General features: G+C 36.4%; 3 protein-coding genes across 9 annotated transcripts; all 3 read left to right on the top strand.

The window, feature by feature from the left end:
• The first annotated feature begins 1,090 nt into the window (after positions 1-1,090).
• Positions 1,091-2,379, top strand: LOC131529918 (zinc finger protein 501-like). The gene has a single exon (XM_058759926.1). The coding sequence runs from the start codon at positions 1,154-1,156 to the stop codon at positions 1,853-1,855; it is 702 nt and encodes a 233-aa protein (XP_058615909.1). The 5' UTR covers positions 1,091-1,153; the 3' UTR covers positions 1,856-2,379.
• Positions 2,380-2,427: 48 nt separating this feature from the next.
• Positions 2,428-13,714, top strand: LOC131529903 (zinc finger protein draculin-like). 2 transcript variants are annotated; one of them, XM_058759901.1, is made up of 3 exons: positions 2,428-2,471; positions 3,258-3,416; positions 11,628-13,714. In XM_058759901.1, the coding sequence occupies exons 2-3, from the start codon at positions 3,362-3,364 to the stop codon at positions 13,415-13,417; spliced, it is 1,845 nt and encodes a 614-aa protein (XP_058615884.1). In that variant the 5' UTR covers positions 2,428-2,471; positions 3,258-3,361; the 3' UTR covers positions 13,418-13,714. The 2 variants fall into 2 exon arrangements, with proteins under 2 accessions (XP_058615884.1, XP_058615883.1); XM_058759900.1 differs by lacking the exon at positions 2,428-2,471 and adding an exon at positions 2,480-2,803.
• Positions 13,715-19,809: 6,095 nt separating this feature from the next.
• Positions 19,810-44,157, top strand: LOC131529915 (gastrula zinc finger protein XlCGF8.2DB-like). Of its 6 annotated transcripts, none has more exons than XM_058759922.1 (3): positions 19,810-20,043; positions 35,913-36,096; positions 43,231-44,157. In XM_058759922.1, exons 2-3 carry the CDS (start codon positions 36,042-36,044, stop codon positions 43,950-43,952), a joined length of 777 nt encoding a protein of 258 aa, XP_058615905.1. In that variant the 5' UTR covers positions 19,810-20,043; positions 35,913-36,041; the 3' UTR covers positions 43,953-44,157. The 6 variants fall into 6 exon arrangements, with proteins under 6 accessions (XP_058615905.1, XP_058615901.1, XP_058615903.1 ...); XM_058759918.1 differs by lacking the exons at positions 35,913-36,096; positions 43,231-44,157 and adding exons at positions 31,775-31,911; positions 32,385-33,471 and having other exon boundaries at positions 19,867-20,043; XM_058759920.1 differs by lacking the exons at positions 19,810-20,043; positions 35,913-36,096; positions 43,231-44,157 and adding exons at positions 28,821-28,949; positions 31,775-31,911; positions 32,385-33,471.
• Positions 44,158-60,948: the final 16,791 nt, after the last annotated feature.

Below are 60,948 nucleotides of genomic sequence, written 5' to 3'. Positions count from 1 at the left end.
TCTTGATTGTTCATTAATGATGCTAAAGAACATTAAGGTTATAAAACTTATAGGCCAATTCATCAGTGGTAATGGTGAATTCATGTTTTGGTTGAAAAATTATGAGAGCTGTAAAACAGTAGCACATAATATATGGGACACTTTCCATGAACTAGATAACAAATTGAGCTTGAAACTCAAGTCACCTTTAATTAGTGCTTTACACAATACAGATTGCTTCAAATCAGCTACAAAATAGTAACCATTTCTTCTTCTTCTTGCTGGTAGATTAGACAAACCAAGACTCATGATTTGTTTGTTTCATCAAGTTTTAAACTCTTCATGTTTGACCAATCCCCAAAGGGGTTCTGACCATTTAGACATTATCTTTAGTTCAGGGTGCTTATTTGTTTTTTAAAGTTTTACCTAGAATTGATTAATACTAGCATATTGGAATTTAAAGGGATAGTTAAACCAAAAAATGAAAATTTGCTGTTAATTTACTCAACCTCAGGCCACCTGAGATGTGGGTTACTTTTTTCTTCAGTAGAACAGTAAAGAAGATTTTTCAGGCCCGGCGCCAGAGGCCCAACCCCCCATTCATTAAGGTTCCATTAGTTAATGTTAGTTAATGTATTAAAGTGTTCGTTAATTATAAAGTGTTACTCAAATAATGCATTTTGAGTGTTTACTTGAAACTAACCGCACTAGCCGCCTGAGATTCTGCGATAGGCTCTAGCATCCCTGTGACCTTATATAGAACAAGCAGCTGAATGAAACTGAATGGAAAAAGTGCTTAAATATTGGAAATAAAAATATCGGTAAATCCAAGTAACGGCCAATCTCTAATATGAATGCATCAAAATAATTGTCGTTTAGCAATTGACGTCTTCTGCTGTTACGTTAGGGTTTACTTTTATGTTCTTCCCACTTTTTTGTATGATTTACTGAAAATTAAACCTTTCTTACTTTCATTTTAGACCTAATGGAAGAGACTGAAGAGAGTGAAGAACTGAGTGAAGCGGAGGAGAAACATCATGTTGTTAAAACTGGAGAAAAATCTTTGAGTTCCTCACAGGCTGAAAGTAATTTATTGAAAAGAAGAGCCAAAACATCTTTAACCTGCACACAATGTGGAAAGAGTTTTGCATACAAACAAAGTCTTAAAGTTCACATGAAAATCCACACTGGAGAGAAGCTGCACACATGTGATCAATGCGGGAAGAGTTTCACACAAAAATCCGGACTTAAAGAACACATGAAAATCCACACTGGAGAGAAGCCATACACATGTGATCAGTGTGGGAAGAGTTTCAGTAAGGCAGACACCTTTAAATTACATCTGCGTTATCATTCTGGAAAAAGACCTTATAACTGTGAACAGTGCGGTAAAGATTTTTTTAGGTCAGATGCCCTGAAGAACCACCTGAAAGTTCATACACAGGAGAAGCCTCACATTTGTTCTTTGTGTGGAAAGAGTTTTAGTGAGCTGGCAGCATTAAAAAAGCACCAGAGAAGACACAGCGGTGTGAAGAATCATATGTGCTTTGATTGTGGGAATGTCTTTTTTGATAGTGCTCAACTGAGACGGCACCAGAGAACTCACACTGGAGAAAAACCTTACAAGTGTTCACGCTGCGACAAGAGTTTCAGTCAGTCAGAACATCTGAAAACACACGAGAGGGTTCATACTGGAGAGAAGCCGTATCCATGTGACCAGTGTGGGAAGAGTTTTGCCCGAAAAGGACATCTTAAGGGTCACATGAAAGTCCACACTGGAGAGAAGCCGTATCACTGCCCTCCGTGTGGGAAAAGTTTTGCTTGGTTAAATTCTCTACTCAATCATACAAAAGACAAATGTCTGAAATCAGATTAAGCAGTTAATCTTCAGATCCAGCACGTTTAAGTGCAATGCTTACGCTAATCTTAGTCTTATAATTCAACAACATGTAGTTAATAATTTTGAAATGCAAATTAAGTTTTATGAATACTTTTTGATATTAAAGCTTGTACATGCCTCACCTCACTGACTGAGATTGAAAGAGATGGCTGTCTGTCTGCATCATTAACTGTTTTAATCTTCATATCCAGTATCATATAAAAACCCCAAATTGGTTTTAAAGCATTTTAAAGAAGTTATGAGAGTAAGCAGTGAAAGTGAAAGTCTGGCCCATGTATCTATAATCAGTTGATAGACAACCATTTTATTCCTTTTCAGAATTCTGGGGGCTTCATCAAAAGAGTATAATATTGTAATTAATGTCATTCCTAATGTAAAAAAAAAGAAAAAAAAAGAACCCACAATGCCTATGTTTTGTCTTTAATAGGCATATAGAATAACATACGGTATATAAAAATAACTTACTACTTACTTTAATCTTGTATAATTTTGTTCCTTTGTTTCACGCCTTTTGTTGTTGTTGTTAATTATTGTCGCCTCACGTTGATGACGTCACAGTTCACGCGCGCACACAGCGTTGAGTCTTTCTGAGGTAAACAGTTCATTGTGTTTCTCTCTTATTCATACATTAACAAAGCAAAGCATTAACATTAACAAAGTACCAGCCTACAGAGTTATTTCTGTAACGTATTGTTTTCATTTGGTGCTATTTGTGCGTCTTTTCTGCCGTCTGCTATCTGAAATAAACATTTAGCCAGCAGACAACGATGTGAGGAACTATATGCTAAATACATATATTAATTTTGTGTGTTTTCGTATGTTCGTGTGTATGATTGTTTCGATGTTTGGAGCAATAATGATATTGTTACTGAATGGCACAAAGTGATATTCATCACGCGGGATCTTTTAAATCCATCACAAGAGGTACATAATATTAATATAAATAGTTTTGACGTTGTAAAATATTGTCTGGTCAAAAAATAGTTTCTGTCTCTACAAAACAAGTTTATTTTCTTTCTTTTTTTATGACTATAAGCAATATCTGTAGTTGTAAACTGAACTAACGTTACATTAGGTTCATAAATACATATGCTGCTTTATGATCGTTATTTAACTGTGTTTAATGAAACAGTCTCTCATCTCCATGATAAGGCTATAAGAGTGAGTGTCACAATTAATTGCTGCTGTATAGCCTTTTCATGTCAAAAATAGATAATAATGTTAAAAATAGATTGACTCACAGATAAAATATAAACATATAGAATATGTGAATTTGTTTTGAAACGTATTACTATACATCTAATTGAACAGCATGTTTACAGTGTGTGAATTAATGAAAGCATCAATTTTATAACTTATTTATGTTTGTTTTTGGCAGTTTGGCTCCTCCTACCATACAGTGAAGCTCCTCCCACAGCAGTTCACCAGTTGAATATTCCCACAATTGAAGACTACAGAGTTGGCGAAAGAATATTGAAGGACATGAATGTTCCAGAACCCTGCAGAATTAAACAGGAAAATACTGAAGAACCAATAGGTTGGTGTTTACTCTTATTTTTTCAATAAGGTTATAAAGCTTCAAACAGGCCATCAGATTTATTGGCTGCAGTTAGAAAAATCATAAGAGGTGTGAAATAATCAGTTAAATGGGGTTTTCGCACTGCATAGATATAAGAACTTAGTGTTGGGGAATTTACAGTACCCCATTAGGGATATGCTGGTATCAAATTTACATGTTTTAAGCGATTAATTGCTAATACTTTTATCACAGTATACGGTATCATCATGATATTGAAATTTAGTAAAGTATAACAGATTTAATAACTTTTTTCTTATAACAAAAATAACTGCACATTTTAAAAACAGTAAAGCAATACACAAAAAAGTTACAAATTTTACACAGATTAAAGTGCAAAAGAATTATAAAGACCAATAGTTATCACTTTACAACAAGATCTCATTAGTTAATGTATTAACATTAAGAATGAGCAATAGCTACATTTGCTACAGAAGTATTAATCTTTGTTAAAAAAAATACAACTCTTAGTTCATGTTAGCTCATTAAATAACACAGTTGCGACTTTTGATTTTAACAGCGTGTTATTAAATATTGGAATTACCTAAGATTAATGAATGTTTACAATAATTTTTCATCTGCAGTTTGTTAACTAATGATTTAACTAATGAAGCCCTAATGTTAAGTGTGACCGAACAATAAAGAATCAAAACACTTTCAAACTATATATAATTTACAATATTTTAGTAATCTCTTCAGATGACAGTGTAGATGCCTGACAAACGCTGTTGTTGTGATCATAGATTGTATGTAATTACACGCAATACACTTTTCCCTCACCATTGTAACATGCTGCTTTTGCAAGGTTCAATGAAAAAGTTTCAGCTTTTATTTTCCTTTACGCCCTGAAGAAGATATCACAGGTTCATCAAGTTCGTCGAAATTATAAATTTTCAATCACTTTTAATCAGTTTTGACGAAACTCTTCTCAGCTAGCACGTCTTTTCAAAGTGACTAACAGCCGTGTACTTGCGATGCCTTAAAAGTGGACAATACCAACGTTGTCTGCCTCTTACATGTATGCTTCTCATAAACAATTAGCGAATATGCATATTAAGTAAGGAATAATTGACTTCGGTCCGTTGGATTATTAGAAAAATAATGCACACCTGAGGTGGTGATGCGGTCATGACGCGAAGCGGAGTGGCCGTTACACCTCGGGTGTGCATTATTTTTCGAATAATTCAACGGACCGAAGTCAATTATTCCGCTTATACTACGGTTGCCACACCTCAAGACATCGATATATTTCAAGGCATTCGTTCAGTATTTCTACTTAAATCGCTATTGTGAGTAGGATTATTTCTTCCGCATCTCAGCCAAGGCCTCAGTTGCTAATTCCTAAACGTCATTTTAAACCTAGTAACGGAGGCTTGAGCCGTTAATGACAGATTAATGCAGTTAATACAGTTAATAAGTAAGTTATAAGAGAGAGAGAGAGAGAGATTACCTCTGTACGTCTCTCAATAGTGTTCGGCAGCAATGTCTCTAGTTATAGTGAAACTTAGTTACTTTTGTTCACGAACCGCGCCGTTGTTGTTACCTCGCTTGTGAGAAGTCATGTAGTTTTTAAGTTATTTACTGATAAAATCGTCAGAGTAGTGCTAACAACATTAGCACAATGTATGTTAGTGTGTGTGCTAACTGTTATGTGTGTGCGGTCTGTGAGGGAGAGAGAGCGGGAGAGATAGAGTATGTGCTTTCCGTACATAATAAAGCGTAATTTTGTGGCAAAAACATAGACATGATCTGTCGTTTTTATCATATTGTTTACTATATTTATTTGTTTGGCCAGTGTCGTTGTGGGTGTTGGTTATTTTGCTGTTGTAAGACCTTTGAAATAACAGAAATCATTTGGCGAAGTGATATGGTCATGTAATGCAGTCAAGAGCTGCCTGGAACTACGTTCGCCGTGCGGTTCCCTGAAAATAATTGCACACCTCAGAACGTTCGGCAGCCAATCAGATTCAAGCATTCAACGGCCCCGTAGTATAACAGCTTTTTAATGAACAGAGTACAATAATCATGGCTGATAGTAAGAGATGCAAACGTAAAAGTAAACCAAACAGCTGTTACTTCTTTCCCAACTTGTTAATGAAAACAAGGATATAATCAAACTGGAAATATTTGGATAACATCCAAAACCAAAAAAGTCCGTGGGAAAACGTGTGTGCAAATAAATGCAGGATGTTTCTAAAATGTTTACGTTCTGAGGCAGATTGCCAGCAACAGCCATTTTATCCCTGCTGAAAAAAATAAAATAAAATAGAAACCATCACAGAATTTGTAATGGTCTTACTGGTTATAATGGGAATTGTACTGGTTTTAATGGTAACTGTAATGTTGCCTGTTGGTCTCTACTGATAATTGGTCGCCTTCTATTGGTGGCTTGGAACATGTCCCAAAACACTACAGGAAACCATTTTTAATGATTTTAATGGATAAAAGTTGATGGTTTGTAATGTTTGCAATAGTATTTATAGTGGAAACCATAAGAATTTCTATGATGGTTTGTATTATTTTTGTTTTTGTTTTGTTTTTTCAGCAGGGAGGATAGTTTGTGATTTGGTCTTAGTGTTTTAGGTGTCCTCTTCATTACTCCTAATGTTTCACAGATTGAGGAGCTAGTTTTAGCACTAAAACCTAAATTTCCTAAATTTAGGATTGACATGCCTGTTTTTTTTTTTTTTCCTTTCAGATTTTCTACTAAATCGGCAAGTTATGAGCTACTTTTAGCCTTAAGATGTTTTGTGAATATGGGCCCAGGAGTCAAAGTTTAAGTTCAGTAGGTTGACAGAGTTTACTGAAGACAAATATCTCCACACTTCCATAGGCCTTAGAAAATGAGTAAGAGGATCCAGCCTCAAACTCACTTCGAATACAGAAACACTTAAAGGTAATGTGACACACTAGGGCTGTGCCCGAAGCTGAATATCTTATTCGGAAAGGCACAGATAATGGCTTCAAAAACGAATAAGGGATAACGAATAATTCTGCCCGAATGTTTGGCTTAGGCTGGCACACTCTGCTGTTTGCTAGGTAACAGGTGAGCCAGGGGAGCGGCGCGATATTTTACACAAACCTCTAAAGTTGCGCAATAATGAGTGTGTGAAGTGAATGAATGTAAATTTTACGAATGAGAAGAGTGCAAATCAAACACGTCATTGTTGTTGCCTCTTCGTGCATCTCTCAGAAATCAGAGTTTGGCAAGAGTAATATCAACTGAAATAATACATCATACAAGTTCTATTGTTTGTGTATATTTAAAAGGCAACGATTTAAACCTTATAGGCTACGGTATGATACACGAATGAATGAAATAAGCACAGCGCGATCACCAATCAAACAGCCGCGTTGCGCATCTCAGTCTCTCAAAAACCAAACCAGCTCACTGTCAAGAGTAGGCTAATAATCAGCTTAGATACAGATACATTTTCTACTTGGCCTACATGTTTGCTTATTTATCTTTTGCTGGTTTGCGTGACACACGCACATTTGTTTAGTGAAGTTTAAAAAAAAAAGACTGCTTAAAGAGTTATGCGTAATGAAAAAATGCGCCGTGTTCAGATGATTACTAAACGTTTTACATGAAAGCTCTCTACTTGTATGATCAATTTATATTTAGAAATTAATTTAATATTTTAGAACACCGAATAGGGCAAACAGTCGAAACACAAATATTTTCCCACATTTTTTTCTATACTTTTCCAGACCTGCAAATCACTTAAGTGAAATACTTTTTTAAACTGCGCAGGAGCCAAAGGAAATCATGTTGTTTTACATAAACCTCTACATTTACAATGCAGTAACAATTGTGTGAAGTAAATGAGTGTAAACTCTATCAATGAAATAAGCGCAAATAAAATATTCTATTGCACTTGCCTTTTTCCATGCATTTCCTGGAAATTACTTTAAATCAATTTCCATATTTCTAAACTGTATCAGAACTAGGGCTGTGCGATATGGCCTAAAAAAAAAATTCAAAAATTTTTTCACAAAAATCTGATTTTCGATTTAAATCGACCCCCCACTTAAAATCAATCTGCAGATGACAAAGAAATTGTTCAAAACAAGTTTTAACTTTATTTTGTTTTGATTTTCCCTTCTGGGATTTGATCTGGATTTCCCCCTTGGGGTTAAAGTGCAATCAGAAAGAACAATCCAAACGGCAAGATGGCAGGCCCTGCCATTGTAAACAGTGAAAATGTAACATAACATAACATAACGCAACATAACATAGAATGTAACATAACATTAAACATAAAATTGTCACCCTTTTTGATACGTTTTCTTTAAACACAAGTTTAACATCTTTCTATTTAGTATATAGGAGGTAGTTCTGATAAAGTGCAAACAAAACATTAAACAGCATTAAATATCAGTGCATGAGAACATAAAGTGCTTATTTGTTGTGCTGTTTTTAGTTTGAACATCCTTTATTTTTTTCTAAACATTCTTAGCCAGGAAGACAAGCCTGTCTACTACCTCTGGCTTGAGGCATGCACGGTGGCATGTAACAATTCCTGAAAACTGTCTCTGAGGGGGCACTTGTTGCTGGGAGCGAGAGGTATTTTTTTGCCAGACTACTTAGCCTTGGAAAATTCTGTTGGTGGCGTTTCCACCACTCAAGGGGATCTGTGTCTGGGTCTACCTCAGGGGTCAATAAATAAGTTGTCAGCTCAGTCTCTGAGTTACTGCCTCTGACTGGTGGGGAGATGACACTGGTGCATTCTTTTTGAAGAAGGCAGCTAAAGTCATCTTCTTCTTGGGCGGAGGCTGTGCTTCTTCTTGGCGCACCTGCACAGCTGGGCCAGGCTGCTGTGGTGTACTGTAGTTGGCAGGAGCAGGTAGAGACATGAACTCAGCCTCAGCGACAGCTCTTTTTTTGACTTGTTCCACCTTCTCTGGATCAATGTAGGTTGAGCGGAACCTTGGGTCCATCAGTGAGGACATGTCCAAGAGTTCATCCTTCACAGGGTCGCTGTATTTGTCGTCAAGGTACCGCATTATGTTTCTTTTTATTGTTTTAATGAGCTCTGTGTCTTCCTCCTCTGGCTGTAGGAGACTGGTTTTGAACAGATGGAGCACCGGTTTAATGTATGAAACGCTGATATAATACTCCCCAGAAAGTGCATCGGTAAAGTCTTGGAGTGGTTTCATAGCTTTATTTATGGACTCCAACACATCAAGATCTTGCCAAGTGGGCACAAGATGACGACGTTTCTTGTCCGAAGCCAGGACACGGACTATGGCCTTCTCCTGTTCGAGAAACCTCTCTATCATTTTTTGGCGTGAACCCCATCTGGTCGGGGACTCCGTTATTAGCTGATGAGTGGGTAGACCAAGCTCAGCTTGTACTTCAGTCATGTCTCTTCTTTTTTTCCAGCTGTAAGAAAAGGCAGACACAGCCTTTTTACATACCCCAATGGCACGTTCGATCCGCGGGTCCTTCACACCATTCTCTATAATAAAGAATACATAAATCAAAACACATTTTAGTGGAACATGACCTACATTCACGAACTTGTCTTTCTTCACTTTCTGCATAATATTAATGCACGCACTCATACACACGCATGTACACACACACACGCACACATATACCATTATGATTATTCATGCCAATTTTGTGGAAATATATATCGGTTTGATATAATGCATTAATTAGGCTGTTCACGTGTCTTTTGCGAATGGGAAAATATATATCACTTGAATGCATAGCCATTAGACTCTTACCTATAGCATTGTGCAATCTGTGTCCAAAACACTGGAGGTTGGGCCACTCATTGTCTTGCAGAGCTTTGATCATGTTGGTGCCGCTGTCTGTAGTCATACAGACGAGTCGGTGAGCTCAGAGCATCTTTTAGCCCCTGGGCAATTATTTCGCCTTTGTGGTCATCAGGAAAATAAGCCGTTTGGAGGCAGATACTTCGCAGAGTCCAGTCGTCGTTAACGAAGTGCACCGTTAAACTCATGTAGGGCTGCATCGTTCGACTGGACCATAAATCTGTTGTGGCGGAATAAAACAACACCCCTTCCAGCTCCCTAGTGATCCTTTGGCGTGTACTGTTATATAGCTGAGGCAAGGCAACTTCAGAAAAATATTTGCGGCTAGGTAGCACATACCTGGGGTCCAAAACTTTCAGCATGTGAATAAACCCCGGCTTTTCCACAGTATATATGGGCACCATATCTTTTACAATATACATTGCGACTGCATCCGTGATCGTTTTCCACCGGGCCCCATTCTTATCGTACTGGATACAGTTTGTAAATGTTTGTAAGACTGTAGGTTGTTTTTTGGCGGGTGTGCTTGTGCTGCCGCGGTCTTGTTCATTTCGTAGGGCGCAACATCTCTCCCACTCGGCGGCATGCCTCTGGTTGAGGTGCTGCAGTAAATTGGTCGTACTGCTACCTTTGCTAGCAACTGACTTCAAACACACTTTGCAGCGGGGTGTTGTTTGTTCTGCGTCTGACGCCGCAAAACCGAACCAATTCCAAATTACGGATGACACTGTGCCTTTCTTGGGAACGAGTTCTTCCCTGCTCGCTGCCATGTTGTTTGTATATCTCTAATATAGCAAACGCGCGGGGGGAGGGCTGAGCTCATTTGGAACTACGGGAGCCCAGAGGGGAGCGTCGGCAGATATTAAAGAGAAAACCGATTTTCATTCAAACAAATCGATGTAAACTACACATTCGAGTTAATCGATAAAATAGATTTATCACCCAGCCTTAATCAGAATCCTTACTGTTTTAATTAGAAGGTACTTAATTATTTATTTATCGGATCAGGAAAGGTCCCAAAATGGGACGCATTGCCCGAAGCACAACTGCACTACATCTCGAAGCACTGCCTATACAAGGGTATCGGCTCCGACTGTTAGAAGATATTTAAATAAATGTTATAATCATAAAATATATATATATATTTTAGTTAAACACGGCATATTTGTTCAGTGATAACTCCGAAAAAAGAAAGGCTGTAAAACCATAGACATAACGGTCTTATCAAGTATAACTGTACGAAGTTCCGGTTCAAGCGCAGCCTACTTCCGGTTTTATCCGAATACAAATACAGATACGAATAATTTTGTGATCTTTACAGATACAAACACTGGCTTCGCTGCACACCCCTATGACACACCATGTTCTGTGTACATAAGGAACTTTAGTAAGGGTCACATGTGTGTCATAAATTCCACAAGGTTCTCCAGATGAGGGAAGGTGAGGAAGATTAAGCGTATTTATTAAATAAGTGAAAAAGGTAATCCCTATAATGAGATAAACACAAACGAAACTGCTTGTAGGCATAAACACAAACTGTAACACAAACAGTACCTGACCATTAACAAAAGGAAATGAGGAACTTAAGTAAACAATGACAATGAACTTATAGGTTTGATTGGAAAATGAATAACCATAGCAACTAATGACTGGCGGGAACAGTAATCCGGTAACTAAGACAAACAACAAAATGAAACAAACTAAAAATCCATGAAAATGAAAGTAAACAAAGTGAACTGTTCTGAGATGAGGAAAACACCAATTCATGAGCTGATCAGCTAAACTGAACATAGTGTGTCTTTACGGTGAATGTCGGTCGTGTTGTCTCCAGCAGGGGTGGGGCGAGCGTGGTGGAGGCGGAGCTCAGCTAGACAATTTTATCGCAATATTTTTTAACTCGATTATTGAAAAGATATTTTTACATATCGCCCAGCCCATTATTGTAGGTAATTAATGAGAACACTGATTGATTCATTGATATTTGTTCAATATAAACCAAAATCTCTTTTGCAGCTTTAAAGTAAATAATATCAGGTTAACTTTCCATGAAATGGGTACAAAATGGAGCCTAAGTCTCAATTTTCTGTTGGTTTACAATGAATCAGAGGAGGCTTGAAAATGTTATATAAATATATGTAAAAAAATTGTAAATTACTGGCATATAAATTGTTCTCCGTACAAAACAATGGTTTGTGCCTGTATTGAATTAAAAATAATTGGATGATCAATGTACCTAATTCAAATGAATGGATCAAAATGTTTTCTACTATTTCTACTACTATTATAGGGTTCTCATGTCCTTTTCCTTTCAGGTTTTTTTTTTTTTTTTTTTGATGTTGAAAATCACACTTTTGAACTCTTTGAATTTTTTTGCTTACATTTTAGGCCTGTTAGAAGTGAAAAAGGAGATTGAAGAACTGACTGAAGTGGAAGAGAAACATGATGTCAAAACTGAAGAAAAATCCTTGAGTCCCTCATTGAAAACAAGCGACAAAATATGTTTCACTTGCCCTCAGTGTGGAAAGAGTTTCTCATGTAAGCAAAATCTTGATCTTCACATTAAATTTCATCGTGGAGGGAAGCCGTATGCATGTGAGCAGTGTGATAAGACTTTCACAATAAAAGGGAACTTTAATGAACACCTGAAAATTCACATTGCAGAGAAGCTACACATCTGTGATCAGTGTGGGAAGAGCTTCCCACAAAGACGAAACCTTGATGAACATAAGAAAATCCACACTCTGGAGAAGCCATACACATGTGATCAATGTGGGAAGAATTTCCCATTTAAAGGAAACCTTGACGAACATATGAGGATCCACACTGGAGAGAAGCCGCACAAATGTGATCAATGTGGGAAGAGCTTTGCACAAAAAGGAAACCTTAACGTACACATGAAAATCCACACTAGAGAGAAACTTCACACTTGTGATCAAAGTGGGAAGAGTTTCACACAAAAAGCACCCTTTAATGATGACATGAAAATCCACACTGTAGAGAAGCCATACATGTGTGATCAGTGTGGGAAGAGTTTTACTCAAAAAAGAGCCCTTAATGAACACATGAAAATCCACACTGGAGAAAAACCACACACCTGTGATCAGTGTGGGAAGAGTTATGCACGAAAAGGAGCGCTTAATGATCACATGAGGATCCACACTGGAGAGAAGCCATACACATGTGATCAATGTGGGAAGAGTTTCAGAAAATCAAGTGTTTTTAAAGTGCATCTGCGTACTCATTCTAGAGAAAGACTGTATAACTGTGACCAGTGCAATAAAAAGTTTTTTAGGCCAGATTTCCTGAAGGACCACATGAACGTTCATGCAGAGGTGAAGCCTTTTGTATGTTATATGTGTGGAAAGAGTTTTACCCAGATGGGTGCATTAAAACTACACCAGAAAAGACACAGCGGTGTGAAGGATCATGTTTGCTCTGAGTGTGGGAAGACTTTTTTTACATATGGTGCACTGAACATGCACCAGACAGTTCACACTACAGAAACACCTTACAAGTGTTCACACTGTGACAAGAGATTCAAACGGTCTGAATATCTGAAAATACACGAGAGGATCCACACTGGAGAGAAGCCGTATGCATGTGATCAATGTGGGAAGAGCTTCAGACTAAAAGGAACCCTCAACAAACACATGCAGATCCACACTAGAGAGAAGCCGCACACATGTGATCAGTGTGGGAAGAATTTCAGAAAATCAAGTGTTTTTAAAGTACATGTGCGTACTCATTCTAGAAAAAGACTGTATAACTGTGATCAGTGCAGTAAAATATATTTTAGGGCAGATTCCCTGAAGGACCACCTGAAAGTTCATTCAAAAGAGAAGCCTCATGTATGTTCTTTGTGTGGAAAGAGTTTTAGTAACATGGATACATTAAAATCACACCAGAAAAGACACAGCGGTGTGAAGGATCATGTTTGCTCTGAGTGTGGGAAGACTTTTTTTACAGATGGTGAATTGAAAGTGCACAGGACGGTTCACACTACAGAAACACCTTATAAGTGTTCACACTGTGACAAGAGATTTAAACGGAAAATATCTCTAAAAATACATGAGAGGATCCACACTGGAGAGAAGCCGTATCACTGCCATTCATGTGGGAGGCGTTTCATTCAATTAGCTTCTCTACTCTTTCATAAAAAAAGATGCAAGTCGTAAATTGCAGTAAGTTCAAGTTCTGATCTTCCAGATATGGTGCTGTGTAGGGCTGCATCAAATGATTATTTTGATAATCAATTAATTAAATATTATTAGACAAATTAATCGATTGATCATTGATTATTTCTGAGACTAATCAGTAGGCTTTGATCAATTATTCAGCTTTTGCAGTTATTAAAAATGTTGAGTTATACCTATATCCATTCTAACTAATAAATAAAACAAGGAAACCACTCCAGTTTCTGAAAATGTCTTTTTAATAAACTTCAAGTAAACGGAATTGACTTTCAGGTTTTTTGTCCTCCTTGATTTGATTTGATACAAAGCATGCAAATGAAGTATGTGGGTATAGGAACCCATCCCAGAGTGTAGAGTTTCACCAGTCCTTATCCAATCAGCTAATTGTTCAAAGAATGAGACAGGGGCACCAAGGGCCAATAAAGAAATACGATGGGTCTTATTTGACAATAAAGAGAACAGGAACTGCCAGCAACCTCTTGCTAGAAACTTTGCTTAACAGAATCATTCATTCAGTGTCATCTTCTTTACCTTGAATGTTAAATACAATGTACTTCACCTTAATTTTTGTGTATGATATGTCAGGATGTAGGATCAGCAGATCTTAAACAGATTCTTACATTTCTAATCCCATAATGGGCATGTCTCCACTCCCTAATCAGTGAACTCTAAAATGAACACTAAAACTCTGTACAGGAAACAGAAATTATTAGTTCACCTCGCGAGTCTTTGGTTCAGAGTTGTTGGTTCATCCTGTAATAGTCCCATAGGCCAAGGCTATGCAGTCTACACTGGAAACTTTGGGTATTTGGGCCTTAGTCATACTTTTGTAACATCATGATGTGACAGCCGTATTGGATACAGAAATTAGTTAATAATTCCCAATGGTTTTCGTGGATGGTTCAGAACAGGATCTGGGCACCGGCCCAGGATTTTTTTTGAGTGGAAAAGCACGGCCCAGTTCCCGATTTGGCTCCGGCTCCGGTACCAGCCCCAGTGGAAAAGCAGTATGAGACTCCTGGTCTTCACTTCTGAGCAGGGGCGGACCGGGACAAAAATTCAGCCCTGGCACTGTAGCCACACCAGCCCACATTACCACACCGACACAGCTCCACCCAAGGACACGCACATTCACTACTTATATTTGTGTACAGATGGTGAAATAATATAAGCAGTACCACATGTAATAGATATTTAAACATTTAATGTATGTGACAGGCAAAAGAGCACACATTTATAACAAAATTATACATACAGTAAAAACAAAAGAAAAAATAATCTGAGAATGTTGTAGAGTGTCTGTGCTGTCTGTTTATGCCGTTTGTCTCCTCCACTGCAGACTTTTTCAGTTTCTCCCATTGACCAGCGAGACTAGTCAGCTCATACTGTAAAGTGACAACAGTGGCCCGGTTGTCAAACTTTAGTAAGCATCTGCTTAGTTCTGTGAGTGACGTCTTGGGCAATCCATTATCTCTGATCACTGAGAATCTTCTAGGGTCCAGATAAGCAAGTCTGCAAACAATGTGCCATGTGCCAGAAGTGTTGATGGATGCTTTCAGTGACTGTATCCATGACGACATGGTGTACCTTAGTCTTGTAGACCATTTCCACGTCCCTTTCCACCTCATCCTGAGCCAACTCCCCTGGCATTGTCTTCCTTTTCCTTATCCTTTTCTTTGGCAGCTCAGTTTGCACTTTCAGTTCGGTGTCGTCATCCTGTTCTTGTAGCTTGGCAGTAGCCCACCGCACAAAGATGTCTGCTGCCCTTTTCACAGAGTCAAAGTCTCTAGCATTCTTTTGTACAGCTTCTTGTGTTTCCACAACCATCCGATGTGCTGTCAGAATGTCCAATCCGCTGGTTTGTAGGTACTTGGAGAGAGGAGACGTTTTCTCAAATACATGCAAAAATGTCTGGGCAGTAAGGCTGGTTTCATACTTGAGCAGGGCCTCTTTAAACCCTCTGGCTTTGACACGTACATTTGGCTTTTGACTTGCCATCTCTTCGATATTTGTCAAAGTGAGAACCACATCCACAAACAATGCATTTTGTGGGTTGCCAAAAAATCCGAAGACCTTCTTCAGAGCAGCATCCTTGGCCCACCAGCGTGTCTCTCCTATGGAAGAGAGCCGTCTGTGGTGAGGGGTCCTGACTCTTTTTCTCCCAGACATTCATTCTTTGATAGGACTCTCAAATGAAAACTGCTAGGTCATTTAGTTGTGAGAATAGTGATGCACTTTCTATAACTACTCCTGTGGTGTCTCCCATCACAAGGTTCAGGATATGTGCATAACGCCACACATGTACTTGCTTCGGAGAGTGTGAAGAAAGCAAGGCAGAGAAGCCATTGTACTGGCCTTGCGTGTTTGTAGCTCCATTAGTAGAATTTCCAATACAATTACTCATGTCCAGCTGTAGTGTATCAATGACTTCTTTAACTGACTAAAGTACCTCCCAGACGATGCCTCACAACTGACAACAGCAACAAGTCGCTCATGGACAACATCATTCACATAGCGGAGAATGACTGAACACCGGTCTTTTGCAGAGATGTCTTGTGTTGTATCTATTTGCACTGAGAACATTACAGCTTGTGTAACTTCAGAGCTAATAGATTTTTGAATAATGCATTGGATGGCATCTATTACATTATTGACTGTATTTTTGGAAATCAAAGTGAGAAGGGATCCTCTGCCTTTCCCTCCGTTCTGATGTAGCCTCTTGCTCTTCTCTATGCAGTCCGCAACGTGTTCTTGCTGGCAGATGTCATACTTGCTGATTAAAAGAATAAGCTCCAAAAAGTTCCCGTGATCTACAGAGATGTCCTCTAATGTATAAGCAGCCTCAGACTGGGACCCCCTGTAGCTAAGTCCTCTCTTGCCTATCACCTTGACAACATCTACAACACGTTCCAGCACCTGACGCCTCTTGCGAACCTGCTCTCTGTGTGCAGACATTTGCCGGCCACAAAGTAAATGGTTTATGTTTGCTTTGCTGGCCCTCAAGAAATACGCTTCTGCACAATTTCTGTGGACAAAACTTTGTTGATGCTCTTCAATTCTCTGATGGATATGCCTCCAATCTCTCATTCCTACATTAAATGGATTGCCACTATCACAGGGCTTGGCATAGGCAAGACAAACTGAACAAAACAACGTATGCCTCTTCTCACAGTGTGAACCAGTCAACATCTGGGGCCTCTCCTGTGTGCTCTGCTTCTCCCGTGTGCTCCGCCTCATTTGCTTGCTCTTTTTCCTCAACTTCATGATGAACCTGATTCTTTGAATAACAGTGAGATCTCTGTTGATCATAGGCTTGTTTTAGGAGTCAGACAGCTGCTGTAAAAGCCTCTTTACTTAATGTCAATAGTTCCTGTATGCTGATGTCTTCAGATCATCTGTAAACTGCCACCTAAAGCTCATTTTATTGGCATCAAAATGCTCATCTAAAAATAATTTGAAAAGTCTGTATTATATAGCCTATTTCATTTTTTTGAATTGTTTGGGGAGACTTTGATTTTGACAGGGTTGTACCGATATGATTTTATAAAGTGCTTCACCTGTGTGAATCGGGTGTGTCTCACAAGTCCTGAAAAGTGAAGCTGCGGGTTCTTTGATCGCCCCCTGGTGGCTGGCTGCAGTACAGGTCATAAACCCCGCCCTCTCCATGTAAACAAATGGAACTTCAGTCAAAAAAAAAAAAAAAAAAATTACACTTCCAATATTTTTTTCCGAAATATAGCTTTGGTCATTTAAGGTAGTTGTTATCACGGTGATATATGTTCAATTGTTCGTTTTTGTGATAAGTTTGCTTTTAGCTAGTAATTTGATGCTATATAAACGGGCGTGTCGTTATGTTTGATGGCATTCGCTTCACTTTTCTATAGTGGAAGGAAGCGGAGACACATAATTGGGGTTTTAAATTTTCTGTAGATAAAACTAAATATATTTTCTTTACAAATAAAAGGAGAAGTATAGATTTAAAGCTGAAATTGTACAAAAAAGAGTTAGAACAAGTTAAAGTGATAAGATTTTTAGGTATGTGGTTTGATGCAAAGGTTACATGGAATAATCACATAAGTAAGATGGAGGAAAAATGTAAAAAGATTTTGAATGTAATGAGGTGTATTTCTGGACATGAGTGGGGAGCTTGCAGATTGGTATTAAAAACCATTTATTCAACAATGATTAGAGCACTAGACTATGGATGTATGGTATATGGCATAGGTCACTAACAGGCGGACCGCGGCCCGGACCCAGAAGCCGTCCCATCTGGACCCGGACCTACATATCTAGCTTCTATTTCAACTGGCGCAGGTTTTGTAGTCTTTATGGTAGCGGACTCCGGTCCGAATCCGTGAAGGCTTTTGACATCATAAAATAAATACCAAACGCTAAGTTCTAGTAAATCAAATTTATATCTAGCAGATCAAGGTCAGCTCTAGAGCCGTTTGAGTGCGGTCGTGCGTGCAGTGATGAGAGCAGAGAGCGGCCCGCTGCGCACAGACAGATGAAACTTTCAGTGGGTGAAAAACAATGGCATTTTCAAAAATTAGGAAAGTTGACGGGTCCTTAAAAATCTTAAATGTTACAAGAAAGTCTTAATTATGATTTCAGGAGGTATTAAATGTGGGGACTGAAAGACAAGAATTGCGATTAAACTTAAAAAAATGCTATTCATTGAATGAATATGAGCGCTGCACGTTTCAAAGTCATCTGCTTCGCTGCTTTGTGGAGTCTGTCTGTTGGGCTTTGTGTACTGCCATTCCCAAAGCACCACCTGCTGGAAGAGAACGATTTTCCATTTTCAATCAGCCTGTACGTCTGCTGTTGTCAAAGGCCAATGTGAAAATCAACCCATGTTTTTAAGCAGCAAACACGCAGAGTTGTAAATGTGAACTGGTGGATCTGGAACAAGATAATGTGTTATAAAATTTAAACAATTAAGGCAGTAAAAAATATTTACATGTTATTTAATTAATATAATGCTTGATTGTTTTTGTGAAAACCTGCATCTGAACTGTAAATCATGCTTTTTACAGTAATTTAATTTTGAATTTATTTGAATTTTTTTGTGCAGGTCTTTTAAAAGTCTTGAATTTAAGCTTAAATATCCTGTAGATACCCTGGCCTGGCAAAAACCATCAACTTTTGGACCTCGGCTGGTGGGGAGGGTTCATTACTGGACCTCGAGCCGTTTTAGTTGAAGACCCCTGCTCTATACCTACCATTGGTTGTACTGAATGTAGATGTCTGCCTTTTAACTCACTATCCCAAAACAATTGCCAATTTTTATTTATCCCCTTTTTAATTATTGACTTAAGTTCAGCTTTACTATACAGAATTTGCATATCTATATTTTCCTTTGTCATTACATGTTTAGCTAATTGGTCTGCTTCCTCATTCCCTGCCACTCCTGTATGTGCCGGAACCCACAAGAACTGAACCATCCTATTTATCTGCTGCAACATATATAATAACTGAAGGATCTCCAAAACAATATTTTGTCTAGTTTCAGACTGTTGAGCTTCCAGGCATAATAAAGCTGAACTTGAATCTGAACATGCTAATGTTTTGTTTATCCCCATTTCATATATTTTATTAATTGCTATCAAAATTGCAACTCTCCTGTAAACACTGACACGTGATTTGATATTCTTTTGCCTCCTGACACTTTCAACCTTGGAATAACGTACGCGACTCCCACCTGACCATTCTGTGGATTCTTAGATGCATCTGTAAAAACTTGAACATACTGTTCATAATTAATCCCAATATATTGTTTTGTCAATTCTGCCTCTAGTAACTCCTTATCTTTATCTTGTCTTGCTTCCAATAAGAATAAATCAATTTTTGGTTGTGGTAAAATCCATAAAGGTATCGTTGGTAAAATTACCGTTGGAATAACTCTGTACTCATTTAGTTCCATCTCCCGCACAAAATCTTCAATGATCCAACCAAAACTATTAACTTTCCTCTCCCAACAAGCCTCAAGTAATCCTTTTATTGGATGATTAAGCTTGCCCAATACGTCAATATCAGTTTTTTCCTTCTTAGGTGAACCGGCATGTCCCCCATCTCCACCTGTAATGCTGGAACTGGGAAGGAAGGATAAGCTCCACAACAAATTATCAAAGCTTGTGATTGAATTCTTTCTAATTTTTTCTAACTGTGACTTAGCTTCTAACTGTGAAGTAAGCTAATCGATGAACTTCTAAAAGAGATTTTGAATCCAGTAGGTGATAGTTTGTTAATACAATTTCTAAAAAGAACTCAGTTAATTCATAGAATATAGATTATTATTATCATTATTATTATTGTTGTTATTCCTCTTCTCTGGGCTGGGAAGGACTTGGGCTGTAGATGGAGGAGCTGAACACTCAGCAACACCGAGAGCTTGAGTCCTGGAAGGTCTGGGGAAAAGGGAATTCAAGTCTCTGATCCATTGCTTCAGTAGATGGCGGTAATGCTCAATGTGTGATTGCGAGCCACCAGTAAAAAAAACGAATAAGGAGAAGAAGAAGAAGCGGAGACGCAGCGAGATTTTTTAGTCTGTGGTGTGAATGCGTGCGCGCGCTGTATCCTGGTCATGTCACTGAAAGAGTTATGAGGTAAATTTTTTTTTTTTTTTATCGTCTAGTAATTGTATGATGTAAACTGCGTTTTAGTTGGTTTTATTGTTTGATTTCTCATTGTGTGTGTGTGTGTGTTTGTTTGTTGCTGTGGCTCTTAGTGTTTTACTAACGTTTTTGATAACGTTAGTTAAGAAATATTGCCTACAACACCATCTAGGTGAAAACTGAAAACTAGCCTACACCATCACTACAAATCAACAACGACAAAATAATTAAACTGTGAACAAAAACGAAATGCCAAGTTAATATGAAGATGAGTTTAACGGAATTATTTGTTACTTGGACATTCACCAGACGGCATTTGGACGTCTTTTTTGGGCTAAATCAAGTCGGCCAGTCATGGCCTTATTTTAGACCAAAAATCGACGTTGAAAATTGGTCTTTGTTTGGTCCGTCGGATTTGGTCCGGTGTCCTGACATCATACCAGTCAGATTTTCCTACTAGGGCTTACTGCGCATGCGCAAATCAATATTGCGTCTTTTTTTCTCACGCTGAACAACAATATTTAATGTAACTGTATTACTGTATGAGTAGGGTTGGGTAGGTGTGGAATAATAAATCATAATTTGACATGTAGCATTTTTCGTTGTCGAACTGTACTACCTGTTTTAATGGGAGTTAGCAAAATCTGACAGGGTAGCCCAAATCCACAGAACACAGGTGTTCCGGAGAATTCAGTTCCCCTGTTTCCCCTCACAGCGCATGCGCAACTTCAGTACGAAAATCATGACGTCATGATTTCGCTCAGGCGAAGCGAGTCAGCGGTTTTGTTGTCTTTTTGCAAGCACAAGGTTCATTTCACCATGTTCATTAGATAATTTATAATTAAATACATATATTAATGTACGTAACGTCCTGTTCAATCGCTACATAGAGTCGATAATTCAAATTTTGGCCTGCCCTGTTTAATGAAGTGTAACGTCATATATTAGGCTACGATAAATCCCTTCATCAGGGGCATGCTTTTGTTCGGACGCCCATTTCTATTTTGTTGTTGTTGGTGTGTGTGTTTTTGTCAAACAACTTAATTTATTTGTTATTATTTCAACAAGGCTTATGTTGCACAATGCGTAGTCTCTTTTATTATTGTTGGTAACTCAGAGTGATGATCCAGATTATTTTTAATGTCATAATTAAATACTTGGAAACAAAATTAAATACAAGTGCAATTTGAGAAAAAAAAAAAAAAAAACAGTATGCAGACTCAACACATACACATTGGGCAATAATAGTCTTCATTCACTGGTGGGTTGCCAACACATGACTGGTGGTACCACCTGTCACATCCATCACAGGCAATCTGAAAGATCATACAATGTTAAATCACCATAATGGATTATATTAAAACGATGTGTAACAACTTCTGCCAGTTTAGCAAGGACCAAACATAAGATAGTACTACGTTTGATTAAAAATAAAATAAAGTCCCCAATTGCTCATGCAAGTGTTACGTCTGAATCACTTTGGTCATTGCGTAGTCCACAAAAATGACAGAGACTGTTTAAATCTTCTATAAAAGAATATATAAATAACATTAAGTCACATTTATTATTTAACTCGCAGTAATATAGAAACAAAATCCTCGTAAACATACGGAACAAGAATAATTGAACTTTGTTAATAACACACTGCTTAAACAGTTGTAAAATTAACAGTTTTGCAGTAACTGTAATCCTGATTCCTGAGTATTTACCTGATTCCTGCACAAGGTTGTCTTTGATTTCTTGTCTTATGATTGCAATTCCTTTCTCTGAATTGGAGAAGGTGATTGCTTCGTGCCTCAAGATTTTTTTTCTGCAAACTAAAAAGTGCCATTTTCAAACAAACATAACTAAAACTATTCAAATTAAGGGCCTCATTTTTCCCTGTACCTTGCATACAAAAACACCACAAGATGTGCCGTCTTGTTGCAGTGGATAAGGAACTTTAGCACAGGTCCACCTTGAAACTTTGCAGCCTTTACTCCTCATAAAAGCTCTAAAAGGAAAACAAATATTAATTCACGTTCCACATTGCCATTGCCATTTTAGCTTTAATACTACAAATTCTTTCCATGTCTTACCTTGTTTTTTCCAGGAACTTCTTTACTTTTGTCGGAGACTCTCCCAGTGCATCCAAAAAAAATTTGTTTTTTTTTGGAAGGGAAAATTATTTAAAAATTAAATAAAAAAAAAAAATAAAAACTGTATGATAGTGACTGCATATTGAAAAAGGAGTTACACGCCCAAGTTTTGTGTAATTATTTTTTTTTAAAAACCCTCTACTTAAATGACAAATTAATATCGACACAAAATAACAAACAAACAAACACTGCATCCAGGTAAATCTGTTATGTAAAAAAAAATGTAAAAACACTGTTCTGTAGATGAAAGTGGTTACATAATTATGACATCGAAAACATCACCAGCATGACTGTATTGTTTTGTAATTTAAATACTCAGAAGGTAATATACAGGGGGAACCACTTTCCTTTAGGTCTCTGAAAAATTGTGTTCCCCCTGTGTTTTAAATGACACTGTTCTGCAGCTAAAACTGGTTAGACGTAATTATGGCATTAAAATCATCACGAGCATCTGTTACCTAAAATAATAAAAGAGACTACTCATTGTGCAGCGCAATATAGTTTATTTGTTATTTCGACAAGGCATAAAAGTGCACTTGCATACACTACACACACACACACACACTAACACAAACACAAACAACAACAATAACAATAAAATGGAAAATGGGTGTACGAACAAAAGAATGAAGGAATTTAACTGTCTAATCGTAATGCATCAGGTCACAGTTAATAAAACAGGCAAAAGGTAGAATTAGCAGGGAAATCTGACTTTGTAGCGATTGAAAATGACATTATGTGCATTAATACATGTATTTAATCACAACTTGTCTAATGCACATGGTGAAATTAACCTTGCTCGTTTGCGAAAAGACAGCAAAAGCACTCTCTTCGCCTGGGCGAAATCATGACGTCATGATTTTCGCACTGAATCAGGGTTGCCAGGTTTTCACAACAAAACTCGCCCAATTGCTACTCAAAACCATAGCCGTCTCTCTAAGAAAACCGGCAACACTGCTGAAGTTGCGCATGCGCTATGAGGGGGAAACAGGGGAACTGAATTCTCCGGAACACCGGATTTAACCAAAAATCGACGTTTACAATTGGGTTTTGTTTGGTCCTTCTAATTTAGTCCAAATTTAGCGAAGCACGTTTGTTTCGGACCACATAGCCTATAGCCATGAACATGCAGTGAAGAAATAGGAATCTGACATCTGAAGCACTGTTAAATATATTGAAATATATTTTGAAAAGACATTTTAAAAATACATAAAACAAAGCTTAAAAATAGTTCCTAATGATACATGTGTAAATATGTGTACGAATATTCATGCGTTTTTAATCAATGTTTTTTTTCAGTGTTATTTCTACACCACGTTTACCATTTCTAAAGCTATTATATATATATATATATATATATATATTATATTTACGTAAATTCTGCGTGACTTCTACGTGCTTTAATGGGCGCGCGTGCTGAACTGGAGCTGAGGAAGTCACCATGGAAACGGGGCAGCAGCTCAACTGTCAAACAGCTGAACGCCGTCGCTCACTGTTGTTTTCGCTAATTTCAGGTAAGTTTACTCTCTAAAATTACACAAATAGTACATACAAGTGTTCCTGACACTTTCTTTCATGTAACGTTAAATGAAACGCTTTTTATAGAAATGGTTTAGTATCTTCGAAAAAAGTCCATTAGCATCTCAACCGTAAGGCTAACGTTAACTGTAAGAGGTAATGTTAACTTGAAGTCTTGTTTATGAAAGTTTGGGCTTTTAATATCATCTTATGTGTAGATGAGCGTTTTTATATATGCACGTATAAAGGTTTTGCTGGCAATTTGTCAACGGATGAATGCCAGTAAACTAATTAATTTAACCTAAAAGTATGCACTGTACAGTTAATCGGATACCTCACTTACATAGAGTGTGAAAATGGGCTGAAACTTAAAACAGGTTTTGATCTTTCATGGTAAACACATTGATACCACTTGTTCTGTGATTTCAGAAGGGTCAGAAAAAACCCTCTATGACACAGGAGAAGTTCCTGATTTTAAAATTTCTGAAGAGAGCTGCTGACAGAGATAATGAAAACACAGGTGATCTGAGAAAGCTTATTAATTAACTTTACATGCATCTTTCACAGTATATTTCGCCTATATCACCATGCATCTGTAATTCTTTTGCACAATTTATATGTGTATATATTCATATGTGTGTTTGTTTGCTTGCTAGTTATTTTAATGCCCAAACATAAGTAACATGTAAGAGCATTACTAAATAAGTAAACCTAAAAATTTAAATTATTTATTTTTTGTATATTATGTAAATTATTCTTTCTTTTTGTCATTTCACTTCTGCTATAGTTTATTTATTATAAACCTGGCATTGTATAATAAATATTGTTGGCTCTGTGACAGATTATTTATGTTCCTAGATTCTTCTACGCTGATGGCTGTGCACTAGAGTTGGAGCGTATCTCCTGTCAAAGAACATCTTTAGACATTATGAGTCATATGACTAGTAAGTAATACCTCAAACATACACTACCATTCAAAAGTTTAAGGGTCAGATTTGTCATGTATTTGAAAGAAATCTTTTATGCTCACTGCTGCATTTATTTGATTTAAAATACAGTAAAATAGTAATATTGTAAAATAAAAAGGTGATCAAAGCTGAATTTTCAGCATCTCCAGTGTCACATTATCCTTCAGAAATCACGCTTTACGAAAACAAGAATAAATTACATTTTACATTTATATTCACATAGAAAACAGTTATTTCAAATTGTAATACTATTTCACAACATTACTGTTTTTATTTATCAAAATAAATTTAGTTTTCTTGGTGAACATGAGACTTATTTCAAAAACATAAAAAAAAAAATCTGACCGCAAACTTTAATAACACAAGGGATTAGAATATTAGTCCATTTATTCTTATAAAGTGCAAGAAGCTCTTAAAAATATTAACGTAAATGGTCATTTTTTCCTTTGGTGATTTGTATTGTATACCCAGAATGCAATGCACAGTGACGTAGATTCCCATTCTCTATACCCAAGCTAGACACTCTCGTACCGTGTCTATTCTGGACGCGACAAAGCGACCATTGTAAATCATTTGAACTTTGTGTCAGTATGTCATAAATAGAACGAGGGATTTGTTGTATCGCGCCGCATCCAGTGTAGACAGTATAATCACTGATTATAATAGGTTCTATTGTATTTTGTTGCACCGTCCGGTGTAGACATGGTGTTAGAACTCTTATTAAATATTGTCACATATGATGCATGTATGATGCCACTTCTCATTGATGGATCTTTTCTATTTCAGAGACTGAAAATCATCGATAAACCACAAAGTAATTGTAACTGATTTCAAGAATAAGAATAAGAATAACAAGAATAAATGAAAGTGCATCTGTCACTTAATATTACTTCTTATTTTTCAGTGGGTTGAAAGTTCTCATTAAACACATTGCTTGCTTCTCATCTTTGTGCATTTTCAGATGTTGTGCATATTTATGAAACAAATTCTTTAAACTTTGTTTAACTTTTTAACGTCATAATATTGGTTGTCTTCTTTCTCTTTTAAGAGTTTAGCTCCAACCCCAATTAAGCAGACCCGAACAGCTGATCAAGTATCACCAGAAACTCTGCAGAACGTTGGTCCTCCATGCCCAGGACTGGACACCAGTGTTGTAAGTCATCAATCTAGAAGTCATCCTGCCTCTCTGAATTGTCATGTTCAGAACATATTGCAGGAGATATCAACATTGTCTCTCAAGGTCCACTAACATGCAGAGTTTTGCTCCAACCTAGTGCAGTGCACATGAACAAACTAAATCCCAAAGTGTACTTCGTTTTTGTATGTATACGCTAGCATATGTGTACAGCCGAATGCATAGCCTTTCAAAGTATACTCCATTTGACGTGCGCGACCATCCGCGCTCTAGAAAGCTTCATCCATGTCCAGTGTCTGTTCTATTTTTCCCTGTTAAGTTATGACCGTCTCTGTGTGACCTGTACGCAGGGTTACAAAAATCGGGTAGTGTGTTTACAGTATGCGCGCACTGTTCTCATGGCGAAATTCGTATCACATGCACTGTATGCTGTCCCTCACATATGTGTAAAAAGTGAAGTATACTTTGGGCTTAATCAAGATCTTCAGTTTTACTAACTATAAAGTCACAAACCGGTGAGTGTGATCAGTAGTCAGTGGTTAAGGGCTGTCTCAATCACAAAATTTTTACAGTGCACTGAAATGTTTGCTCCCTAAAAAAGCTGTGAAAACCAGGAAGCATCAAAGCTCACTGTGTTCCCTTATAGGAAGTTCTGAAGCTCAAAACTTAAGATAATTCAGTACAAAATGATACGTGATCGAGTTTAAAACACAAACCAATATTATATTTCAGCATAAACAAACATCACAAGACAGGTAATGTCTAATCTAGCAAACATTTCCAAATTATTTATAACGGAAATCTTGCACGTACATGTAACAGTGTTTATCATAATGTGCTGTAAATTAACATAAAAAAAGATATCAGTTTTACTGTTGTGCATAAATGTCAGTAGTGATGTTGTACAATGAGGACGGAAATAGTCACCAGTGTGTAGTGAGCCACTGTGCTTACCAATGCCTGAGTTTGTGTACACAATTAATTTACAACCTAGCCAACTATGAAGCTGATTGAGACGCACCCTCTGTATGACAGTGGATCTTGAGGGCCAGAGTTGAGAACCCCTGACATACTGATTAGTTGATAATCACTCATGAACAATGAGTACACTTTAATTTGTACAGAAATATGCAATATTTGACTCGTATTCAGTGATGCTATTATCTTTTATTTCCTTTTGTTTGTGTGTCAATCACAGCTACATAAAACCAAAGGCCATTCAGCCACAGGTCACTGCATCTTTTGCTGTGTAAGTACTTTTTTTTTTTTTTTTTGAATGTCAAACACATTCTCAGTATTTATATTCGGTTCGGTTTTTATAACTGTTTTATGGTCACCATTCTGGTACGGTTCTTCTGTACTATCCTTTTAACATTTCAGGAGCTGACTTTTTTTTTTTTTTGTACTTGCATAGTAATTTTAATTGGACCACATTTGCAATGCATATATAGCAGGGCTCCAGACTGACTTTTGAGAGCAGTGGTGAGTTCTACAGATGGTGGTGCCAGAAGCAGATTTGGTAGCGCTGGGGGTGGTGTGTGGGGGTATTCAAAATAAAGTGTATCGTTTTAATAAGTGTAGTTACTAGTAATATTACACATTCATTTATTGGTAATGCACATTTGACAGTAAAGCACTGAGCTTGACTTCGAAGCACAATGTACTTTTAAAACAGTAACGTGATGAAGGTCAGTGGACCGATACGTCGCAGTTTTTTTGTAATACATTTCTATGTTTAGCATGGACTGATAGTGTGCGGGTTCATAATTTTTTATTGATTGGATTCCACTTTGTTGGAGTTTTTTTTTTCTTACGCACCTATCAACTTCTCAGGTGTGCTGAGTTTGTGTTGATTGAAAACAGTAACGTGCAAAATGTAAGTTTTATATAGAAAATTAACATTTTACTCTTATTAAATGTATCATTATTCTTCTGTAGTATTATACGGAACTAAACAACAACTTCAGTGATTTATAAAAGGAGCTCTCTTGTTTGTGTGATTCAGTCACAGAGAAGTTTGTGTTTTTCACGGAACTTTGTGACTTTTCTTTCTTCATACACAAAAAAGATAAACTTTTAAATGATGATTTAAAATTTTATAACAGTGATTTTATAATTTCAAAATATAAGTAAGTAGAAATGAATTACTAATAAGACTATAAGTGTTCCTCTACTGGCCTTTTTTTTTTTTAACAAAAGTGTTTGTTTACCAAAAAGCATATTTTGGTAATTCCTTTAAAAATAACATTTAAATTATATGCTTTTTAGAGTTTAAAGTGCTGTAAATAGTTGTGTGAAATACTTAAGTGCTTGAATTTCCTTCTCAAAAGGTTGTGCAAATCCTGAAATGCGTAATGTAATGGAATTCAACTATTTCTGCCATAACACCATGGTTATAGTTAGCGTTACTACTTCTGGTTATATGTCAGCGTTGTTTGACCTGTTTATAACAGATTTCTGTGCAGAATTTGAATGCTTCTCACTGGATCTTGCAGCACTGTGCAGTAACAGTGTCACAAAATCAGCACTGCTTCCTGAGTAAACCTGTTCTGAGATCGGAGAACTTGCGCTGATCCGAGCTGATAAACGGTCCGCGATGCACAGCTCAAACGGGTAGCGCGGTTTCGCTAGCTTTTGTTTCACTTGCTGTTTGATGTTTCTCATATGCAACAGAAATGGCAGCGCTTATGAGATGGGGCAATGTGGTGGTTGCGCCAGTGCGATCGCTCACAAAATTTACTTGCACTGGCAGAAAAATCCGTCACAAAACAGTCTGGAGCCCTGTATAAGAAGTGACAAAAAACTGTACTGAAAATTCTATAAAATTGTTCTCATGCTGTAAGTCAGTTCCCACTTTTGTGCCCTGAGGTGGAAATGTCCTAACAGTAGGGAAAACTCAAGTGTATACTTTACATTTTGGACAACTATTGTTTGTTTGTTTTTATTATTTATTTATTGTTTATTATTGTTTTTATTTTTACATTTTGGTTATTTTCTTTTTCACTTCAGATGCTGGAGAAAAAACACCAGGCTAAAGCATTTAAAGTGAAAACTTCTATTGTGGCTCAATAATCCAGGATTGTGATGGTGGAAGGAGCAGAAGAACCAGAAGATCAGAGATCAGGCAGAGATCTACTGGTACCACTGAAGGAACAGATTTACCTAATGTGTTAGTTAAACCAAATATTTTCATCACTCAATCATGTCGTTCCAAACCTGTAAGACATTTGTTCATCTTTGAAACATAAATGTAGATCTTTTTAGAGAAATTTCCCTCCATTTCACAGTTTATGCAACTACCACTTTCAAGCCTCAGAAAGGTAGTAAAGGCATCATTAATGGGATCTTTGGGTATTAAGACTTGTATGGCTTAATATGACGTAAATTATGTCTCTTACTGAAATATGTAGTAAAAAACCCATTAAAGATCTGTGTTATTTTAAAAAATCACCTCGTTTTATACATATTTTGAACTATGGGGGCGCTATTTTTCCGATGACGTAAAATAGTTGCACTCCATGAGCTACTAGCGCTACCTGTTGCTATTTTTACCACAACACAACTCGGAATAGACAACTTGGAAAATAAAATACTGATATGATGACCACAGCTACTGAAAGAGCTTACAGGTGGCGATGGATATAAGTATAGGTTTAAACCAAATGCTGTACCATCGATTTTTCCCCACAAGGAGTGTAAACGCCCCGGATCTCGAGAGAAATCCGCGCTGAGAAACTCCTCTAGCGGCCGCGCGTTGGCATGTTTACATCCTAACAGATGGCATCTAGCGTTTCTTGTCTCAGCCGCTTGTAAGCTCTTTGAGTAGCTGTGGTCTGCTAAAAGACTCAAAGGCATCAGGGCTAAAGTGGAGAGAACAAAGAAGCAGGTCTTTAGGAAGTTTTATTCGTCCACATCTTCCCATTCTTTTCTCCTATTTCTTATCGCTAGGAAAGCAGTGAAGTCTTGCATTACATCGCTGCTTTTGTTGCCCTTCGACTGAAAATTACAACCAAAAGCCTCACAATGTGGTATCGTATCAGTATTTTATTTTCTGAGTTGTGTTGCGGTAAAAAGCGCCAGTAGCTCACGGCGTGCAACCGGGTGTGTCTCACTCGCCCTTAAAAGTGAAGCTGCGGGCTCTTAGATCGCCCCCTGGGGGCTGGCTGCAGTACAGGTCATAAACCCCGCTCTCTCCATGTAAACGAATGGGACTTCAGTCAAAATAAAAAATTAAATTACACTTCTAATACAATATTCCGAAATACGGTTTTGGTCATTTAAGGTAGTTATCACGCTGATATATGTTCAATTGTTCGTTTTTGTGATGTGTTTGATTTTAGCTAGTAATTTGATGCTATAAAAACGGGGCGTGTCGTTATGGTTGATTGGGTCTGCGGGAGTTTGGGCGGGAGTTTGATTCCGCGGCTCCACCTCACGACACTACTGCGCAGACTCGGGCTCCAAACGAATCTCTACTGCGCAGACTCGGGCTCCAAATGACATCATTTACTCAAGATGGCAGCGGCCATACTGAGATGTATTCGCTTCACTTTTCTATAGTGGAAGGAAGCGCGCGTCGTCCATCTTTTTTACAGTCTATGAGTGCAACCATTTGACGTCATCGACGCAGAAATGTACTGTGCACATAAAATAATGGTGCCCCCATAGTCCAAAAACCAATGTTTTTTTTTTCTTTTCTTTTTTTTTTTTTTTCAAATAACATACATTTTCATAGTTTTTTTTAACTACATATTTAAATAAGAGACATTTTTGACATTATATTAAGCTATACATGTCTTAATGCCCAGGGATAAATTAAACCATGTGACTCCATTTGTTTAACCCCAGTTTTATTAAGTGATGTGACTGTTTTGTGTGCACAAACATTGCATTTTTATTTACAGAACACGTTCACGAGAGCATCTCATGGTGCTTTTGTGAAAATGCGTTGGGAGATACATAATTTGTGAATAAAGACATTCACAGAGACTTTTTTTTTTTTTTTTTTGAGTATGCAAGGCATCTGTTAAAAATATCTGCGTTTGTGTTCTGCACAAAAGGGTCTTATGGGTTTGGATTAACATGAGGGTAAGTAATTAATGACAGAATTTACATTTTTAGGTGAAATGTGTTCTAATTGGTTATAATTAGTCATAAACATTTTCAATATTTCAAAGATTTATTGTTTTGAAAAATGATGTTTATATAAAAAAAGATGGATTCATTTGATGGAAAGTTACAGTAAAGACTTTTAAATTGTTAAAAAAAAAAAAAAAAACTGTTCCAAATAAATACTGCTCTTTTGAAAGTTCTATCCAAATAATATAGAAAAATATCACGGTTTCCACAAAAAAATATTGGGCAGCCCAACTGTTTTCCACATTGATGATAATGTAGTAAATCAGTATATTAGAATGATTTCTGAAGAATCATGTGACGCCGAGTACTGGAGTAATGATGCTGAAAATTTAGTTAATAGGAATACATTACATTTTACAATGCATTCATATAGAAAACAATTATTTTTGTAATTATATTTCACAAAATTACTGTTCTGGTATGTTTGATCAAATGCAGGCTTAAGATGTGATCAGGAATGTATTTTTTACGTGAAAGATGTATTTAATGTCAATAAATGTTTTGGTACGCTTTTGTGAATTGTCTTATTTTGATAGTAATTAATATGAAATATAAATATAATCATGAATTCACGGTTGGAATTAGGCCTGAAAAGACTTCTTTTCAACTTTACAACTACATTTAGACGTAATTTGGACGTCTAGACGTCTGGCATTGTCGTCTTTTCAACAAGTTTTTGCTGGGTGGGTTTATTTCCTACTCTTGTGTTTTTTTTTTTTTTTTATTCTTAGTTTTTTGTTGTTAATTTTTATTTATTTGTAAGTGTCTTTTTTAACAGTTTCTTTTAACCATTTTACATCCAATTAATTTTTTTATTTTGGCAGGTCTGCTCAGTACCACACAGCAATTCGTCCCGTCCTGTCCTACAAGTGAAGTTGATCGAGTTTATGAAAGAACAGTGAGAACATGAGTGATCCAGAACCCAGCAGAATAAAATCTGAAGCTACTGAAAAACAAAGAGGTTGGTGGGTTTTTTTCTTAATACTCTACAATTGGAAGAAACGTTAAATTAAAAAAAATAAAAAGAGGAAAATGGTGTCATAACAGGTACATTTAACAACGTAAATAAATTGTGAAAATCAATGAAAATATTTTAGCTAAATTTAAGACACTTGTATATATTTTAATGTTATCATTACATGAATTTGTAGTTCATCAAACATTTAGCAGTTCGTACTACAAAAACAAGGGTTTCTATATTTTAAAAAATAATTGGAAAATCAATGTACTGAATACATGTAAAAGGTCAACTAAACTATAATCAATTTATAAAAAAAAATCTAAACAGTCATACATTTGTATAGCTTTTTTTCAGCTGCAGGGTTTACTTTTATGTACTTCTCCATCACTTCTGCTTTTGATTTTGTTTTGTTTTGTTTAATAAATTCATTATTTTTATTTGTAAGATTACATTTTTTTTAACTTCCATTTTAGACCCGGTGAAAGAGAATGAAGAGAGTGAACAACTGTACACAAGTGAAGTAGAGGAGAAACATCATGTCAAAAGCAGAGAAAGTAATTTTTTACAGAAAAGAAGAGCCAAAAAATATTTCACCTGCTCTCTGTGTGGAAAGAGTTTCTCATGCAAACAAAGTCTTAAATTTCACCTGAGAGTTCATACTGGAGAGAAGCCGCACACATGTGATCAATGTGGGATGAGTTTTGCACGAAAAGAAACCCTTGTTACTCACATGAAAATCCACACTGGAGAGAAACCGTACGCATGCGATCAGTGCGGGAGGAGATTTGCGCAGGCAAGAACTTTTAAATTACATCTGCGTTCTCATTCTGGAGAAAGGCCATATAACTGTGATCAGTGTGGAAAAAGCTTTTCTTATGGAGATTCCCTGAAGAGCCACCTAAAAGTTCACACAAAGGAGAAGCCTTATGTGTGTTCTTTGTGTGGAAAGAGTTTTCCACGACTGGGTGCTTTTAAATTACACCAGAAAAGGCACAGCGGTGTGAAAGATCATATGTGCTTTGATTGTGGGAAAACCTTCATTACATCTGATAAACTGAAACGACACCAGATAATCCACAGCGGAGAAAAACCTTACAACTGTTCACAATGTGACAAGAGATTCAGTCAGTCAGAACATCTGAAAAGACATAAGATGATCCACACTGGAGAAAAGCCACACAGTGTGGGAAGTGTTTCACATGTGTAAGTGCTCTTAAATCACATCTGCTTTCTCATTCTGGAAAAAGACCGTTGTAAAAGAGACCCCTGCCTTCTAATGAAATCTTCTGAACTTGTTCTGAAAAACAGGACTGAGATCTTTGTCAACCCACTTTCTAAATGCCAAAGAGACTATCTTTAATATTAAAGACATTCTAAGACTACTTTAGTTTCATTTCAGTTAAGACTCTTGTGGGTTAGTTCAGTTACAGCCAGTTCAATTGAGCACTGGACAATTCAAATATTGATTTTGTTAAATTTCCTATGAATTCAAATGTTAATATCCTTTGAGCTTCCCTTTAACTGTGTGATCAGTGATGCAATAAAAAGATTCCACTTATAGTAGTTTCTGTTTTCACTTTATTCATTATGCTGATGTCTTCAGATCACCTGTAAATTGCCAACTAAAGCTCATTTCGTTGGTGTCTACAGACTGAGGCAAACTGCATTGTCACCATAAATCTTTTAAAGACGACCCATGTTTCATGTAACACACCCAAAAACTAAAAGCCAGAGAACAAAAGCTCAGCTAAATGAAGTTGTGATTTCCTAAGGGATGTTCCTGTTTTCACTTTATTTATTATTCTGATGTCTTCAGATCACCTGTAAACTGCATTTAAACATTTCAATGGTGTCAACAGACTGAGACAAACTACACTATTACCATAAATGTCTTAAAGGGTTAAAAATAAAAAATCCGGAGCACCTTCTGAATAATAAGAATTAGCCTTCCCATTACTATGTAATATTGGACTCCTTAAGGTGATTTACAGGGCCAATTTATTTATTTTAATTTATTCAAAGTATGTTTTCATTTGTCAAATTCAGAAGTGTAATTTTATAAGCTTTTTTCAAAATTTCTAATTAAAACAATGGAATAAGAAGTTCACGATCAAATAAAATCAGTATTAACAAAATTAATATGCACTACAGAAGAACACAAAAGTGGCTTATAGGTATAGACATTTAATGAGGCTCAGAGGTGGCATGCGTGCAATTAACTTCATAAATTCATGTTGGGTGAATTTCAAATTCACTTGACTGTCTGCATGAATGGGTAATTGAATTGACTCACTAGATTCGAAAGCATCCAACAGTCTGTGTGAGTGTTTTCAGGAGGAAGAATCAGTAGAACATGTACTATGTCATTGCCAAAAATATATTACAGAAAGAGAAATAGTCAGAAGGACACCAGATACTATGCAAAACAAATACTCGGTCAAACAGGAAATTATAATTATTTAATTGTATGGGTTAATAAATAGAATATAAAGACTAAAGAGAGAAATTATTTATTTAATTATTTATTTTCGGATTGTTTCTGTTAGTGACTCTGGTCCACACTCCAGCATAGTAGGTGGCGGTAATGCACCTTAACGTTGGATGCCACCCGCCATAAAACAAGAAGACGACGACTCACTAGCTTCGTTTCATTTTCATAAACGAAACAAGGCTGTGTCTGAATGGAGATGTGCTGCGTCTCAGTTGTGAGTTTGTTTGAAACTATTTTAGTTGACAAAATAGAGTAAAATCAGGCAATACTGTTATAGCCAGACAATGTAAGTCACTTAATATTAACTTTTTGTTTTTTGAAATCACTCATTGTTCTCCAACAATCCCCAGCTGTTACAGTTATAATGTTAACTGTTTGCAGTGTCACCCGAAACAGAGCTTCAGGGGCAGGCTTACGAAAACACTGAAAGGGTGTAATCGTTGTCCTTTTGTGATTGACGTTAGTTAATTTCAAGCTTGCACACTCAATGCTGCACAAGAGTTGCACAATAGCAATAGTCGTCAACGGAAACACAGCGTGATTATTAAAAAGTCGGTGCTTCGCAACACAGACAGGGTGAATTTATGAATGAACGTGTGAAAGGTCTGTCATAAAACGATGTTGTTACGTGTCCGCACGCTTTTTTAAGTGGGTATACGCAAATCCTTGACCTTTCCTAGTGGGTATAAGGCGTATCATGTAGACTACACCGCTGCACAGGACCTATTAAATCCATCGCCGGTTCAAACATGTGGATCTATAGTTAAATGTGAATTAGGTTTGACACTGGAAACATTAAAATATCACTTGCTCTTTTAATTATCATGGCAACATGTAACTATCTAGTTATTTTATTACTATCAATATATTTGCTAGAAAGTTGAATCTGGATTCGTATGGATTTAGGTTTTGGAGTGTCACTTAACAACAGGCTAAAATGCTTCTATATTGCATGCCAGTAGTTCCTGTTTTCACCTCATTCATTATGCTGATGCCTTTAGATCACCTGTAAACTGCCACTTAAAGCTCAATTTAAAGGTGTCACCACTTTTGATATCTACTGCCAATTTTCAGTAGTCTATATGATAAATCATGTTTCATGTTAAAACAATTGCAAACTAAAACCCAGTTCACAAACATTCATCTAAATGTTGCTTACAAATCTGTAAATGTATTTCTAAATTAATTTATCCTTATTTATTCCTTACTGTTACATTTTATTATTATTGTTGTTAATGTATTTGGATTCTTTTAATTGATTGTGGTATTTAATCATTTTTCCTCCATATTTATTTGTCCATTAAATTATTTGCCCTATAAAAATAAGAATAAATGTATTAAATATTAAAAATAGATTGATTCACTGACAAAACAGTAAAATACAAAATATTAATTTGTTTTAAAAACAAATTCAGTATACATTTTTATATAGATTAACATAAAACATAAATGCATAAAATGGGTGAAAGCATGAATAATTTTTGTTTAATTTTTTATCTAATTTTGACAGATCTGCTCCTCCTACCACATGACAATTCACCTTCACTGAAGCTCCTCCCCCAGAAGATCAGCAATAAATGCTGGAATATTCCTACCAGCCTACAAGTGAAGAAGAAAGTTCATGTAAGAACATTGAGACATGAGCGATCCAGAACCCTGCAGAATAAAACATGAAGATACTGAAGAACAAAGAGGTTGGTGTTCATTCTTGATTCTTCATTATTGATGCTGAGGAACAGCAGTTTATCTGATTAGTATGGTGGCCGAGAGAGCTCGACATGCTGAAAATGAAAAAAAAAACACCTGCAAATTAAGAAAACATCTTCATCGATTTGACAACACACGCTACAAATACTCACAAACCAAACAAAATAAAGAAACGCGCTGTAAATACTCAAAACACAAACAAAGAAACGTTCTGCAAAGTCTCACAACACAAACAAATCAGAAATGCATTGCGAATAGGCACAGACCACATTGGAAATATTTAAGGGAACAGCAAAGTGACAAACATGGCTGAGACATTTATCAGTTAAATCAGTTTATTTTAACATCCTGATCATTCAATTCCTTAGTGTTTTTTTTTTTTTTAATAAATAAGGTGATGAAACTACGGAAGAGGATTAGGGCCAAGCAATAATAAAAAGATCTCGAGATTAAAGTTGTAAAATATCGAGAAAAATCTCGTTAAATTTCAAGAAAAAAAGTCAAGATACAATGTTGAGATTAAACTACAATAAAGTCGTTATGTTTCGAGAAAAAAAGTTGAAATAAAACGTTGAGAATAAACTGATTAAATTATGAGAAAAAGTATTTTATTATTAAACACTCGTTAAGCAATTGATTTCCACTTTTCCAATGTATTATGTGATGAGAAAAGGAAGAAAAGCGAACCCAAAAGACGGACTCGAACCCAATCTTTCGTATCATACACTACTCCCCTGTGTATTAGCCTACTCTCCAACCTCCGCCACTGCAGACGCTGCATAACACTTGTCCAACAAGATGAAATGAACATGACACGAGTGCGTTTATTCTCGATTTTTTTCTCAAAATATAACGACTTTATTCTCTAATCTTGTTTTTTTTTTTTTTTTCTTTTCTTGAAATTTAACAACTTTAATCTTGAGATGGTTTTATTTTTTTATTGTTGCTTGGCCCTAATCCTCTTCCGTACGAAACACAATTTCTGTATTGAAATGTTATGTAAGCTGGCTAACTTTTACAACTTCCCTTACAAAAATTAACCATAGCCTATGGTAGGCTATTAAAATTAATTAATTGATAAATACAAATAAAAAAATTGAAAAAATAATAAAAATGGTTACCATACCATGGATTTACTACACTAACCATAGTTTAACCATGGTGTTTGTCCTACTGGTTATAGGCTACAAATGGTAGCCTAATCAATACGGCAGCAAAAAAAAAAAAAAAAACATGGTTCATTTTCTTTTTGTTGAGGTAATTTTGTTGTGGGTGGTGAGTATTTGCATTGGTTTCTTTATTTTTTTGTGTTGTGAGCATTTGCAGTGCGTTTCTTTATTTGTTTGTGTTGTGAGTATTTGTAGCACGTTTTTTATTTGTGTTGCGAGTATTTGCAGCATGTTTTGTCAAACTGATTAAAATGTTTTCTTAATTTGCTGGTGCTTTTTCTGTCTGCATGTGTTTTCTGAAGTGGCAGCGCGTTGAGCTCTCTCGGCCACCGTGGATTAGTGTTGTAGTGTAAAACAAAACTAGGAGCTGTGAAACAACACAGTTAAAGTAAAAATAAAATACAAGACACTTTCCATCAACTGGATACATAATGTAACCTGACACTTGCGTGAAAATAAAAGTGAAAAGAGTTTTAAGAAACATTCATAATGATAATCAGCATCAGGAACTCTGAATAAATGCTATCCGTGTAGATTTATTTCATTTTGTTTTATTTTATTTATATATATTTTATATCTGGTTCACAATTTCAATGTTACTAAACTTTTAAACATCTTAAATCTCAGGACTTGTAAATACATTTACATTTAGTCATTTAGCAGACACTTTTATCCAAAGCGACTTACAAATGAGGACAATGTAAGCAATCAAAAAATAAAAAAATGTTTTATACAATTGCTTTTAAATTACACCAGAAAAGACACAGTGGTGTGAAAGATTATGTGCTTTGATTGTGGGAAAACCTACATTTCATCTGATAAACTGAAATGACACCAGATAATCCACAGCGGAGAAAAACCTTACAACTGTTCACAATGTGACAACGGATTCTCTCATCCAAAACATCTGAAAAGACATAAGATCAGGGGTGTCAAACTCCCTGCAGAGTTTAGTTCCAACCCTTCTTCAACACACAAACCATGTAGTTTTCAATTGAGCCTGAAGGCAAAGAACATATACTGACAAGACTTGAAAGCCAATAGAACGTTCATTGCAACAGCGGCACCCAGCAGCAGCCCTACGCTTCCTCCATTCTGGAGTGAAAGCGACTTGGCACTCCACTAGCTTCTTGCTGTCGCTATGGCAAATATCAGCTGCTTTGTTTAAAATACCGTACATTAAAACTGAAATACAACCTGAATGATGACAACAATAACATACAATCACTAGGCTAGTGATCATCAAATCCTTTTTTTTTTTTTTTTACACAAAACCTTTGCTCTCTAGAAACCATGTCAGTTTCGGTTAAAATTATTTTAAGTTCAAGTGTTAGCATTGTAAACACTGAATTAATACCAACTTAGGAAGTTAAATTAATGACAGAAAAATTAGGAATGTTGGACAATAAATATATAACAGGAATATAACAGCTTGACTGTAAACTGTTTTTGCAGTATTGTCTTATATTAATGTCCATTAAAGGAAGACTGTAAACAAAAAACTTCTATGGAAAAACACACACACACACACACACACACACACACACACACACAGACACTTTCTCCAAAATTATTTATTTAATTATGACAGACACATCATGTTTGCAGTGTGTTCCAGGGGATTAAAACGTACAATATATATTCAGACCTAGTGAAGTAATAGTAAATAATAATATAGTAATCATAAATGTGTAAAGTTGCATAAGCTCATTCTAACTTAATGTCATGTCCATTTAAATCATTATTATGTTTTCTATGGCTAGGACCTGCAGTTCCTAAAAAGATTTAAGTTTACTACTAGACTAAAAACAGTTAAAGTTAGCAGGTGCATAAGATATTGCTACGTCCCACTTTAAAACACACAATATTTTTCCACTTTTGTGAATGATCACCTGTCAGGATCTTTGAAAAAACTATGAAAGGCAAGATTTTTACTGTCCCACATAGTTTTTGCAGTGTATTGCCCAACATTGCGCTCTTTTATTCCACTTTGACTTCTCTTTCGTTGTTATTCTGTCTATTTCTGTGTATGTTGTCCAGTTGGAATTTTCATTACAAAATGGCGGCCGCACCACCTAGCGGCTGTTACCCAAAAAGCACCAGAGTTTCACCTCTTGGTCTTCTATACTCTTTGCTGAAGGACTTGATTAGCTGGATCAGGTGTGTTTAATTAGGGTTGGAGCTAAACTGTGCAGGGCTGCGGCCCTCCAGGAATTGAGTTTGACATCCCTGCATAAGATGATCCAGACTGGAGAAAAACCACACAGTGTGGGAAGAGTTTCACATATTCACATATTCATTTTATCCAAAGCGACTTACAAATGAGGACAGTGGAAGCAATCAAAATCAACAAAAGAGCAATATGCAAGTGTTATAACAAGTCTCAGTTAGCTTAACGAAGTACATGTAGCAATGTTTTTTTTGGTTTTTTAATTATACAATATAGAAAGAAGAATAGAGCAAGCTAGTGTTAGAGGCCTTTTTTGCATTTGTTAATTGTATAGTAAATAAAAAGAAAACAAACAGATAGTAAACAAAGAGAAGCTAGTGTTATTTATTTATTTTTAAAGAATAGATTTAGAACAGAGAGTGCTAAAGTTAGAGGGTCAAATAAAGATGGAAGAGATGTGTTTTTAGCCGATTCTTGAAGATAGCTAAGGACTCAGCTGCTAGGGTTGAGTTGGGCAGGTCATTGAAGGTACAATCGGGAACATTTAATTTTGTGCCTCTTTGGGATGGCACAATAATTCGCCATTCACTTGCAGAATGCAAGCTTGTAGAGGGCACATAAGTCTGAAATAATGAATTTAGGTAAAGGGGTGGAGAGCCAGTGGTGGTTTTGTAGGCAGCAAACATTAATGCCTTGAATTTTATGCGAGCAGCTATAGGTAGACAGTGCAAATTGATAAACAGAGGTGTGATGTGCATTCTTTTCGGCTCATTAAAAATTAATCTTGCTGCCGCGTTCTGGATTAATTGTAAAGGTTTGCTAGAACTGGCTGGAAGACCTGCCAAGAGAGCATTGCAATAGTCCAGCCTGGACAGAACAAGAGCTTGAACAAGGAGTTGTGAAGCATGTTCCGAAAGAAAGGGTCTGATCTTCTTGATGTTGAATAAAGCAAATTTGCAGGACCAGGTAGTTTTAGCAGTGTGGTCTGAGAAAGTCAGCTGATCATCAATCATAACTCCAAGGTTTCTGGATGTTTTTGAAGGAGTTATGGTTGATGTGCCTAACTGGATGGTGAAACGATGGGTTTGATGGAACCACAAGCAGTTCTGTCTTGGCAAGGTTGAGCTGAAGGTGATGGTCCTTCATCCAGCAAGAAATGTCTGTTAGACAAGCTGAGATGTGAGCAGCTATTGTCGGATCATCAGGATGGAATGAGAGGTAGAGCTGAGTGTCATCAGCATAGCAGTGATATGAAAAGCCATGTTTCTTAATGACCTTAATGAACCTAGTGATGCCATGTAGACAGAGAAGAGAAGTGGTCCCAGAACTGAGTCCTGAGGCACCCCAGTAGTTAGATGTAGCGACTTGGACACCTCACCTCTCCAAGATACCTTGAAGGACCTATCTGAGAGGTAGGGCCGCGTTATCCTAATGGGCAACATGGGCTGCAGACCAGGGCCCCGAACACTACAGGACCCCCGAGTCAATTCTCTTTTGCATTTTATATAGGGTTGCCAACCGTTCCGTATGACATGGAATTGCCCTGTATTTAAGGCATCAGTTTGTCCCGTATACCACCTAGACCATACAAATAACAAATTAATTATTCTTTTTCCAAAGTATTGTTTGAATAGCGAACGTAACTGCTCAAGGAAGACTTTAAGACCAAGCGGAATCCTCTGCCGTCTAGTCACTCCCATTTCACAGTGAGTGGGACTCGTGTTTTGATTTCTGCAAATCAATTTGGTCGAATGCAAAGACGTGGTTATTGATCGTAAGCACAACATCCAGCTAGAAAACATAATATCTACCTCTTACTATTTGTAGTTGGACCGAGGCTATGGAATAACTGTCCTTTATATTTGAAAGCTTCAAATTCTGTCTATGAGTTTAAAACAAAATTGAAATCTTATTTTCTTACCTTGGCATTTTAAATTTGTATGTTAAATGATCTTTTGAGTTTACTGATGTTATTCTTTTTTGTTGTTGTTTTTATTTTATTTGTACAGCACTATGGTCAACTGCTGTTGTGTTTATCTGTGCTTAAAGGGGTGGTTGACTGTGTTTATGGGGTACAGTCTAACATGTGTTGATGCTTCATTTTATTATTTTTCACATAATTTACCTTTATTCCACACCGCTGTCCCTTCTCTGATAAACACACTGATCATTTTCTGCTTTTATGAAATAAGGGATGAGGATATTGGTGAAGAGGATTGCGTAGAACCTGTGCAAGTACGACTCTTAATGGTATGTTTGTTTGTTGTTGTCTCTTACTTTTAGATACGCTGTTATTTGTAAATGCTACTGCTTCTGTTAGCTTTTAATATCCGGTTTTATCATGATTAAAGCTTTAATACAGTAAGGCAACCGCACACGCGTCCATGCATAACGCTTCTCATAACTATGTGAAAATAAGTGTATTCACTGAGCTGATGATCTGAATGAGAGAGAGAGAGAGAGAGAGATGCAGAGCAGGAGGATGCGAGTAACAGGATAGAGAACCGCTGCTTTAGGACATTGATTTTGAAAGTTGTGTGTCCATTAGAATCGTTAGAAGACAGAATTGCGATTCATATTTGAATAGATTTTTATGTGCACCCCTAGTTTTCTCTTCCTCTTCTCTAAAGCAGCACAGCATGGCCTCGCCCCCATCGTTGCGTGTTCTCGGGGGTGGGGTTTATCTGGGTTCATTTTAAAAGACGATATCTCCATTTGCATTGAACTTTCAGCGCTGCAACTTTGCAGATATTGTTTATGCTCAAACAGCAACATTACACACTAACTAACGTTAAAAAAGTGAAATCGCAATCAACCACCCCTTTAATAAATACAAATACCTGAGGGAAGATGTCTTTCACTATTGTAAGTTAATGTTGTTAAATAAAGAAACAAAATAATAAATTTTTAAAATGCCTATAACTTTTAGCGCATTATAAGAAGAGCAGGAAGAAGCCATTTTAGTGGTGATTAGTGGTTAATTTTATTTGCTGGGCTATTGCTGATTTGTAAGATTATTACTCAATAATATTGTTTAATTTATGTAGGCTATATATATATATATATATTTATTTTTTTTATTTTTATTTTTTTTATGCCTCCCTATGGGATTATGACTGGGATTATTTATACAGTATTTGAGGGCATTTTTGATTTTGATTGGCGTGTAATGGAGGGGGGGGGGGCAGCAGTATCTGGTGGTTAACCATGTCAAAAGCAGCGGACAGATCCAGCAAGATAAGTATAGAAAATTTGGAATCCGCTCTTGCCAGTCTTAGGGCTACAACGACTGAGAGCAAGGCAGTCTCGGTTGAATGTCCACTTCTGGAACCAGATGGTGGCTGTCCAGGAGGTTGTTCTGTGTGAGAAAGGCAGAGACTTGGTTGAACACAGCCTGTTCAAGTGTTTTTGCAATGAAGGAAGATTGTAAATATTTTACAATTGCACAACTGTGATTTTATTGATTCCTAGAAATGAACATAAGATATCAAAATTAAACAAAATATATCAAATAAATCAACTTTGCTAGAATGGGTAACAGGCCTGTAAATTTAGCGTACATTAACTAAACTCTAATTTATAGTTACTTGTAAACTTTTTTAAATTTTTTATTACAAGATATTTAATTAAGTTCTTTTCATGCTGAATTTCATAACAGAGTTGATGAATGCACTCAATACTACACAAATGTTTGCATGCAATTGTCCACGTATTACATCAGGGTTCACTCTCTTTGATTATTTATGATTTACTGAATATTAAAGCTTTTTCATTCATTTTAGACTTGATCAAAGAGAATGAGGAGAAAGAAGACCTGAGTGACGCAGAGGAGAAACATCATCATGTCAAATCTTTGAGTCACTCACGGACTGGGAAAATATTTTCCCTGAAAATATCCAAAAAATCTTTCACCTGCCTTCAGTGTGGGAAGAGTTTCAGACATAAAAGAAACCTTAGTGAACACATGCATATTCATGCTGGAGAGAAACCACACACATGTGATCAATGTGGAAAGAGTTTGAGACATAAAAGAAACCTTAATGAACACATGAAAACCCACACTGGAGAGAAACCACACACATGTGATCAGTGTGGGAAGAATTTCAGACATAAACGAAACCTAAATGAACACATGAAAATTCACACTGGAGAGAGGCCACACAAGTGTGATCAATGTGGGAAGAGTTTCAGACATACAGGACACCTTAACGATCACATGAAAATTCACACTGGAGAGAAACCACACACATGTGTTAAGTGCGGGAAGAATTTTGCACATTTAAGTAGTTTTAAATCGCATCTGAATTCTCATTCTGGAGAAAGACAATATAAGTGTGATCAGTGTGGTAAAAACTTTTCTTGGGCAAATTCCCTGAAGGATCACCTGACAGTTCATTTAAAGGAGAAGCCTCATGTGTGCTCTTTGTGTGGAAAGAGTTTTAGACAGCGGAGTTATTTAAGAAAACACCAGCAAAGACACAGCGGTGTGAAGGATGTGCTTTGATTGTGGGACGACCTTTATTACAATTGATGAACTGAAACCGCACCAGAGAATTCACACTGTGACAAGAGTGGTCAGGAAACCTGAAATCACACGAAATAATCCACACTCGCGAGAAGCCGTATCACTGCCATCCATGTGGGAAAAGTTTCACTCATTTTAATTCTCTGCTCAGTCATAAAAAATAAAAACAAATTGTCTGAAATCATAAAAATTGTGTCTGAGTTTATCTAAAGATCCAGCTCGTTCAAGTGCAATGCTGCATCTTCACCAAACGTGTCCCAATCATTTTGATTTATGAATTTAATAATGATTGTGCTTTATTATGATTTTTTTTGTATTATATTACAATCAATCACGTTGTATTTTTTTCACGGTGCAGTGTAGGGGAAATGCGCGAATATGAAGAAGATAACGGTAAACAGTCTTTAATACATCCACATAAAAGTAATCCACATCAGGTAGGCAGGATACACACACATAGGTAACATTAAGACCGGACGACATGCACTGAACAGACTGCAACTTAAATAGGAGGGCTGATGAGGGACAGACAGATGAGGAGGATGAACGAATAATGACATAACGGGAACATAACCAAATATGGGCACAATCAAACAAGAGCGAAAACTAGGTCACACAGAGCACATGGGGAATGAAAACACAACATACAGTCCTGGGGTGTGACAGTATTATGAAGAAAAAATAGAATATATTTTTTCAACTTGTTCCTGTGCTTGCACATCTAGTTCGGGAAGCGGATGTCATAGCTTCTTTTATTGTTCAGTTTTATTTATTGCTCATTATTTCATACTTTAAAATATACTGGAAGCCATGAAGTGTTTGGTTTTGGGGCTTTGTTTAATTTTATTTATTTATTTTTTTGACAGAGCTGCCTAATAAATTATATTTCACCCCACACATCAACACATCTACATCAACTATTTTACCTTTATCACAATCCAATATCGCATAATGATCCAAAATTGTATGTGTGCCATTAATTCTAGTGTCTGTGAGCTCATTAATTCAGAATAGTTACTATACAACTATATTGAAAACTATATTGCCGTCGTCTCACAACCTCTATAAGCTTTACACAACCAGAAAAAAAAAGAGTAGACTCAGTGTGCATACAGCTATTTTTGTTTCATGTGTTTTATATGTGTTTTTATTGTTGTGAACAGGAGCATAACTTTTTTTAAAAGTAAAAAAAAAAAAAAAAATTCAGCTATTGTAGGACATAACTAATAACAGTGCAGTAAACAAACTGACCACCGAATCCTCAGTTTGTCATAACGCTTGTTTATACCGTGTGATCTGGTGTCAAATTCATGTAAAATAAAAATAAAAAAGGGGGAGGTGTTCTGCAAGAATGCTGAAAGGAACAAAAGCTCATACTGTATATGCGTATTTACACAAGCAGACACAAATATTGAAAGATGCAAACAAACTTAGATCTGCGGTAGAGCTGAACAAACAGAGAGACACCGTGTTTACAGTAATACTGTATCTTACCGTATTGTGTAGGCTATACAATGGGCCCAGAATGGATTTGTATCCTAATGTACCTGCCAAAAGAAAAGTGTTCAAAAACATATTATTCCAAATTTAGTCTAAACTCTCAAACTCCACATTGTGAAATGCCTTTTGATGTACCAGAAATTATCCAAATATGCTAAAACTCCAGTCAGTTTTTATGCACCTGTGTAAGCTTCCAATGTTTATAGCAATATAGCATAATGTTTTGAACAATTAAGACTCAGTTGTTAATATTACAGTTGCAATAATAATTACCTTCTTGAGTGTTTACAGGCAGGAGAGGTTTCTGTGAGAGTCTCTACCTATATATAGCACATATAAAATGAGCTTCACCGGAAGATTACGAGCTGGCTTATCTTTATCCAGAAGCTCTAAATAGTGCTCCGTGCATATGGTCAATTCTGCTTAAAAAGATGCAATCTAATCCTGTTTACATGAAATAAGCCTGCTCCCGAGCAGGTTTAAGCTTATGGACCTGTTGCTATGACAGCAACTCCGGGATGAGCGTCGAAGAACCAACCAATCCGATTCCAAGATCAAGCGAATCATCAACAATCAAATCCTGCTAACTTCGTAGGCGACGGACCCCAGGACGTCATTTTAAAAACTGTAATTATGGCTAGCACTACAGAAAGTAGTATTAGTGGTATTAAAAAAATGGCGGCTCTGTTCTGTAATAGAAAGAGAAAACACCACATTTTATCAGTTCGTGCTTTCCTTCAGAATCAAACCCATGACATCGGCATTGCTAGTGCCGTGCTCTACTGTTTGAGTTACTGGAAAGTAACAGTAATACTAATACTTACAGAGATCAAATTTGCAATTAATGCAGGCAAACAGGTCATCAGTCATGTCCAACAAAGAGCAATGGAGCAGTTTAAACACTCTTAGTACCACATATCAAGTTATGTTGGAGATTTAAAAGAGTGATTCAGTTTTTGTGATTCACTATTGTGCTAAAGAGTGGTGCTTAGGTTTGTGCAACAGCAACTGTGTTGATCCCAGTACTGAAATTAATTTCATTTTACTTTCTCCTTCATGGGTCTAGCAAATGGGGAGGTACCACTGCTCATAAATGCTGCAAGAATACTTAAAAAGAAAATGCTGCTAGGCCAAATCACTGAAATTGGCTTGTGCTTGATTAGTGCTCAAGATGATATGATGGACAGTGATACTAAAGATGCTTGTTTCGTAAAACCTTCATGCATTTTTTATTTATTTATTTATTTATTTTTTAGCTCCAGTGAATCACAATGATGGTTCTCCATAATGCAAGTCTCTCCGAAAACATCCATGCATTTATTAAAGAATTAAAATACAAAACAGGTTGGCTACATCCTTTAATTTTTATATAGATGTTAAAAAATATAATGGGTATAAGACATTCTGAAAAAAGTTGAACATTTAGGCCTAATAATAATGGGTCCCATTTAATTTATTTGAAACAAGATATCACAACATTTAAAAGTAGAATCTAAAAAAAAAAAAACCCTAGACAAACTGACATGGGAAACCAAAATCTTTTGGCACCGAGGAGGTCTTTGTATGCTTAATACATTCTGCAAATTTCATAAATTAAAAAGTCCTCATCATCAATAAAAAAGCATTTATGTAATAACCATCAGAAAATGACTCGTTGAGCCAACTTAAAATTTTAAGGCAAACAGCTTCAGCAGATTTGTGAGTTTACTCAACTTATTTTTGTCGGAGATTCTCAAATTTTTGTTGTATAAACTTAAAACAACATGTTGAGAAAACTCAAAAATATGCTGAAGCTGGTTGCCTTAAAATTTTAAGTTGACTTAAGTTTTTTTTTTTTTTTTTTTACAGTGTATATACAACAAGGTGACATCACCCTCCAGAGCAACACATCGACATAGGTCACGCCCCCTGGTGTTCATCCGCTAATGGCTGACACTTGTTTACGCTGAATGCGAGTGTCAGAAATTACAATCACTGCTGATGTTGTGCCCATTTTCTACTCCCTGCCAAATTATTACCCCCCTCGTTGAAATCGCTAGCTGATTGCCTAATCCTAACCCCACCCCTAATCCTAACCCCTCCCCCACACCTAACCCTAAACCTACCAATACTAGGGGGGTAATAATCTGGCGGGGGTCAGAATTTGGCACAACAGTGTCAGAGGATTGTTTGGACTTCGGAGCATGTTGTTTTGTAAATGAAGCACAGTGTCATGGAGAGTTCACAAAGAAAGATTTGTTTGAAGATGAAGCAGTACTAGATCTGACTGCAGCTCCATCACAAACCGTAAGTAAATGATTTCATAATGCTTTGTTTCTGAGAGAGGTTCAGAATGAGGTTGAAAATAATAATTTTTCCACATTTATTTATTTATTTTTTGTGCAAAAAACTTTATTAACATTATAAGTAAACCTCAAGGAACATATTAAAATATTTTAAAAAGCCACGTCATGACCCATTTAAGTCTTTAAAAAAAATATCCAAATAGTTATTGTCTCACTGTCTGTACATTCACAGTGCAGTGTATCTTACCTGAAGGTAGGGGGAAGAATAGCTTTCAATCAGAGTTGGTTAGTTTACTGTATGATGGAATGTTGATCATGCCAGTATTTCATTAAAATATAATTAAGATAATTTAGTTTAATTAAAATATGCTATCCAACAAATAATAGTAAAACTCTTAAAAAACCTATGTGCCCACAGACAAGTTTATTTACTGAACACAGGCAAGTTCAGCTTACAGGTTTTTGAGCCAAATCAGCAGAGCCATAATTGATGAACTGGTTCAAAATCTCAGCAGGGAGTTCTCCAGGAACAGGGCCACGTAATAAAACAATGAAGACATAGAAACACTGTATATTATATGCTGATATACAAATGAATGTGTTATTTCCCAAGACAATGACAAGTCTAAGATGGTGCTTGGCTTTGTTGGCAGCTCTGTTGTTTAAAGATGAATCAGCTGTTTTTTAAGTCTGGGCAGAAGAATTAAAGGGTTAGTTCACCCAAAAATGAAAATTAGCCCATTATTTACTCACCCTCAAGGCATCCTAGATGTATATGACTTCCTTCTTTCAGACGAATCCAACCGAGGTTATATTAAAATTGTTCTGGCTCTTCCAAGCTCTATAACAGTCCAAAACAGGTCCAATAAAGTGCATCCATACATAATAAAAAGTGCCTCACACATCTCCGTGGGGTGAATAAAGGTCTCCTGTAGCAAATCGATGTGTTTTTGTAAGAAAAATATCCATATTTATAAAGTAATAATCACTTTTTGCACTTTTTATGGATGGATGCGCTTATTGGACTTTTTTTGGACCGTTGACAAGAAACACCTGCCCATTACCATAATAGAGCTTGGAAGTGCCTGGATAATTTTAATATAACCTTGATTGGATTCGTCTGAAAGAAGGAAGTCACCCGCCTTCCGGGAGGGGGGAGTTATGTCAGTCCTCTGTCGTGTGTGTCTTGTGTTCCCGCCTCTTGTGTCCTTATTTGGTCATGTTCCTGTCCCTGTTCAGAGTGATTATTAGTTAAGTCTTGTCCAGCTGTGTTTGTTTTATTATCATGTGTATTTAGTTCCTGCCTGTTTAGTTAGATTTTGTCTGGTCTACTCGTTACTCCCCGGTGTTCCTGCCGTTACAACCTTGCCTTGCTTGGATTAATTAAAGACTGTTATTTGAGTTAACCTCGTCTCCTCGTTCCTCCCTGCTGTGTGCACCGTGACAACTTTACTAGTTACTTGAAAAAAGTAATATTATTACATAACTCGCGTTACTTGTAATGCGTTACCCCCAGCATTGCTTATAATAAAGAGAGATCTCTGCTGAAAACAGCTCTGCTAACAGCTGCTGAAATGTCTCTGTATCGCATGTCAATAGTTTCTGTTTTCACCTCGTTCATTAAGCTGATGTCTTCAGATCACCTGTAAACTGCCAATTAAAGCTGGTGCAAACAGACTAAAGCAAAACTGCATGATCACCACTTTTGATATATACAATTTTTCATAGTCCATGATAAACCATGTTTCATGTAAAACCAGCTGCAAACTAAAACCCATAACAAAGATTTATCTAAATGTGTTAGTTGTTACTTACAGATCTGTAAATTTATTTCTAAATTATTTTATCCTTCTTTATTCTTTACTGTTACATTTTATTATTATTATTATTATTATTATTATTGTATTTGAATTATTTTAATTGTGGTATTTATTCATATTTCTTTGTCCATTCAATTATTTATCAGATAAAAATAAAAATAAATGTAAAATGTTAAAATAAATCGATTCACTTACAAAACAGAAAAACATCAAACATGAATTTGTTTTAAAATCAAATTCAGTGACATTTTGATATAGATGAACATAAAAGATAAATGCATAAAATGAGTGAAAACATCAATGATTTATTTTTTATTTTGGCAGATCTGCTCCTCCTACCACATACCAGTTCACCTTCACTGAAGCTCCTCCCCCAGATGATCAGCAATAAATGCTGGAATATTTTCCCATCAGTCTACAAGTGAAGAAGACAGAGTTTAAGAAAGAACAGTAAGAACATGAGTGACCCAGAACCCTGCAGAATGAATCATGAAGATATTGAAGAACAAAGAGGTTGGTGTTTATCCTTGATTCCATATTAATGATGCCGAAGAACAGCAGTTTAGAAAAAAACTATAGGAGCTGTGAAATAACACAGTTGACACTTGAATAACTTTTTATTTTTTGTTTTCAAGAAGCATGTTTTTAAGAAACATAGTTCTTTATTCATAATGATAATCAACATCAAGAACTCTAACTAAATACTATCTGTCACGAATCCTGTCCCTGCACTTCCGTTTATTCACCACCAGAGGTCACTCGCTCACCACATTGCCTCTCACACCACACATCACACTGGACTCAATTTCCCATCATTCATTGCACTGATTGCACACACAGCTGAAGGCACTGATCACACAGCTCTCACTAATCACACACTCTATTTAAACCCTGGACTTTGTTTCCCTCACTGCTGAGTATTGTATGCGTTTACCGCTCCCCCTAGCCATAGCAACTCTACAGAGCCCCTGATAGTGTATGCGTTTACCGCTCCCCTAGCCGTAGCAACTCTACAGAGCCCCTGATAGTTTTCCCCTGCCTGTTTTGGATTGTGTTTTCCCCTGCCTGGACTATTGCTTCGTTTTCAGATACCTCTCTCGTCAAGCCCCTTCGGATACTGTTCGCTGTCGACCGACCTTTGCTTGCCCTAGGATTACTCTTTGTCTTGTCCCTGCCATACCTGTTTGCCATTGCTCGACCCTGCCTGTATTTATGACCATGCCTGTAAATAAAAGCTTGCACTTGGATCTGCACATCTCGCGTCTCGTCAGCCCCATTACACTATCCAATTAGTTTTATTTTATTTTATTTAGTTTTGTTTTATTTATATTTATTTGATATCTGGTTCACACACTGTAAAAAGTGATAAGTTGACTTGTTACCTTAAAGTTTTTAAGTAAATGATAATTAAAAAAATATACTTAAGTGAACTGTCAAGAAGAAGATGGAGACAGAATTGCTGCAGTAAAGGGTTTATTTGCAACAGGACATTACTGCAAGATAACAAAAATATGCAATATAGTTGCCATTTATTATGTGGAAATATACAAACCAAAAAAGCCACAGAAGAATTTGGTGTTTGGTGTTGTAGTGGCCAATCTCACATTTTTTGCAGGAGTGCAGTTTTCCACACATGATCAGCCCAAAGAGGTTCTCTCTTGCACCATATGGTCATGTGATTGAAATAACCTCAACACCTGAGTGTGTTTCCAAGATAAGGAATCAGCTGAATTTTATATATTTGCATAACTTCAATCAGCTGTTTCTCATTAGCAAGGGAATACAATATTGGGGATATATTTGTTTCAATTCACAATATGAACAGCTGTTCACTTTGACTTTAGCCCATAAGTTAGGTTTAGACCATGATGTTATCTGTTCTTGACATACAGAGTGAAAGCATTTGTAAATTTGGCCGTAAAAAAACATTGTTTTGCTCTTGGTTGAGCTTGTGTGTAAAAGAAGTTCAAGCATTTTAAATTTGTGTTAATGCATTAATTGTATAGCCTATACAGACAGATGTTGTGCTAACTGTTAAGAGTTTTAAAAAAAAAAGTTAAAAGTATTGAAATAATTGTCATAGCGATAATAAAAAAACCAGTAAACAAAATGTATTAAATAAATAAACTTTGATAAAATGCTAGAATTTAGTGTAAATTAACCACATTCTCATTTACAGTGCTGGACAAGTTACTTCTAAAAAGTAATACATAATATAATAATTATTTCTGTCTTTTGAAAGTAATTAGTTGCATTACAATATTACTGTTTCTGAATTGTTATGTGTTATACTGCTTTTGAGTTACTTCTACTTTCAAGCACAAACCGGAATTACATTCAAAGATAGTGGTAAATATAGTGAAATGATTTAGGCCCTAATGTACAAACAGTGAACACAAAAGCTAGCCTATAGACTGTTTGAGTTCTCCTCACTCCACCACAAATCCTTTAAATTTAAAGGTATTGAGAACAAAACATGTATGTAAAATATAAGTGGCTAAAAAGCCAAAACTAATTAATTTAAAGTGAAACTGAAAGCAAACGGCATTGTTCTCATGCAGCCTACCTCTCTCATTTGGCACGAATCCAAATGTTTCCATATTTGCGATGAATTTGAATGCTACAGTAAATTATTTATTATATAAACCAGGCTTTGTACTTAACGCGCACGCGAAAAAAAAAAAAAAAAGAGAATTCATCCTCTTCACATGAGCAAATATGCTTGGCCCGAGCTCAGGATGAATGGCACGGATTGTACTATGGACTATTTTGATTGGCCAGTGTATCTTGGTTTACTGTATTTTATTCTGTTATTAATGAACAGGCTGCAACCAGGGGCGTAAATTTAGTCTAACAGTAGGGGGGACAATAAACATAAAATTTCTCAAGAGCATTTTTGAAGGGACACAAATAACTAAAATTGTACTTGTAAGGATAAGTATACACAGAGGAAAGCCTTACTACTATTAGTGTAGCAGGGAGACCCTGCCAAATTATGGCAATTATGGTAATGTTATTTTTGCTAACATGGTGGACTCAAATACATTGGCATCATCTGTATTAAAGAGAAAATAATCACTTCATCCGATGTTTAAGTGAATAAAATAGCCTTGACAGCCATAGATCCACAGCTATTGACTTTGTTCTCGCTCACCGGACTTGTGTGAGTGTAGGTGTTGCAGGGTTGCCAGGTTTTCACAACAAAACCCGCCCAATTGCAACTCAAAACTTGTTTCGTGGGGTAAAAATCATGTTCCGGGGGGTAAAATACACATATTTTTCAGCGGAGTTCCTCTGGAAAAACAAACCGCGGCAACAGTGTTAAAGTAGTCCAATTCTGTGGGACAACCATGGATCTTGGCAACACTGAGGTGATGTAAAAGAGGAAAGCAGGCATTTGGACCAAATCACTGTGGCGAGGGGGAGACTCAAAATGATTCTAAACTTAAAATGTGTTTTTGCCCCATTTACGTTTCTGTTGTTTTACTACTTCCAAAGTCATTTAAAGTATAAAACATTGTTATTTACAAACAGAACTACGTCATTCTGACAGGAATCTCAGAACAGCCTGATTTGAGAAAGGGGATTTTAAAATAGGGATTCAATAAAAAAACCACTGGGTGGATTTTTATCATTAAAGGATGGATGTGTACACACACTTCCAACAAACATTTATGTTCAAATCTGATGCATCGGATGACCCCTTTCAGGCTAGTTGTTCACTAACATGTTTTTTTGCTAGGCATGCTGTTGCTTTAGGCTTATTGGTTGTATTTTGACACGCTGATAACATTATTCAGTTAAACTTACCATATAGCGAGGCTTGTTTATAAATCTGTTGTTTAAGGCTGTCTGATATGAAAAAGGCTTGCTGCTTAAGGCTCATCTAGTATTGGGAATGCTGTTTCATTAAACTTATCCAGCTATTATTTCCAAAACGCTGTGTTTAAGTCAGTGATATGCTGTTGCTTAAAGCTATCTAGTGAATCGGTAATGTGCTTGACACTTAACGCACAGTATGTAGATTTGCTACTAAAGGTTATTTATGCTAACGATTATCTGGATAAGGGCAACATGCCTGTTGCCTAAACTTCGGGTATTGACCATATGCTGTACTGCATTAAAGGGGCATGCTGCTCTTCTCAGCTGCTTATTAAAGAAGAGCACCCCTTCACTACATCTCTTATTCTCTAAAGCGCATGCTGCCCCAGTCTATGCTATTTCAGAAGGTCTTGCTTTAAAGCTATCAGGGTATTGGGATTTTGCTTGCTTGTTAAGGCCTATCTAGTGTTCAGTATCATGTTTGTTGCTAGACATGCTTGTTGCTTTAAGCTATTGGTTGTTACTGTTGTGCTGGTACCCGGTTAAACTTTCAACAGCAAGAAGTTAATGTTTAAAGAAATAGCATTCCCAATACCAGATGAGCCACAAGCAGCAAGCATATTTCAAGAACAATTAGATGGCCTTAAACAACAGCTTAAGTTTCTCTGACTACTGAAACATGCTGTGATTAAGCAATGCATCATGCTTGTTGCATAAAGCCATCGAGGGTATTAGTAAGGGATTTTGTCTACACTCATGTGGGTTGTCAGATTGAGGACACATAACACAACGAGTGCAAATGTCAATGGTAGGCGACAAACCTGTAAACTGATGAGTTTGTAAGCAGTGTGGGAAGCAGTTTGTAAGCAGTGTGGGAAGAGTTTTGCACATGTTAGGTCTTTTGAATCGCATGTGCATTCTCATTCTGGAGAAAGGCCGTATAAGTGTGATCAGTGTGGTAAAAACTTTTCTTGGGCAAAATCCCTGAAGAACCACCTGAAGGTTCATTCAAAGGAGAAGCCTCATCTGTGTTCTTTGTATGGAAAGAGTTTTAGTCAGCTAGGTCTTTTAAAACAACACCAGAAAATACACAGCGGTGTGAAGAATCATTTGTGCTTTTATTGTGGGAAGACCTTTATTAAAGCTGCTGGACTGAAACAGCACCAGAGGATCCACACTGGAGAAAAATCTTACAAGTGTTCACACTGTGAGAAGAGATTCAATCAGTCAGGAACCCTGAAATCACATGAGAGGATCCACACTGGAGAGAAGCCGTATCACTGTCATTCATGTGGGAAAAGTTTCACTCATTTCAAATCTCTGCTCAGTCATAAAAGATAAAATAAAAAACAATGTCTGAAGGCATGAAATAATGAAATCATGTCTGAATTCATCTAAAGATCCAGCTTTTTCAAGTGCAATGCTGCATCTTCACCAAATGTGATCATTTTGCTTCGTGAATTTAATAATCATTCTGCTTTATTATGATTTATTACAACAATTAAATTGTATTATGAAGAAAAATAGATTGAAAAATAGAAATAGTACTTGTACATGTTCATGTGCTTACATGTCTAGTTCGGGAAGCTAAAAAGAGTCTAACACTTTTAGTGGGACATCTGGTATTTATTTTTAATTTTGTCTTCATTTTTGTGCTTAAAACATCTTTACTCCACCATTTATGACATATTACCTAAATGTAGGTGTCATAAAGTATCATGTAGCTTTTCAATTGCAGCTTATTTGCTTCTCATCTTCTTTTGAGATGCTTTGGATATCTGTAATTCAATAAAGAGAAAAATCTACCTTTGTTAAATATATTACTTTTTATTTAAATCTATAATATATAATATTACAATATTATGTTTTGCTTTTTTTTTTTTTGCACATTCTAATTTGTTGAGATAGTGAATTGGTGTTTTTTTTGTTAAATGTGAGCCAAAATCATCACAATTAAAAGAACCAAAGACTTAAACTACTTCAGTCTGTGTGCATTTAATTTATTTAATACACAAGTTTCACAATTTGAGTTGAATTACTGAAATAAATGAACTTTTCTACGACATTCTAATTTATTGAGATGCACCTGTAGGTTTCCAGCTGCTGAAGAGTTTGTGACATTTTTCGTTTAATGAAGCGCCAAATATTCTCTATAGGTGAAAGATCTGGACTGCAGGCAGGCCAATTCAGCACCCAGACTCTTTTACTGCGAAGCCATGCTGTTGTAATAGTTGCAGTACGTGGTTTTGCATTGTCCTGCTGAAATACACGTCATCTGGAGGGGAGCATATGTTGCTCTAAAACCTTTATATACCTTTTAGAATTCATAGTGCCTTCCAAAACATGCAAGCTGCACATACTGTATGCACATATGCACCCCCATACCATCAGAGATGCTGGCTTTTGAACTGAACGCTGATGACACGCTGGATGGTCTCCCTCCTCTTTAGCCCGGAGGACACTGCATCCGTGATTTCCAACAAGAATGTAAAATTTGGACTCGTCTGACCATAGAACACTTTTCCACTTTGAAACAGTCCATTTTAAATGAGCCTTTGCCCACAGAACACGACGGCGCTTCTGGACCATGTTCACATATGGCTTCCATGTTATGCACTGTAGATGATGAGATTTGCAAAGCCTTTGCAATTTGACGTTGAGGAACATTGTTTTTAAAGTATTGCACAATATTTTACACACTCTTTCATAGATTGGAAATCCTCTGACCATCTTTTAGAGAGACTTTGCCTCTCTAAGACATCCCTTTTATAGCTAATCGTGCTACAGTCCTGATGTCAGTTAACTTAATTAGTTGCTAGATGTTCTCCCAGCTGAATCTTTTCAAAATTGCTTGCTTTTTCAGCCCCTTTGTTGCCCCTGTGCCAACTTTTTTGAGATCTGTAGCAGGTATCAAATTTGAAATGAGCTCATTTAGTAGATAAGTGTAAAATTTCTCTGTTTAAACATTTATGTTCTATTGTGAATAAAATATTGGCTCATGTGATTTGAAAGTCTTTTAGTTTTCATTTTATTCAAAAAAAAAAAATTCCAACATTTCTGGAATTTGGGTTGTATTATTATTATTATGCTAACTTCAGCTTCAGCCACACTGTAATGAACACTGTTATTGTTATTTTGAGTAACATGTTTGAGAATTAAGTTTTTCCAACAGAAAGTGTTTTTTGCACTAACAGAATGTCTATAGACATTGAGGGGGACACGTCACCAATATTTGATGTTTGATATTCCTGATGCTGCTCTACACTACACCAATCTGTATGCTATTAGGATGACAAAAAGTTTTTTAAAAAGGTACACATTGGTTTTAATATCAGTGTTATATTAGTTAATTGTATAGTTAATTAAACATTTAATAGTTCTCACTACAAAACATGGGATTTGTGGTAATGTTTTAGAAATAATAATTAGAATATCAATATTTCCAATGTAAAGTTCCAGAGACATATAATTAATTTACATTAAAAAATTATCAAAACAATCATGCGAGGAGAGTGACGAACTGAGTGAAGCGGAGCAGAAACATCACGCCAAAACTGGTCATTTGAGTCACTCATAGATTAAAAGCAATTTCTATTCTTAACTGAATTGTCTTAAGGCCTTTCCACTGATGATTTCAGCCGTCAGTCTGAAAGTCTGGCTACGCAAAACTAACGTGCTCCCATCGGCTGTTATGATGTTTCTCATTCTAAAGATCATAAAAGTAAATTAACAGGAAAGCTGTCCTACATTTTAATATAAGTGTCATAACATAGGTCATCTTCTACAACAAGACAATCCCAAATGAAAACTAAAGCAGAGAAATGCACCTGCGTAACACGTGAGTTGTGACGTTGACAGAGTGCTTCTAAATCAAACACCATACACCTCCCATGGGTCAGTTGGATGTGCATGTAACATTTTTTATTTTAATTATGTTCACATAATGTATTCATTATTTTCAAAACTTAATATGAACATTAGCAAAACGTTCTTGGAACATAATATTGTTAGATTGTAAGGACTGTTGAAATGTCAGCTGGAAACCCTTAATGAGAACATCTATGTGACCACCAAATGTCAATTTATCAAATAAGAGCAACAAATCCCACAGTACCGTCGTGGCAGGTTTCACAAGTAAGCTCGAGCAGACGAGAAACTGGAGAAAAAGATACAGATATAGAGGGAATACATTAATAGCAAGTGCCTTTGTTGTATAAGTGTTCATGGGAGGGCTGTATACATTCAGCTGTTTCTTATAAGTTGTGATGGTCTTAGTTGATTGTGGAGGGTGGAAGCTTCTGTCAACATGAGGAACAGAGAAATTGGAGGTTCTAGAAAGCAACTTTGTACTTAATTTCGATGAAACCACTAGGTGATGCACATTCACTGATCACAGAGAAAGGGAGGGCACATATAGACTTGGAAGGGTGCTGATCCAGTGTCCTGAAGGCCAAAGTTCAAGTAAAAAGATGGTTGGTGAAGGGATACAGCAATAATCACCATAATAGGAAACTGATCATCTTAATAAGCTGAGGTTGGGGAAGCAATGTAAACAAGATCACAGAACAAGGATCTCTCACAAACACAGCAAAAAAAAAGCAAAAATAAAAAGCAGATGCAATCAGATTTTTACAGATGTTTCTCAGTCTGGATGCTCTGGCTCCTCAAATTTTAAATAATCTTTTGCATCACTATTAACATTGTCATTGACAGACAATGATAACATCAAAACTGGTGACAAAAATTGGCAGAAGCATTTGTACTGTATTCAAACAAAGCCGAAGCTGGCTGTGACTACTGCACTGAACATCACACTATATGCCAGTTTTGTCTTTGCGATGGAGGAGTTCTCTTCATCCTGAGTCTGAACTGTTTTAATAATAATCAGACATTTAATAAATCTAAACACTTTTAATAAACTTGACTGATTTTTGTTTGTTTGCTTGTTTGTTTGTTTGTTTAATTTTTGCATGCCAAAACTTGCCTTCATTTTCTGGTTGTTTGCACTTTCTGTGGTAAATCAAACCTACAACTACAGCTACTAACACCAGCAGCGCTAGAGTAACAGCTATTGACTTCACGAGACGTGAACGGCCATCCAGTGCTGTAATGCACAGAGAAAACAGTCATTAGTGTAATCTGAATACAATACAGCTTTAACTTTAAAGAAAATAATTATTGTGATGGAATATTTCATTGAACATATTACACTTCACCTAAGCAGGTATTCAAGTAAAGTACTTGAATATTTTGATGTTTAAATTGGGTCTTTACTTTATAGCTCACAACGTGTCTGATATTCTGCAGTATTTACAATCATTACAGAAATGATTTGATGAACACAGTTTTTTTAAACTTAAACTTTGTTAAAGTATTTCCTTTTGAAACAGGATGTTGGGTGGGACTAAAGGTGTGTCATCTTTTAAACTATCAAATGGATTTAATTTAAAACGTCACATCTTAATTGGCTAAACAAACATTTGTACATGATAATATCTGTTAACAATGAACTGTCAGTATGCAACATAACATTGCAGATGAGAGAACGGCCTACACTGTAAAAAAAAAAAACAACTTAAACTTTAAAGCAACAAACTTCAGCAGATTTTTGAGTTCTCTCAACTTGTCATTTAAGTTTGTTACAACAAAAATTCGAGAATCTCCCACAAAAATAATTTGAGCAAACTCAAAAATCTGCTGAAGCTGGTAAAACATTTTTTTATGTTTGCTCAACTTTTTTTTATTTTTTTTTTATTTTTACAGTGTGTATGGACTAAATAGTATAAAACACAATTTTGATTAATTTAACACAATTAGAGGAAAAGAGATAATGTGATACCTGGACATGGCTGACAGAGTTGAGCGATGTTGATGTTGTGTTGAGTCTGGTTGTTGATGGGATTGTTGATCACACAGCTGTAGGTGTTGTTATCCTGATATTCCACCTCCAGAGGAAGAGAGAGACTGATGCTGAGATCAGACACACTGATGCTGGACAATAAACTGTTTCCTTTGTACCAGGAGAGAGTCACATGACTCACATTCACAGCTGAACACAGCAGTGAACAATACTGACCTGATGGTCTTTTAGATGATGAAAAACAGTTTGAAGAATCTCTGGTGATGACAGGAATGGGAAGAGGAGCTGGAAAACAAATTAATAAACAAATTACTACAGACAGAACAGATTTATGGATGTCATCTGATGTATAGATTTCTAAACTACAAATTTCAAAACAATCTTACAACATCAGTCAACTCTCACAACATCAAAAATCATAGAGGTACGAAAACAACAGGAGGTTAAATTATGACAGAATGCTCATGTTTTAATTAACTCACCATTTAAGACAAATTCATTTATAACCAGCATTACAATTTTTGAAGCAGAAAACTGCATACCATAGACTTTAACACTAAAACGCTTGAATGTTTCTATGTTTCCATTTCTGATGATGATAAATTCATAACGTCCAGAGTCTTTTGTGCTGATGTTCCTGATGGTGAGAGATCCGGTCTGATTATCAAGCTGAAATCTATCATCATCACATTCAGTCATTTTCGTTTCTTTGTGTTGGGTTGTACATAGAGGATCTCCATCACCAGATTTCCACTGTATCAGATCATCGTTTTGTATTTCAGTAGCATTGGGGAAAAATGTCACAGATTCTCCCTCCATCACTAAACCATTATTTTCAACTCTTACATCTGTAAAACACAATTATCCATTTTAAAATTATAAGCATTTTAAAAATGTTAGCATTATAAGGTCAGAATTTTAAATGGCTTGCTTATATAGCATCATTCAACTCACACGATCTGAAAAAGGGTTGTCGTAGAAGTTGTGTGGCCGTGTACACTGTAAAAAGTAATAAGTTTACTTAGAAAACATGAAAAATGATTGCTTCAAATTTCTCAAGCAAATTAGTCCATCATGTTTGAGTTGATAGAACTTGCTACAAATTTGTATAGCTAACTCGTGTATTTAGGTTACCAGAAAAGACAATCTTACAAATTTAGCCAATTTAGAAATTTAAGGGGTGGTCTACTGGCTTTTTTCAAATGCTTGATTGTGTTTATGGGGTGCACTGTAACGTGTTCATGCTTAGTTTTTAAAAAATCGTGTTATTTTTCACATATTTTACCTTCATTCTACCTTTATGTTCTCGTTAAAGTGGTCTGCTGATTTCCTGGTTCCTCCCTCAGAAATTTGCAATGGGCTCAGATTGGTTAGGGATTGTTTGATTACAAACTGTTGATCTACAGTGATCGCTACTGACTGTATAGCACCCTTAGTTTTGTCTTTGTAGAACGAGTGTAGCCAAATATTTGTTGCCAGAACTACGAGCTAACCATCGCTTTACTACAGTGGACAAATCAAACACAGAACCACATTTAGCATGTCTGTAAATGAGCATAAAAGCTATACTTCTACAACAATTCCTTTTCTCTAAAGTAGCCCAACATGGCCCCACCCCCTCTGTTGCGTGTTTATGTAAATTTCAGGGTTTGTGATGTCACTAACCCAGGAAGTAGCTCATTGTAGTT

Source organism: Onychostoma macrolepis, chromosome 22 (assembly GCF_012432095.1).
Source record: "Onychostoma macrolepis isolate SWU-2019 chromosome 22, ASM1243209v1, whole genome shotgun sequence".
Lineage (NCBI taxonomy): Eukaryota > Metazoa > Chordata > Actinopteri > Cypriniformes > Cyprinidae > Onychostoma > Onychostoma macrolepis.
The sequence above is the reverse complement of the archived record's forward strand: the minus strand, read 5'-3'. Positions and strand labels throughout refer to the sequence as shown.

Bases quoted from the DNA above. Each gene is read 5' to 3' on its own strand.
- LOC131529918 (XM_058759926.1), top strand. From the start codon at position 1,154: ATGAAAATCCACACTGGAGAGAAGCTGCACACATGTGATCAATGCGGG.
- LOC131529903 (XM_058759900.1), top strand. From the start codon at position 2,752: ATGGCACAAAGTGATATTCATCACGCGGGATCTTTTAAATCCATCACA. The intron at 2,804-3,257 runs GTACATAATATT...TGTTTTTGGCAG, and splicing joins TTTTAAATCCATCACAAGAG to TTTGGCTCCTCCTACCATAC. The intron at 3,417-11,627 runs GTTGGTGTTTAC...CTTACATTTTAG, and splicing joins AAATACTGAAGAACCAATAG to GCCTGTTAGAAGTGAAAAAG.
- LOC131529915 (XM_058759918.1), top strand. From the start codon at position 31,857: ATGAGTGATCCAGAACCCAGCAGAATAAAATCTGAAGCTACTGAAAAA. The intron at 31,912-32,384 runs GTTGGTGGGTTT...CTTCCATTTTAG, and splicing joins AGCTACTGAAAAACAAAGAG to ACCCGGTGAAAGAGAATGAA.